The sequence below is a fragment of the Sapajus apella genome, unplaced genomic scaffold (assembly GCF_009761245.1).
Source record: "Sapajus apella isolate SASKATOON/1434 unplaced genomic scaffold, GSC_monkey_1.0 scaffold72, whole genome shotgun sequence".
Lineage (NCBI taxonomy): Eukaryota > Metazoa > Chordata > Mammalia > Primates > Cebidae > Sapajus > Sapajus apella.
The window spans coordinates 7083551-7155639 of record NW_022437012.1 but is presented as its reverse complement, the minus strand read 5'-3'; the positions used below and the strand labels follow the sequence as shown (position 1 = coordinate 7155639).

Genomic DNA, 72089 nt, shown 5'->3' with positions numbered 1-72089 from the left:
ATGTCAGTCTACTTTAATTGACATAGAAAGACAGCCACAATATATCACTGAATGAAAGGCTGACTACCCAGTGGCATATATAACATGATACCATTTATTAAAAAGTATGCACATATACATTTATGAACTCAGTATGACCCATTATATGGGCTCACTATTCAAAATGAAAATCATATCACCTTTTAAATTTTCAAATTAAAAGGCTCAAATCACCACTTTACCTCTTATCTTTCCTCTTCCTAGAGCTCCCTCTCATGATAGTCCATGATGGTCTCAGCAAGTTGCCAAGGTGCTGCCCACAGGGTCAGTTCAGACTACTTTTGGCTCATAGCTGGGGACAGATATTATCCATGTTCCCTTGATGCTGGAGATAACCACAAATGCCACTTAAAGCTGGTTCCTTTGAATAGGGTCATCAGCCAAAGACTTGAGGGTTGCAGCTTCACTCTGCATGTTTGACATGGCCAGGTCTACAGCTGAAGCACAGCATAATTCCCATCAAGTCCGAATGGCATGACCACGTGTGAACCTCTTGTTCTGGTAGTCACTCCTGGCCCTAGAGCAGATTCTTTCACGAAAGCACAAATGGCCCTCTGATTAATGAGGGAGGAATATTATTGTAACCCAACTCTGTACACTCCTCAAACAGGTTGTATCACTTCTGTGCCTCTCACCCACACCCCAGTCGCATTTCCAGGGAGCAAGACAGGTTTGATGGATTCCAACGTGTACTAATCGTAAGGCATAGTGAGGGGAAATGCCCACCCATCTTGTCTTTCTCTATCTCTATGGGGATTTCTTTACAGAGAGATCTTTTTAATCAAGCTGAATCTACCCAACACATTTTTGTGTCTTTTAGTATTCATGAAAAGGGCTGGGCTTTGGAACTTCTCCAGAAGGTCTCTATATTTGTAGCATTTTTTTTTCATATGTCTCAGCAATATTCAAACTCGGTACCAGTAGTATGTTTGGAAAAGAGCAAATTAAAATTCAGTTTTGCTTAACACCTACGTCTTCCACTGGGGGACATATGAGTGTTACAGAGTGAGAGACAATAGAATTATTTAGGATATATTTTCAGCAAAATTTCAACTTGGCTATTTCCAGGCATTAAGATTTAAGGTGATTTGTCTGTAATTATTTTCTACACTTTAGTTTTTAAAAAGAGCACATAATATTTTTAAAACAAGGCAAAAAGCAATTTATTTTTGGAAAAAATTAATTTTTCAAATCTCTTTCTATAAAACTTTTGCTATGAGAGCTTGGACAAATCATTTAATGTTTTTAGGCCCCTTTAACTTATTTGTGAAGTGGAAGAATATGGTTACCTATCTTTAGCTAAAAAAATGTTCCCTTATTTTCCTAAAAGAAATAATTCACAATAGTGTAAATATGGCAGGAAATTCAGAGGTTGATCATATTTTATAGAGGAGGTGACACACTGTGTTGTTTGCACTTTAAAAATGAGAAGTTGGTAAGATACTCTTTAAGTTCTATCTCTGCTTTAAAATTCAGTGACCTTTGTAAAAATTAATGACTTAGAAGACACATGAGACAACACTTGGAATATGTTGGTGCCACTAACTCTATTGACTTAAATGATCACATTTAGTTGGAGCTCCTTCGGAATAAGATCTCTAATTTACTAATTGCAGAGATTTATTTCCTTTATTTGTCTAGTTAAAAGGCACTGGGAAAAATGAGGCCAGTCCCTCACTCTTCAAGGGAGCTCTTATTTCCCTGCACTGCCTATTAGACTGGGGATAGCTGTTAAGTTATTCATTGCTGTTACTTAGGCCACGATTGTAAGGCATACTTTACTGAGGTTGCTTCAACAAACTTTTCAACCTCCTCAGCAACCATTCACTCATTCTGCTCTTTTGCTTACATTCTCCTTTTTTTCCTCATGATCTGAGACCAGATTTGACTGAGATGGGTTGATTTGTCTGGCGTTCCCTCTTTTTCGCTTATATTCTCTTGCAGGACTTTCTTTCCATGATGGTTTGCTGGACGCATTCTTTGGGTCTGTAATTTTCAACAAATGTCATTCAAACTGGTTTTTTTTTTTTTTTTTTTTTTGAGACGGAGTTTAGCTCTTGTTACCCAGGCTGGAGTGCAATGGCGCGATCTCGGCTCACCGCAACCTCCGTCTCCTGGGTTCAGGCAATTCTCCTGCCTCAGCCTCCTGAGTAGCTGGGATTACAGGCACGCGCCACCATGCCCAGCTAATTTTTTGTAGTTTTAGTAGAGACGGGGTTTCATCGTGTTGACCAGGATGGTCTCGATATCTTGACCTCGTGATCCACCCGCCTCGGCCTCCCAAAGTGCTGGGATTACAGGCTTGAGCCACCGTGCCCGGCCTTCAAACTGTTTTATCTTATTTGTGGATTTGCCTCTAACATGCATATAACTACCTATTAAAGCATAGTATTTGAACTTTCTAAAGCAAAAGGTCTTGTAAATCACTGCAGTACTGTTAGGATTGGAATTCAGAAATTAGGTCTCAAGAGGAAATACATTACTTGATTAGAACAGTTGGCCATCCTGCCAGAATTCAGGTGTAGCTGCTATGGAACTGAATGTTCGTGCCTCTCCCCTGTCAATTCATTGCTGAAATCTTTACCTCCAAAGTGATGCTCTTAAGACAAGACGCTTTGTGGGAGGTGAATAGGTCATGAGGGTAGAGGACTCATGAATGGAATCAGTGTCCCTGCAAAAAAGACCCCAGAAACCTCTCTTGTTCCTTCTGAGATGTGAGGACATGACAGAAAGACTTGTGGAGCAGGAATTGGGCCCTCACCAGACACTGAATCTGGTTGCACCTTAATCTTGGACTTCCCAGTCTCCAGAGCTGCAAAGAATGCATTTTTGTGTATGAGCCACACCGTCTTCCGTGTGTATTCTGTGATTGCAGACTGAATGGATTACGTTAGCAGCTAAGTCTGGATCCCAATTCTGTGCTCTTTTCTACCTCTATCCCCCTCTCCTCCCTCTCTTCCTTCTTTCTTCCTCAAAATTATTTAACTTAAAAAATTTTAAATTACGAATGATAAGAATAAAAATGTGAAACCCTCCATCGGAGAATTCTATGCCCACCCTCTTCTTTTTAGTTGTAGCCACTATTTCGATGACTTACTAACCATTTTTTATATGAAACAAATATATGTATCTATGACATATATATGTCTCATATGAAGTTTTTTGTGTTTAAGTGGATTGTGATATATGTATAATTCTGTGACTTTTAAAAAAATATAATAAGCCCTGGGTATATTCTTGGTTAAGTAGATCTAGTTCTATGTTATCTTTAATTCAATCATGATAATATATTTAACCTTTTCTCTATTAATGATCATTCAGCCTCTTTTAAATATTCTTTATGAAAATAATGCTACAATAAATATCTCTAAGCATATGTGCAAATATTTTCTGACAATTGTGCTGGACCTAGTTTATGTACTTTGTCAAATGTACTTGGCCATAGTTTTCTGCTGGGTGTGAAGGAAGATAGCCTGGCACTGACTACATTCTTATTGGCCCCAGAGGGGAGCTTGATCGATGCCAAGCAGGGGATATGAGGGAGTTGTCTGATAATTTATTCTCCCTCCACCTGACAAGTTATTGCTAGACAGACTCAGTGATTCCAATGCCCCTTCAGGAGAAAGACTGTGTGGTTGAGCAACCAGATATGGTTTCTAATAAGGCCACAACCAAATTAATTATATACCATTTTCTATTTCATTTTTATCTTTCTTTGCTTCATTTTCTTTTTTGCCTATTCTAGCTTCCTTGGGATTATAGTCCTCATGTAACTTTCTATGTAAATATTGCCTCAGGCTTTGCTTTTTAGAAAACTTGGGCTTAGAAAAAGATATATATTGAAAAGAAAAGTTATTAGGTCAGAGGGTATGTGACTTTGGGCCATCCCACTTTTTAATCAGATACATGCAGTTACAAAATATAGTTATCTTTTATTTTCTATTAATTCTTAATATTTCAATTATAAAAAGGACAATATTATTATTGTATATTATATAAAGTAATATATTGTTACATTATGAGCAGTCAATCTTAGTAAAGAACCTCTCTGTGTGGATGTATAGTCAGGTAAAATGTGACATGAATTCCTGTTAACCGATGAGAATTCCAGTGTTAATTTTGTAGCTAAATAAAGCAAAGCCCAAAGGCTGAATTAATTCTTTATTCTTCCCTGTGTTACATCATAAAGCAGTTATTCCTCCCACAGAAGACATCTCTCAGACAATATGAAGTGATTCAAAAGGGCATCATTAGGACACCCTATATTACATGTTGCTGCTGGGAAGATTTTATACAGCATAAACTTTCATAACTTTATGATGGGGAGATGATAAACTTCTTGCCCAAGTTTTGGCATACGATTGAAATGACAGAGAAATTAAAGAATGATTTTTTTTCTATTTGGTGTTCCAGGAAAAAGTGGCTGTAGGTGAGGTGAGAAGTGGTTAGCATCTAGAACAAATAGGATCTCTTGCAGCTTGGGGGACTGAATCTAATCTCTGGCTTGTCAAGTCGGCAAGGTGTTCTTAATACCATTGCTAGCAGTCCTAATTCAAACCCACATTTGTAGTTTCTGGCAACCACCTGGCAACAGGGAACATGTAGCTTGCACCACCACATCTATTATGTGGTCTAGCAGGGCCTTCGAGTCCCTCTATGAATGTATTTTCAAATGAGCATGTTATTCACAATACTCGTTCATCTGTGAGAATGTGGGGGAACAACAGATAACCCTTAAATCACGGGTTGGGAGCTAGAGTGCAACTTGCTAGACCAGGCACACCCCTTCATATACTCATCTTGTATGTGTTGGCCATTCATATGGAGATAGGTTCACAAAGTAAATTTCTATTGCGCTGTTAATGAAGGCCCTCTTTACATCTTTTCACCGATTCAGTATGACTGTTCTTCTGACCTGGCTGCACTGACAGGACTTTGAGGCTTAATCATGAGTAGAAAAAAGAGCCTGAATGTTCCTGGAGAATTTCCAGAGGAGATCCTTGTAGGAACAAATTCCTATTTAGATTAGGAAATTCAAGAAAGCAGGCGTTAAGTAGATATATACGAGTTATGTTGGCTTTCCATATTTGCTTAAAGTGGGAAAATGGATTGTGTGGTGCTTTGGATAACTCCTGAAACCAGTATGCTCAGCCAAATGTAAATGTGAGGTTACAACACTGATGTGAGAGGAAGGGAAACTGTTAATGGGGTGGAAATGCTTCAGCTGTGCTTAGATTGCCAGTGAGCAAGATACACCTGTGATCGCTTGGATTAAAGCCTACATGGATTTGCAAAACGAAAACCTCACTTACATTCTAACTAGATTAAAGACATTGATGAAGTCAGGCCAGTTTTACTCTGCAATTGGGAAAACTGAGGCTCTCTTCAGCAGTTATCTACTGAAGCACACTGCTTTGCAGCGCTTTGTTGAAGAAGAAGCAATATTTACCTGACAACTATCAGTCTGGAAACCATATCTTGAATTTAGTGTTGCCAATCCTCAAATTGCAGCTTCCTGGTGGCAACTTAACAAGCAAGTTCATATAGCAAAGAAGGGAAAAGTAAAAGGTCACAGCACGCCTTCCATGATTAGCACTCTGTCTTTACCACTTCTAGTTTCTGAAACAAAAGAAACTGTAGTAAAAGCTTAAGAGAATGTTTTAAGCTTTTTCAAAATAACTCATGCATGCAGTTGCAGAAAATAGAAAATATGGGAAATCTTACAATGGAAAACAACATTCTTCTTTGAGGTGTTAGGCTCTGTGAACTATTATAGAATAATTTAATATATAATATATAACTTGGCTGTATGTATTTTCAGCACTGTTGGTATGGTTTGGCTCTGTGTCTTCACCCAAATAATAATCCCCACGTGTCAAGGGCAGGATCAGGTGGGGATAATTGAATCATGGGGGCAGTTTCCCCCGATGCTGTGATAGTGAGTGAGTTCTCATAAGAGCTGTTAGTTTTACAAGGGGCTTCCCTCTTCACTCAGCGTTCATTTTTTCTCCTGCTGCCCTGCGAAGTGGTGCCTTTTACCAAGATTATGTTTCCTGAGGCCTCCTCAGCCATTCAGAGTTGTGAGTCAATTACACCTCTTTTCTTTACCTGGTCTCGGGTGTTTCTTCATAGCAGTGTGAGAATGGACTAATACAATTGTATTTTTGGAAACGTGCTAGATTAAAGATAACTGGTAATTGGGGGGGGTGTGTGTGTGTGTGTGTTGGTGGGGCCTATGTCAATACCTTTTCCCTTTAAATTTGGGTGGGCTCTGTGGGTGTTCTGACCAACTGAATATACAGACGTGATTCTGTGCCAGTTTTATGGCTTGGGCCTTAAGAGACAATGAGCTTCCTCTTCCTGTCTCTTGGAATATTTACTTGTGGAATCCAGTTGCCATGCTGTAAGAAAACTCAATTATTCCAGTGAAGAGGCTCAGGTAAAAAGAACTAAGGCCCTCGACTCACAGCCTCAGCTGAGCTTGCAGCCAACAGCCAGCACTAACGTGATCCTGAGTCAGGTATCCTGGCAGTGGATACTCCAGCTCTAGGTAAACTGCCTAGCTAATATCACGCGGAGAAGGAGAATTGCCTAGCCATGACTGCCCAAATTCATGACTTGCAAAATTGCGTCATATAATAAAATAGTGGCTGTGTTAAGCACTGGATTTTGGGGTAATCGTTATGCAGAACTGGAAGTTTGATATAATGGAAGCATACAGAGCTTGCAGACTTGGTGCCCTGGTTTCAAACTCTAGTTCCAGCATTTCATAGCTATGTAACTTTGGGGACAGCTATAAAGCCACTGTCAGCCATAAAGAAAAGTTTCCTTATCCGCAAAATGGCAGTAAAAATATATATCTCTTAAAGGTTGTGGTGAGGATTAGAGGCAAAATATGTAATGCGACTATTACATTTTCTGGAAAATGGCAACAGCTCGACACTGTAGCAATTATTTGCTATTCACCAGTTAACTCACTTCTCTGTACGTTCTTCTTTCTAAGCAGATCTTCCAGACAAGGGTATTGCAAAGAGAATACAGTTTAAGAAAATCAATAATTTAAAGCTCTAAAATGTTTGTATGTCTTTCATTAAGTCATTTTATGACTCTTCTAAGGAAATATTTCTAAATACTGGCCATAATATGTCTATCCAGGAAAGAAGATGCTTATATATGTTCCTGATCTCTGTGCATCACTTAAAAATTCTGCACATACATTATTTTGAAGTGCATCACTGTGTTTTAGACACACTAACCAAGGTTTTGGCAGGCAGTGGCTGAAGCTGCCTCCTCAAGATAACATCCCCTACATACTTAGGAACTATCAATAACAATTAGGGAGGTTATGTTTATATATATATAATAATTTCATGAGGAAATATAACTTTTGAGAAGTGCTTTTTATCTACAAATATTTATTGAATACCAACAAAGTGCTAGATTCTGGGCACAATCCAGGAGAACTGAGATGAAACCATAGCCTTTGTGCTTTTCTAGAGAGTCTAATGAGGTGCCATTCTGGGCAGAGTCAACACTGCTTCTCAAACATTCTGTATATGTGAAACATGTCTTCATCTCCATGCTTTATTGTTACAGCCTTTCTTCTCCAAACAATCTTCCCACTTTATCAGTCAAAGCATTTTGCATGACTCAGTATGAGCTCCACCTCCTCCGAGCAATATTTCCTGGACCTGTGCTGTACAACATCTAGCTCCAATCTGTTCCCTGATGCTGACTTTTTGTAGAACTCATTGTGTTCTCATCTTTGGCCACTCTGTGTGGTTAGTTTTCTTTTTAAATGTTTGTATTATTTCCACAACTAGATGAAGAATTCTTTGTCATACATCTCAAACATGTTTCTTATGCACATATGTTAAAATGCAGATTCTGATTTAGTGGATTTAGCGCAAAGCCTTAGATTCTTCAGGTAACAAGCTCCAGGTGAAGTCCCTGCTGCTGGATCTGGGACTACAGTCTGAGTAGCAAGTAGCTGGGTTGTAGAGGGCTGAGACCACTCTGTTACACTGTTTCTTTAGAACTGTGGACAGTGCTTTGGGTGTGAAAGAGGTTTAATGATTGTTTTTGGTGGTATGGTACAAAGGAAAGTATGCAGACTGGTACAGAGTTTGGATATTTGTCTTCTCTAAATCTCATGTTGAAATTTGATTACCAGTGTTGGAGGAGGGTCTCACGGAAGATGCCTGGGTCACGAGGGTGGATCCCTCATGAGTAGCTTGGTATTGTATTCCCAGTAACAAGTCCTGACTCTCTTAATTCCCTCAAGAGTTTCCTCCCCCCAACCCATGAGAACTGATGGTTAAAAATATCCTGGCATCTCCTTTCCCTTTGCCTCTTCTTTTTCTCTCACCGCTTGATGCCTGCTTCTCTTTGCCTTCTGCTATGAGTGGAAGTGGATTGAGGTCCTCGGCAGAAGCAAATGCTGGTGCTGTTTCTTGTACGGTCTGTAGAACCATGAACCAAACAAACCTATTTTCTTTATAAATTATCTAGCCTCAGGTATTTTCTTTATTGCACTGCAAATTTTTTTTTGACACAGAATTAGGAAAAATTCTGATCTAGGTTAAAATATCAGCTTTATCACTTAATGATCTGAACAATTGTGAGCATTTTATTCATTTATAAAGCAATCTTACAGAGTTTTTGTGAAGTCAAAATTAACATATTTTTTAAGGTACTTGGCATAGTAGTCATATATAGCAAGGGGCTGACAAATAAGATGTATTTCCTGTTAATGGCAGTGAAAAGAATTGTGCTTTTTAGGCTAAAATATTTCTTCATTAGAGTTGATCTTGATATTGCGCAATAAATATTTTAAGAGGAAAGAAGGTACTAATATAAGCTTTGGCTTGATGTTTAAATATAATTGTATGTCTATTATATCACTTCTAACATATATACCAAGAAAACGTAGAGAGAAAATCATGCCAAATGAAAATGGGCTAAGGGTAGCCACATGCTGCTTCTAGTCTCTTATGGTATAAAGCTTCCTTGAAGACAATTAAAGCCAATCAATAATATCAAAGGAGACAGCAGTGTCACTCTTCCTGCTACAATGGTTCCTACCCAGCCTGTTTGTCAGGGATGGTGTCTAGGTGTTCTGCAGACAGAGCCCTGGCAAAGGCCCTCAAGAAGATGCTCAGAGGGTGAATACAAGAAGGTTTGGATGGAAGCATTCAGTGCTCAAATAGCTGCATTGGAAAAGGCACTGAAGGCTGAAGAAAGCCTCGTGCTAGACTTTCTGAGTTAGCGCCCCTTGTCCGCTGGCTGAAAAAGTAGTTGCAATATCTCCCAAGTTCTGATAGTTTGTATTTCAAATGTGAGAGATTAATCATTTTTCTCTTATGGATTACATTTCAGAATAGCAAAATAATTGGTGGAGGGAAGTTTCCTTTTTAAAAGAATCACAGCTAATAAATGAGAAGAAATGATAGAGGAAACCACATTTGCAAAACTTACTGTGTCTAGATAATGGTCATTAATAGTTGCTGAAACTGTTAGATGAGAAACACTAGATGTTAAATTTTATAATAGATGGATTAGGCTGACATGACCTGAATTCACTAATTAATCTTTCCATTACTAAAAGAGGAACAAACAGGACATTATTTTTCTTTTGATGTAAGGCAATAGAAAGCATACAGAGACACTAAATACTGTTTAAAAAATAATATATCTAGTCAGGCCTCTAGATCTAACTCGCAGTTTCCAAAAAATATGAGGATAGAGGGTCATGTTAAATGACATCGCAATGCTTTAATCAGTCAAACCAAGATATTCCATAAGACAAAGGACTTAGTTGTTTTGAAAAAAGAAAAAACAGCACACAAAGAAGAAGAGTTGTTATATTTTATGAGAAACTTGTAATACACATAGTCTAAATGCAATATGTGGACCTTGATTGGATCCTGATTCAAACTAACTTTATTGTTAATTTCATAATATTTCTATTGAAGTCATGTTTTAAAATAGTTCTATCTGCTGAGAGGCTTACTGGAGTATTTATTGATAAAAGATGCCCACCTTTACTAGGAATCTGGGATAAAAAGATTCAAAGAAATAAAATATCTCCCCTGTGAGATTAGCCACAATTAAAATGTTTGCACCGACAATTGGAAGCAAAAGTGGAAGTGAATAAAAAATTGTGCATTTGGTGGCTGTTTAAATAATGGAACCATTTTGGTGACCAATTTTGTGATACTTAGCAAAGTTGAAATTGCATGTTCTTTATGTCAAAAATTTCAGGGATTTCCAGAATTCGCTTTCTAGTTCTGTGAGTCAGCTGATTTAGGCTGGATGGACAACTTCATCTCCTGCTTATGGATCTGGCTAGGCTAGGTTTCTTATTTAGATTTGGACTCAGGCCTATTCCATGTTTTTATGTTTTTTAAAAAATAGATAGACTTCATTGTTTTAGATTTACATAAATAATTCCAAGATTTAACATATACCACTCTCCTCCTGCACAATTTTCCCTAATATTATATTAGTACAGTACATTTGGTACAGATAATGAATCAATACTGATATGTTGCTATTAACTAATACCCATCATTTTTCTAAATTTCTTTAGGTTTTATATATTATCTATTTTCTGTTCCAGGATGCCATCTGAGATATCATAGTACATTTAGTTGTCATGTCTTTTTAGTCTCCTACTGTGACAGTTTCTTAGACTTCCCTTGTTTTCAATGACCTTGATAGTTTCGAGGAGTACTGGTCAGGTCTTAATATTTTGGAGGATGCCCTTGTATGGGAATCTTTCCGATGTTTCTCATTATTAGATTGACGTTATGGGTTTTGGTACATAGGATCACAGAAATACAGTGCAACTTTCATCAAATCAACATGATCCTATCAACATGATTTATGATAGTTGATTGTGTAATTGTTTACTTTAATCATCTGCTGAAGCAAGTGCTTGTCAGGGTTCTTTACTATAAATTTGCTCCCTCCAGCTTTCCATACTGTAGTCTTTCCCTATACTCCACATGGTACAGTATTTGTAGCCTGCACTTGAGTGGGAAATTATGCACGTCCTCCTTTAGGATAGAGTATCTGCATAACTTATTTGGAATTCTTTTGGATGGCAGATTGGTCTCCTCTCTCCCACTTGTTAATTTATTCAATCATTTATTTATAGGAGTATAGACTGTTGTACTTTTTAAATATTTTGGGTGACAAATCAAAAGGACTTATTTCATTGTTTATATTGTTTCAATTTTGACTATTTCTTTTTGTCTCTTGTGTCCCTTTGACATACCTTTGTGTGTGTGTGTGTGTGTGTGTGTGTGCATTTTCTTGAAGCATTTTCTCAATGGGCTGCAAGATGCTCCAGGCTCGTTTTGCGTATTTTCTGCCTCCATCCTAAAATCAATCATTTCTTTAAGCAGCCTGGTTTCCTTATTGAAAAATAGTATTAGAAACCAAGATCTGACTGCAATGTGTGCTTAGTGCTCCTACAGTGTCACTTCTTATGGGCTTCCTCTGCTCACAGAGCAAAACATATGTGTACTAATCCATATTTATCCAATCATTTATAAATATTTCTATATATAATGAAGTGCATATATATTAAAAGTTAGACATAAATTGCTCCACTTAATTTGGTATAATTAATGGATCATTAATTGGTATGTCTCTAATTCATTACCACATGGGTCTCTCTAGCTAGTTTTCCTTGCTTGTTCATAATCTTCCACTTAACGGTGAAAACCAGCATCAGCCATATATTTACATAATTGTTCATTATTAGTATACACAAATAGCAGTGTCAGAATTGTTAATCCATACCTCATAGGAAACAATTTTATTAGCCAGAGTACAGTGCTTAGGCGCAGTTACTTTTGCCTTTAATTTTACAAATTCCACTCATTTACAAAGCTACTTAGTTCAACATCTTTTCTCCCTAGCCCTCTTCAGTGAGGTTGTTTCATACATTTGTAACACAGTTAAATTCTCTTATCTCATTCTGAATTCTTTCCTAGGATCCTCCAACCTCCTAAATAATTTAACAAAATTTTTATACATGAAGACTCATTCTTTTTGTTGTAAAATTCTGTGAGCTTTGATAAATGTATAATGTCATGTACCATTATTACACTATTATACAAAATAGTTTTACCATCCTAAAAATTCCCTGTGCTTCTCTCCTCCTCTTTCTCTAAACCCCTAGCAACCAATGAATGTTTTACAGTCTGTATAGTTTTGTCCTTTCCAGAATGTCATATAACTGGAATTCTACAGTATGTAGCCTTTCTGTACTGGCTTCTTTCACTTAGCATTATGCATTTAAGATTCCTCTATGTCTTTTGTAGCTTGATAGTAGGTTTCTTTTTACCAATGAATAGCATTCCATTGTATGATGTACCATAGTTTGTTTATCCACTCACGTATTGAAGGGCATATTAGCTGTTTCCCATTTTAGGTGATTATGAATAAAAGCACTATAAACCTTTGTGTGCATATTTTTGTGTAGATATAAATTTTCAACTCATTAGAATAAACAACTAGAAGCAATTGTTGGATTGTATGATAAGACTATGTTATCTATGTAAGAAATTACCAAACTGTCTTCCAAAGTGGCTGTAGCCTTTTACATTCTCACCAGCAGTGAACATTAGAGTTCCCATTGCTCTGCATCCTTGCAAACATTCGGTATTGCCAATATTTTTTTGAGCTATGCTAATGGGTGTGGAGGGATATCTCATTGTTGTTTTAATTTTCAGTTCCCTATTGATGAAATATATTGAGAATCTTTTTTTTATTTTTTATTTTTTTTATTGCATTTTAGGTTTTGGGGTACATGTGAAGAACATGAAAGATTGTTGCATAGGTACACACATGGCAGTGTGATTTGCTGCCTTCCTCCCCTTCACCTATATCTGGCATTTCTCCCCATGCTATCTCTCCTCACCTCCCCACCCCTCCGTCCCTCCCCCATTTTCCCCCAACAGACCCCAGTGTGTAGTGCTCCCCTCCCTGTGTCCATGTGTTCTCATTGTTCAACACCCGCCTATGAGTGACAATCGTTTTATTAGCTTATTTGTCACTGTGGATCTTCTTTGTTGAGATACCTCTTCAGACTTTTTGCTCACTTTAAAATTGTTTTTCTTTTTAATTAAATGTTGAGTTTTTAATACAGTTTAGATACAGTTTAATACGTTTAGATGCCCTTTATTGAGCATGTATTTTGCAAATATTTTCTCCCAGTCTGTAGCTTGTCTTTTCTGTCTCTTAACATCCATTTTATTTTTACTTTTGGGACTAAAGATGAGGGATAGGCAGCTTCCTATTATTCTGCTAATAATAATGGTGAAGCCAAGAGAGAATGTACTCAACTTTGTAATCACATTGGAAACCCCTGATTATGTCAAGTCTACTAATATTACATTGAGTAAAAAAAGTCACATGGTCAAATCCTACATTAATGAAATGGGGTAGTATATGTGGGTAGTGGATAGTGAATAATAAATGCTTTTTAAGAATAGTATAATCTGTCATAGCATCTGTGAGCTGACAATAGCTTTCTATTACCTTATTCTGTAGTTTGTTTAATGTTGGGATCTTTCTGAAAGCTCCTCCAACCTTTCTGGGAGACTCTAATCTGAGAAAGCCATCAAAAATCCATTATTTTTGTCATAATTTAAATTCTCAGACTTCTTTCACATTTATTAATATTACATATATAAGAATTCACCCATCATATTCCTTCTTGAGTCTAGTTCAGAAAAAAATAGCTGGTTTCTCCCCACTATTTTTTCATGGTTTACAGCATGTAATTCTGTTCTATAACCATTTTCACAGTTGTCTAACAATATTATAACAGATTGGCTGCTTACTATCAATTTTTAAAAAAGTCATGGCTTCTGCAGTCATTTCTTGCTTATCAAAATTATTTCATGAGGTGGTTTACGCTCTGTGTATTTGAATATGGTATATTCTCCTTTCTACTTAAAGAACAACTTGGATCACACTGTCTTGTCCTGATAACTTGGTAGAGGTTGCTTCATCATTGTTATTCTTGTGGTGGTTATTATTAATATTATTTCATATTCTGTTTTTAAAAATTAAAATTTTAAAGAAGATCAATATCTTTGACTATCCTCCCAATTCCAGTACATTTTTTGAAAAAGTAACCAATGTTATCAGCTTTGCACATTTAAAAAGAAATAACTAATGCTATCAGCCTTGTGTATTATCACTCAAGACCATTTTATATGTCTTTATGTATACAGTACGTACACACATATATATTAATCCATTTCTTCTAGAAAAATAGATTTTTGAACATAACTTTTTTCTTTTCCCAGCTGTCCCTTCCTTAGGAATCTTTCTTTCATCCTTGAAGTTTGGTAACATCTTTAAATGTGTATATCTCCCTGTTAATTATTTTATGGCATTTTTCCTAGATATTTTTGTACACATATACATATGTATTCTTAAAAATGAAAGAATAATGTTCTAAAATATGGTAGAAAACTTTTTTCTTTTTCAGAGTTTTCCAGCACACTTTATTTTGCGTTTCACTGATCCGGAGCTTTTGAAGACCAACATCTCTATCAATTCCTATAAAATGTCCAATTAGTTTCAGTTACGTAGCAGGCTGTTCTGTACTGCACACCATCTTATGGCTGGGGATCTGGTCACACATGTGTAAAGGCTGCCCACTCGTTCCTGGAGCAGGGTGTGTCCAGGTGAAAGACTCTTCAAGGGAGCTTCACTTTCCCAGGGGTGCTTTCCTTTGGCAAGAAGTTGGTCAGTTTACACATGCGGCTTTGGTGCCTGTGAGCAGGAAGTGTGTGCAACTTGCAGAACATGCTGCTTTTTCTCCTATGAAGACAGACATCTCAGAATACATTGCCTTACGCTTAATGACAGGGATTCCTCCTCATTCTTCAGTAGGTTAAAATATAAGAAAGCCTGTTTTTAAGTAACATAGATAACACCTTTTTAGGTTGCTTATTTATTCTAGAGCTACAAAATTTAATTCAAGACAATATAGGTCCCATGAAAGATTTAAGAGTTTTATAAAACTAAGATCTAGTTTCTCCCAACAAATAGTAGTTTAGGCAAAACCCTCCTAATGTTTCTAAAATAATACTAAAAGGGCATCTGATTACATAGGAGCAATTTTAAGAATTATATATTTATTTGAATAATAAGCTTACATTTAAGCTGCAATTTTGGCAATGCAGGTTTTTAATGCGGATCACAAAAAATGTGCACAAAAAAGTACTGGTGCAAAGGACAAAACAATTGTAAGAATTAGACTAAATATATCTGCTGCTTTTAAGAAAATGAAAAGCCTGAAATCACCATAGAAAATATAAAATGTATTAAAAACTACCATCCACGAAACAGTCTTTATTATTAATTATGTTTAAAGTTATTTGCATGGTTAATTTTATATTGAATTGTAAATGAGTATTGTACACAAACCTCCTTTTAGAAGGGAATTTCTTGTTGCATTATGAAATGTCTAATTATCTTACATTGCAAAAAGTATCCTTTTTTTTTTTTTTTGCTATTGATTTAAAAAACCTATTAATGGTATTACTGTAAATATCAGGAATGCTACAAAAAAAGGAATACAATTTCACTTTTGCAAAGTGTTTTGCATGCAGTGAAGTACTTGCCCTGTTGAACTGAATGCAGTACTGGAGAATGTCCTGGGTCTAAGATGCTCTTGAATGACAAGACAAGGCTTTTCAATTCAAAGACTAAAAGGAATCATGCAACCCTCTTATGACTGGGATACCATTGTGTGCCACTCACCAACGCTGTCTTTCCAGAAAACCACAAGACACTTAAAAAACCATCAGGCTCACCTGACAAATATACACAAAATGAAAAGACGTCAACTGCTGTCTGACATTGCTATTGGTAATGTCTGTCCTATATAAAAGCACTTTTAAAAAGAGAGCACCTATGTGCAAGAGATGTGTCTAAAGACTCAAAATGAATCAATAGTATCAGAAAACAATATAATTCTCAACTCAGAAGCTGATTCAATATTAGGTGCAATTTCAGTTAATGTAACAGGAAAAAAAAGACAATGGATTTTATTTTATTAATTGTATCCACTTACAAATTGACCTGTGATCACTAGATATGCATACACAATGAGATTTTTGTTGTTTATAGTCTTTAACTGAAGTGATGATAAAGGAAATAGGTCTACTTAAAAACAAAAACAAATAGCTATTTCTGTCTAGATTAAGAAGTGTCACCAGGTATAAGATCCACATTTTGAGTGGCTACTTGGGCAGCCTCAATGGTCCAGGGTTGGTCTATGATTCCAGCTGCCTGATTGCCCTTTTTCTACAATCCCAATAATCCATGCTTGGTGGCCTCCACCACATTTGGGGGACTTTATCTCTGCAAAGAACCAAGCTGCTTGCTCATGTGGTAAACAGACCAGAATGCCTCCTGGTGTCTTTGGGCATGTTCTGTGCACGAGGCTGAACATGTTTCCACAAGCCTTGCTCATCATAGCCATCTTGGCCAGCACAGGGACCATTGTGAATTACAAAGGACACCCTGTTCCTCTGCTGCTTGGTCAGGTTCTGTACATGGCCCCAAATCCTAATGCCCAGGATGTCCATGGCTGCATGGACACTGACTGTGTGCATGATGAAGCTTTCCTGTTGAACTGTACCATGTTCATTATTGCTTTGTGCTATGCCAACCCTACAGCTTCGTGAGTGACCACTAGTTTAATTTTATTTCATTTTTCAGGAATATCCAGCCACTGCTATTTGACGCAAGTGGCAGTGGTGCACAGCCCCTGCCACTTGTGCCCCCCAGGGGTTTTGCGAACTCCAGCACATCCCTTGGCACTGAATTGCCTGGCATGATAAATTCATTGGGCTGTAGTTGTAGTGACACCTCCCAAAACAATCCAGGAGTTTAACAGTTTGGCCATTCATTACAGACACTCCTGCTTCCTTGGCTACGTCTTTAAAACCCTGTATAATCAGGGGCATCACTTTATCCCTTTCCCTGTCAGTTATTTCATTTGATGAAAGAAAACATATATTTAGATTGATTTTTAGTTCAGAAAATGTTTCTTTTATTGTATCTTTGGACACTTTTTTTCCTTTTAGTGTTCTGTTCTCTTCTACTTCAAAAACGCCTATTGTATGTATACTGTATCTCATGTTCTGCATATATTATTATTCTTATAATTATGAATTCTTTTTCCAATTTCATTTTTTTCTCATTTTAGTTGTCCAAAGCCTGTCTTAAATGTCCCTGGCTGTTTTCAGCAGATTCAATTCTACTTACTGATTATAAATTGTTTTCATTTCATGATTGTTTTATTATACCTTCCATTTCTTTACTGAGATCTGCCAGCTTGGTGTTCATTTCCTTATTACACCTTATATTTCTTTTTTTGACTTGTTTATCTTTCATTTTTATTCTGATTTCAATGAGGTCATACTTTCTCTTATTTATAGAATGTCATAAAAAATTTTTAAAAGTTCTCCTCCTTCCTGGTATGACCTTGAAGAGCCGTCTTTTTATGCCTTCTGTTTGTTATATTATTTTCCTTCTTTTTACTTGTTGTCTATACTGAGCCATAATCAATTGTAAATTATGTTTGTGGAGGCTTATTTTGGGGCAAGCTGCTGGAGCAGATATGATAAGGGAATGAGGAAGTGAACTAGCAGAAGGACAGGTTCATCTGGGCATGTTGTTTCTAAGCACCTCACCAACTCTGCCCCAGGGTGTGTGCTCTGTACTCTCAGAGTGAGGCTAGCAGCCTCCTGAGGAGGCAGGAATCACTGTACCAAATTGTTCAGTCCTGTATGTCACAAGTCTCTCTCTCTCTCTTTTTCTTCCATCTCGCTCTTTCTCTCCCTTCAGTATTTTATGGGTTTATTTTCCCTCAGCTGATCATAAGAGGGAGCTGCAAAGCAGAAAACCTACCCAGCCACCCGAGAATCTGGCCTCTTGAGCAGTTAGATGCCTGAAGGTTTCCTCATTTGTCTCTCTTCCCTAAACCTCAGAGGGAATTCAGTCCTGGGTCAATAGTTTCTTCAAACCCTTGATCTTGCTCTCCTAAATAAGGGAATTGTACTTGGGGCTCTTCAAGTCCTTGCTACATAATGTTAAAGGTTTTCTGTCATACACAAACATAAAGATACATGTTACCATGTTTTATCCTTGTGTCTTCCATAAATGGTATAAATTTAACATATGGATTGTGGATATTTTCTAACTTTAGTGAAGCTAGAACTCTCTCTTTCATTGTGGTGTTTTCACTTGGTGGTATATGTGTCTTTATTTCACCATTTCTAACCATATGTCTTTCTAAATTTTAAGATATGTTTTTCTAAGTCAAGTGGGGTAGCACGTGCCTATAGTCCCAGATGCTTGGCAGGCTTAAGCAGGAGAATCACTTGAGCCCAAGAGTTCGCATCCAGAAACATAGTGAGATCCCTTTCTTAACAAACAACAGAAAATAGAAGATATATAGGTTTTCCTAATTTTAGAAATAAAATATTCTGTAAGAAACTTGGTAAAAAAAAAAAACCATAGAGCTAAATAAGTAAGTAAATACATGAATAAACAAATAAATAACATGACCCATTATCTATCATCTAGATATATCAGTGCTTATCAGATAACTTTTATTTCTTCAGTGAATGCCCATGGCCTTCTAAAGCCATGAAAAGCTCTGTAGACAGGAAACCCGTTCAATTTACTTTAATCAAATATATAATTGTTCACTTGATGACAATAAAAACACAAAATATAGCCAATTTCAAAAGTGATTAGTTAATTGATAAACCAAGAAATATTTATCAAGACTATTCGTTGGTGATATAATAATTACTAATAAAAACAACCAAAAGAGATAAAAGTGGTTGCCTCACATCTGAGGAAGTGGGAAGAGGAAGAGGTAACATGAGAGATTTCCTTTTTAACTTAAGCTTTTCTTTATTATTTGAAATTTTCTAACAATGTAAATAGATTAATGAAATAAAAATCATTCATTAAAAATGATAAGAAATCTTGACAAACCAGACATAAACAAGCAATGGGGAAAGGATCCGCTATTTAATAAATGGTGTTGGGGAAACTGGCTAACCATACACAGAAAGCTGAAACTGGATCCCTTCCTTATACCTTATACAAAAATTAACTCTAGATGCATTAAAGATTTAAACAAGAGACCTAACACCATAAAACCTCAAGAGGAAAACCTAGGCAATACCATTCAGAACATAGGCATGGGAAAGGACTTCATGACAAAAATACCAAAAACAATGGCAACAAAAGCCAAAATAGACAAATGGGATCTAACTAAACTTAACAGTTTCTGCACAGCAAAAGAAACTATCAATAGAGTAAACTGGCAGCCAACAGAATGGGAAAACATTTTCACAATCTACCCATCTGACAAAGGGCTAATATCCAGAATCTACAGAGAACTTAAACAAATTTACAAGAAAAAAACAACCCCATCAAAAAGTGGACAAAGGATATGAACAGACACTTTTCAAAAGAAGACATTTATGCTGCCAACAAACATATGAAAAAAAGCTCATCACTGGTCATTAGAGAAATGCAAATCAAAACGACATTGAGATACCACCTCATGCCAGTTAGAACGGCAATCATTAAAAAATCAGGAGACAACAGATTCTGGAGAGGATGTGGAGAAATAGGAATGCTTTTGTACTGTTGGTAGGAGTGTAAATTAATGCATCCAATGTGGAAGACAGTGTGGCTATTCCTCAAGGATCTAGAAATAGAAATTCCATTTGACTCAGGAATCCCATTACTGGGCATATAGCCAAAGGATTATAAATCATTCTATTATAAAGACACACAGACATGTATGTTTATTGCAGCCCTGTTCACAATAGCAAAGACTTGAAACCAACCCAAATGCCTATCAATGATAGATTGGATAAAGAAAATGTGGCACATACACACCATGGAATACTATGTAGCCATAAAAAAGGATGAGTTCACATTCTTTGCAGGGATATGAATGAAACTGGAAACCATCATTCTCAGCAAATGGACACAAGAACAGAAAACCAAACACTGCATGTTCTCACTCATAAGTGGGTGTTGAACAATGAGAACGCACCGACACAGGGAGGGGAACATCACCCACTGGGGCCTGGGGGTGGGGGCCTAGGGGAGGAATAGCAGGCTGTAGGGGGATTGCAGAGGGATAGCATTAGGAGAAATAGCTAATGTCGATGACAGGGCAATGGATGCAGCAAAGCGCTACCATGGCACGTGTATACCTATGTAACAAACCTGCATGATCTGCACATGTACCCCAGAACTTAAAGTATAATAAATAAATTTTAAAAATAAATTTTAAAATAATAAGAAATTAAATTAAGTTACTGATAATATATGTTTTTTTGTGTGCAAAATTTTTACATTTTGTTAAGTGATTCCTTATCACAGTCTTTAATTTTCAAACATTCAGTAAGTTATATAATATGAAATAAGGAATAATGCTTAGATCTCTGTTTTGGTTATATATTTAAACATCAGCATTTCTTGACTACTGACACACAGTGCCTTATTTCCTTAATGCTTTCTGATTCCTTGTGTTCTATATCACATGCCTTAAGTCTTATGTCTTTGGTTTTATGAGCAAAAATACACAAATTTGTCATGAAATCATGTATATTTTATTGTCTCTTTCTTACAGAGTCTGTTAAGGGAACACAGAAAGCATCCTCACGCCCCCTGGGTGTTCCTGTTCCTGGATTTGTAACTTGGTCTTTCAGAATCTTCCTACTGTTACTCTCAGAAGCCATAGAAAGCAACCCCCTTGTTTAAAGGCGTCAGGAGTCACCCAGTTGGAGGACTCCTGACTTAGCGGGGCAGAAAAAAGAGGCAAGTGACACATTTTCCAGGTCCAAATGTCAGAAGAGCTTTTAAATCTCCTTGGACCAAATTTTCCTCATCCACATATCTAGGGTGTCAGACTGAGTAACTGGTAAGGTTTATATGGAATCTAATATGTTCAGATTCCACAAAAGGATGGGATAATATCATTTGTGTCACACACTCCTTATCATCTAAACAGTGATGTCAGATGATTCAAGGCCTCTATTTCATACCTCTGGTTGCCAAATATCTATAGGAGTTCACACAGATGTGCCCCTATGGAGCACTTGAAATGTGGTGGGCAAGTGGACCTGGGTTTCACTGAAGAGGGAAAACGCAGAAGCAAATGATTTTGCTACTATCAAATTTTGAAATATAAAGATGTGGGTGTTGCTGGAGTTGGAAAAATAAATGAGTTTTAGCTCACAAATCCAATCTCTTTAAACACCTGGAGAGACTCCAAGCTTCCTGCAAAAAACCAAAACAAACCAAAACAAAACCACTTTCTTAACCTCCCCTTCATTTCATGAGCATCATAATTAGAGCAAGGTATGCATAATAAGGAACTCTGCAAGGTCAGGTCAATCATAAAAGCAGGAGAAATGTAATCCCCTAGTCCCTGCAAATACTGTAGCTGGAGGCTGAGGCCATCCTTCCACAGGTTTAGAAAATTCATTTATTCCTTTGATCAGAATTTTAAGTTCAAAGGATTACAAAAACAAAATAAAACAAAGAAGAAGAAAAAACCCTTGGGATTTGCATTACATTTGTTTTGTATGCTTTCTGGATTTTATTTTGTTCTCTCACAAACCACTTGAGGCAGGCACAAGGAGGATCATTTCCCCCATTTCATAGCGGGTGTGGCTGAGGCACAGAAAGATTTCACGACTTGTTCAACATCACACAGTGATTTTTCGAAGGTAGGACTTGAACCTGAGGTTTCTGACTCTTTGGCAATTTCTCCTGCCTGCTCACTTTGCTGCTCCTCAAAGCCTTTCACACACACAGGTGGCTCAGGAGGTAACATATACCAAATGCCCTGTGTGGGGCCTAGCACAGAGTAGACGCTCAAGAAATGGTAGCTATTTCCTTAGTTTTTGTCACTCCCTTTTAGGCCCTACATTCTATAGTGTAGGGCCTTGTTAGGTAAAATTTTTCTTAATGATCTGTGCCATCAGGAATGAAAAATTAGACTTACCAAGCACTGTATTCGGAAAACATGTGGGTTATGAACTGTGCAAAATTTGCACCCAGGGTTAGCCCAACTAACCCATTTTCACTTTGCCAACCTTTTGCTCTTCAGTTTTATTTCTTCCTATTTCAGTAAAACCTCCGTCAGGTATATTCAAACAAGGTATGACTACTGGCATTAACGTTAGTGAAATGTGTTAAGATTTGTCTTCCTAATTAAATGAGAGAATCTTAGTCATCATCTTTCATTGCTGGAATTCGCAGATAGTTTAAAATCAGCTTCCAGTCACGTATGCTCTATTTGCAGGGCACATGTTTGTTTTATTTTCTCTCTCTCTTTTTTTTTTTTTTCAAATGTTTTATGTTGGCTTTGAGGCTCAGGAGTCATAACACTATTGCATGATTAATTTTGTACCTCTATTATGATGGAGTTTTTGTGAAATTAACTGTGCTGTTTCCTTCCCAGTAATGTCCTCTGATGAATATTTTATTTCTCTCAATGACTGTGTGGTCTGCCTTGCTTAATATTTTGAGGTACTTTTGCAACTAGCAAGAGCCTCTGCCCCCCTACAGAGGACTGTGCCTTTCTAGGCAATCCAGAAGTCAACCAAAAAAGCTCCTCCCCCTAAGAGCACAGAACATGTCCAATTTCCATGCCCACAGGACAGGAGCAAGAATTCCCTGACCTCCCAAAAGCTATCAGTTAGAAACACAACAGCATCAGCACAGAAAAGGAGACATAATTGCATCTCATCATCTTGTAGATGTGTTACCAGGCCAATCAAGTTCCATGTTTATCTGAGAATTGCATGACTTTCCTATTTATTCTCCCATGAGCATAGCGATGGCTCTTGAATATTCGATACAGAATCTCTCCTGGCAGCTCCAAAGGTTGTGCAGCTGCCTGTTTTTCTAAGGAGGGCATAAGTTCAGGAACAAGTAAAAAAACACGCTCAAGGAGTGACAGGTGCAGGTGCAAGGCAAGAGAAAGGGAAAAAATGGAACAGCTACTAATTTCCAGACACTGTGCTTGGTGCTTTAAAAATATTACCTCTTTAATTGTCACAATCACCAGGTAATGAGGTTGTGATCCCCAATCTACAAATAAGACCTCTGGAGCTCAGAGAGGTTAAGTAACTTGTCTAAGGAGCTGGTGTCTAGTATTCAAATATTTGTTAAGTCAATGATGAATGAATAAATGTTACACTCATAGCCAATGCAATGAGTGAATGAAGAGAGCCCTTTTTAACTCCATTTTATAGGAACAAATATTCTTTGTGGCAGTGGGAAGACCTAGCAGGTGGGGCGTGGGAGCTTATGAAGGAAAGTTGTTTGCATGAATGACTGGCAAGATCAGGACAGTGATGTGTCTCTGCTTTCCCGGTGCGCATTCTGTAGTCTGCAGTCTGTAGTCTTCGTAGGAAGTCCTGAGTGATGGCTCTGGCCACTCTGTGTCCCACTCTGTCCTTAATTTGCTAGAGTTGTCGAGAGGTGCTCAGCCTTAGCTGAGCTATTTGATGTGATCTAGTTGTACATAATCCTGCGTATGACCGCCGAGAACTGGAAACAACCATCAAGGTCCTAAAAATTTTCTGCCTTTTGGGGCACTTGAATGTCAGGTAGCGTAAAGAATCAAGAACTCTGGGGTTAGACAACAAACATGGGTTTCATATTTAAGTGAGATGGGGTGTGCCCCGCAGTCCTGCTCATAAACTCCCTTTTCAGGCTCTGCTTCTACTAAATCTTGCGATTTTCCAGATTGTGCTGAGAGCAACTTCTACAACCCCTTTGAAATGATTTGGTTTCTGCATTCTAAACTTTTGTTATTGTGATGGTCTGGAGGGCAAGCTGCAGAAAATGCTTTCTTTCCCATGAATTAAATGCTCTTAGGCAGGAGGAAAGAGAGTGTGAGATTGTTGTACCTGCTTGTGTCTCCAGCATCCTCATCAAAGCCTTCGGTGCTCATGGTGACATTAATAATAAATGATGAATTTCTTGCAGACTTTCAATTCAGCAACATTGCTTTTCCTGTGGTTAGGTCAGTTCCAGTGTGTTTGGCTCTAGTATTTCAGAAGTCTCCTGCCAAACAAATGTAAAAAGAATTAGCAGTATGCAATGATTTTGCTTTGCTCACCATAAACAGTCTTTTAGCTTAAAAAAAAATAGAGGTAGCATTTTTCAAAAGAGTCTTGGTTATAAAAGCTTCTCTGAGGATTACTAATCCAATTAACTGCCAGAGTGGTCTTGAGTCCTCTTTTCTGATGGGCCAATTAGATGGATCCAGGGGATGGAAATTGGGCTAGTTACCCAAGGTGGGACTAGAAACAGTGTTGGTGAACTTCACTGCTCTGCCATAGCAGAGGGCAGCTGGAAAAAAGAAAAAAAAAAACTTCCTCTAATTTCTCTCCCATCCCCACTGGTCCTGCCAAACCACCACTCTCAGCACTCAAATGACCATGCAGAAATCTGACTGCTCATTCTGCTTCCCCTTTCTGCTCCAGTTTAGAAAGCCATGGTGAGCTTTTAAAACAAATACTAACTGAAACAACTGACTCCCTGGTTGAAACCTTCCAATGACTTTCCATTGCACTTGGCATAAAATCCAAAATCCTACCATGGCTCCTAAAAGGCCCTGCAGTGTCCCTGGTCTCATGTCTGTGGCTCTTCTGCTCCATTACTGTTCTCTAGCCATGTTGGACCTCCAGAAAACCCTGGGACTCAGCAAACTCTTCCCCTCGCTGCAGCCTCTGCACATGTTAGCTCACACCTCTGCACATGTTAGCTCACACCTCTGCCTTCGCTCTTTTCCTCTGTCTGTTTCACCTCTACTTTCCCTTCAGGTCTCAGTTTAAAGTTGCATCCCCAGAAAGTCTCCCCTGATTAAGATAAAAATATACATTCATATTTAGGACTTAAGATGAGGACTGTTTACTAGTATATATTTTACTTGTGATGATTTTTTTAAAGCCTACCTTCCTACTGGTTTATAAATTCATTTAAGCTAGAATCAAGGCTGTTTTATACACCACTATATCCTTAGCACCTAACAGAGTGCCTGACACTTAAGAGGTATTATAAATATTTACTGAATGAATAAAAAATGGCATCTTGTGCCATCCATCAATTTTACTTATCTTTATTTTTAAAGCCACTGTATAGGATACCTGGTTTCAGCCCTCAGATAAATGGGCACAGCCCTGCTGGGTGCTTATGCTGCCCAGTGGGATTGCTGCCTGTTCCCCGACTGCTGAGCATTTATTTCATGTCCTAATCCAGGTTTAGCCCTTGCAACCTGACCTCAGATCTGTTGTTCTAAATTTGATCTCTGATTGCCCCACCTACTAGTCTGAGCCTGTGCTCAAAGCCTGTTTTAATGAAAGCTTTCAAAATCCTCAATTTAAAAAATCTGTAATATCCTGATAGGTCCCTCTGTAGAGCTGTAACTCCTTGTATACAGCTCCATGAGAGTCACTCCAAGCCTAATTCAACTTCTTGTCTTGGCTTATATAACTTTGAAGTCTAAGTGGAAATATTTATAAATATATCAGCATTGAAAATATAATGGTTGTTGCAATTTACAAGAAGTCAGGTCTCTGGAATTTCCTGAAGCCATAAAAGTTAAGAATGTAAAATGACATACTTTGAGAATAAAAGTATAAATAGAAGTATGACGGACAGGCCAACTGTGTCTTCATCTAACATCCCCCTTACTTACTGTTGTGTAAAGTCAAGAGTAATCTCATTTTTTATAAAGACATATCATTCCAAATTCTGTGAAGACTTTTAATATATTTTATTATATTATGTTTTATTTTATTTTGATAATAACACAACATGAAATCTATCCTCAACAACTATTTAGTCAGGTTGAGTTGACTATTACAATGTTGCACAGCAGATGTCTAGAGCTCATTCAGGTTATTTGACTGAGACTTTTTATCCATTGATGAATGTCTCTCCATTTTCTTCTCTTCCTAAGCATTGTCACCAATATTACGCTCTTAGATTCTATCAATTTGGCTATTTGAGATACCTCATGTAAGTGAAATCATACAGTATTTATATTTTTGTGACTGGCTTATTTTACTTAGCATAATATCTTCAAGGTTCATCCATGTTATTGCACATAGCAGAAATTCATTCCTTTTCTAAGGCTGCACAGTGTTCCATTGTATGTATATACAACATTTTCTTCATTCATTCATCAATAGACATTTAGGTTGTTTTCACATCTTGCCTATTGTGAATTGTGTTACAATGCATATGGGAGTGCCAATATCTCTTTGAGATTCTGATTGCAATTATTCTGTAGAAATACCCAGAGAGGGGATTTTTGAAAACTTAAAACATCTTAGCCTTGACTCCCCAGACTTCCCACTTGATGCTGACTCTCTAGAGGAGCACAAATGCATTTATTCCCAAAGTGTCTCATGAATACTGTAGCATGTTTAATACCCATACCTATCAAATATTCTGATTTTGTGGCAAAAAAATTCATCAAAATCTCAATGCATCATAAGGAAAGGGACAATGATGCAGAACATTAAAAAATGCAATTTCAATATCTTCTCATTTAAAACAAAAAACAGTCCTCAGCCTCTCATTAATAAATCCTATGTGCCTGATAGAAAAAAAGACTCTGGGCGCTGGGTGTGGTGGCTCACATCTGTAATCCCAGCCCTTTGGGAGGCCGAGGCAGGCAGATCACTTTAGGTCAGGAGTTCAAGACTAACCTGGGTAACATAGTTGAAATCCCATCTCTACTAAAAATACAAAAATTAGCTGGGTGTGATGGCACACACCTGTAGTCCCAGCTACTCAGGAGGCTGAGGTGGGAGAATCACTTGAACCCAGGAGGCGGAGGTTGCAGTGAGCTGAGATAGTGCCACTGCACTCCAGCCTGAGCTACAGAGTAAGACTGTCTCAAAAAAAAAAAAAAAAAAAAAAAAAAAAAAAAAAAAAAAAAGAAAAGAAAAGAAAGAAAAAAAGACTCTGGCTCACCTGATGGAATTTTTTATCACTGTGAACAAAATATCAGTGAAAGATTGAGTCTGTCTATGCCTTCTTTCTTACCAGTTTACAAAATAAACATTTACTGATTTGATCACTAAGAGTTTAAACTATTGAACTAAAGACATAGGCTCTCTGAACAAATATGGAAGAGAAGAGACTGATCTGAAATTCTCATGAGGCCAGAACTTGATACACTGATGATTGTAGCTTCTTTCATCTGTCACAGAGTCTTTGGAGGAAAATATGGCTTTAGATTTTCTGAAGATGCATCCAGCGTACACTAGCCAGCAGACTTTGGCTAACAAGTTTTCCTTGTGTGTTCTTCCAGTTTATTAAAAAGTAAATCATTTCTGAATTTTGTTTTGTAAACTGAACCTTGCCAAACAAGGATATTGAAGTGATGTATAACTGAATGCCTAAGTCTCTGTTCATTTTTGGGATTCAATAAGCATTATTTTGAAAAAAAACCAACATAATCAATGCCAGCCCTACCCAAAATGAGATTACGCTGAAATCATATTCTTTTTTTAAATCCACATTAAAAAAATCAGTGCAGAAAGTTATTAGAAAAATTTTAGTGCAGAGAATGAATTTTTTTTTTTTCCCACGGGAGTTGAGCTCTGAATGCATTGAGAATCTCATGAAAGTGTAAGAGGTAGTCTGGGTGGTGATTTCCTTCAGGGCTGAGGATGATACTAAAAAGCAGGCTTGGATGGAAAGGTTGATTGTATACAGTGTGATTATAAGCTTTGTGCCTCACCCTCACTGGTTACGTACAAAAAAAAACCCAACTCAACTTTAACACAGTTCCGAACTTTCTTGACATCTAACATTTCACCATAAAAGCCCATTACTTTGGGAAAGTCATTTATTGGTAGTCATTCTTGTTGAAATGGCCTCCCTCAAAAAAATCACAAACAGAATATGTAGGGATTGGTGAGACTAGGGTATAGAAACTGGAACAGGAGAAAGGGAGACAAAACTAGAACCGTATCAGCCCTATTTGGGCTAAGGGTAGGAAAGAGCAAAGGAATATGCCAGTGAGTCAAAGGCCCCTGAGGGGTGGGCTGGAAGATGAGAGCGCAGCATCCACAAGCCCTGCCTCTTTCTTGGTTTCATTTAAACCAAGGACATCTATCAATCTGGGTGAGGCAGAAAATTAATGACACGTTTGTTCCTCTAAATATGCTCTAGACAACCGACTATATCACAAGACACAAGGAGGAGAGGTTATCCAAATGAAGAGTAACCAAATTTTTGGTTTGGTATAGAGCTTTATACACAATTTTACCAAACATTTAATGTGAAGTTTAATTTGCAAAATAGCAGTTTCCATTGAGGGCAAGGAGTTCATTGAGGCCAAGGCAGACATTTTCTGGCCACATGTGTATAACTTTCAAAGCACCATGAGAGGCACAGGGAGAAGAGGGAGACACAGTTAGACAGTGAGAGCACAGGCCTACCTGTAGCTTCCTGTGAACCAAAGAGTGGACAATTTGGAAAGAAAATGCAGACCCAGGAGTTATGACAAAAACTGAAGTTTTATGAGTTTCCCTCTTTCTCTTGTTCTTCCTTTTACTTCCGCGAACATTTGCAGAAAATTAAAATCCTGTTCTATATTTTGAGAGAGGATGTAGATCTACCAGCTCTGAACTTGCCAGAGCCACCATTTCCCACTGCCAGCCACCTATGGATTTCCTATAAGCAGAGTTCATTCATTGTGAAAATTAGATAGCTGAAACAATCTATCTGCTTCTGGCTGCTGGCTTCAGGGGTGACACTCACCCGTTGCCATGACAAATAATTTTCAGAGTGAGATTTTAGCCACTGTAATTCACCAGACAATGTGTTGTTGTCCTGTTCTGTTTATCAGGAAGACAGGATCCTTTTTTTTTTCCAAAATGAAATTAATTATTTATTTTTATTGGCTCTTAGAGATGATAAAGCAACCTCCTGCCAGTTCATCTTCCAGCCAGCCTCCTCCCTTTTGCACTATGATCCTTTCCCTTGCTTCAAAAGGAGGCATGATAAAAGAGTGCAAGCCTGTCGATGGTGCTTGTCTGGGTTCATTCAGTCATACCTTCTGGGTGGCAGGATATTGATTATGATGTGGATCCTGAAGGGATTAAATCAGAGCAGGTGAGAAATGCATACCTTCTGTTGGCTCACAAATTTGCATGCAGCACCCTCATCCAGAGGTTAATTACATTTCTGTATCTTTCTAATCAGAAAGAAAAGTCTTCAAAGGAGAGGGGCACAGGCTTGGAATGATCTTCCTCTAAATTTTGTATGATTAAAAGCAGTCAGCAAAGCCAGCTTTGTCAAGATGAGACCTCAGCTGCTGTTGAGCTCTACCTAGTCCTTATGTCTGGAGGGTGTGTGGCCCATCAGATGCACTCAAGAAATATTTGCGGAACAAATAAATGAATGCTTGAGTGAAATGGCTGTCCTTCTCACTTCACTTCAGACACATTGGATTCTAGTATCCTCTCCCTTTTACCTTTCATGAAAATCTACACTTACAATTCTGTTTCCATTTATGCATAAGTGCTTGAAAGCTTAAGGAAGCATTTCCCAAAGTGTGGGCACAAGTGCTTGCAACCTGCTGCATGGAAAGAAGGTTGTATGTTCACATGAGTTTGGGGAATTGCGCATGGTAGATTCTATTCTTGGTAATTGAAAATACTTACAGGAATACTAAAGGCTCTTCCTCTTGCAGATAAAAAAAATCTGGCTGACTTTGAGGAAACCAAAATTTCCTCAACTTTATTAATTTACTTCATTTTACTCAGTAAATATTAATGAAACATTATAATATGCCAGGAAATGGTCTAGGTACAGAGAGTGAACAGTTAGGTAAAAGTGTCTGCCCTGTGGAATTTATGTTCTAGTGGGAAAGACAGTGAGTGCCTAGTAAATAAATTAATATCTGATGTATCAAATCATGATTAGTACAGTGGAGAAACATAAAGAGAGAAGGATAGGAAGGCTCAGAGGAGGAATCACCATTTAAGAAAATTTTTGAGACAGGGTCTCACTATGTCACAAACTTGGAGGGCAGTGGCGCCATCATGGCTCTCTGCAGCCTCAAACTCCTAGGCTCAAGCAATCCTCCCTCTTCAGCCTCCCAAATAGCTGGGACTATGGATAGGTGCCACCATGCACTGCAGGAGTTGCCATTTTAAGTTGAGTGGTTCGTGATTACCTCCAAGGTGATGTTTGAGACAAAACCTGAAGGAGTTGAGTGAAGGAGCCCTGGGGGAAAAGGCATTCAGGTAGGGGAAGCAACAAGTTCAAAGGCCCTGAGAAAGGGACATTTGTAGAGCACGTAAGGAAACCAAGATGGCTAGCACAGCTGATAGATCCAGGATGAGGAGAAAGATAGGAGAAAGGTCAGAGATGTGACAGTGAGGGGGGCCAGGTTGTGTAAATTGTGTTTAACTACAAAAGTGTTTTCCTTTTTCTTCAAGTACAATCTCATAAAGTGCTGACTGAGAAGTGTTGCCCATGCTCAGAATCCTCTTTGTCCTCCTGCCCAGTAAATCACAAAATTAAGAAGAAAACAAGGAAAAAAAAAAAAACATAAGCAAGTACCTATTTCCTCAACTGTAGAAGGGGAAATATAATATTCCTTTCAAAGTTATTTGAAGGATGAAATAAATTTCATATGATGACAGATACATTGTTACAGCTCCATAAATGTTAGATCTCAGCATTCTCTCTCCTTCTCACTTCGTCTCCCTCAAACTCCATTGTTAAGCTGCTGTCATCTATAAGCACCAAGCGCAGAATCAGAAAATTCATAGCAGAGCAAGCACTGAAGGTGGATACATACAAACCAAAACTGTAGTGCACAATATGCAGTAGATTTCACTAATTAAAAATGAGGAGCAAGAAAAAGTTCCAATGCCAAAAGAATGAAGAAAAGAGCAGATGAACTAGCAGGGATCAGGGCTGTGAGTTGTGCATGTGGCCCAGTGTTTAAGGACAAGATGCAGGGGAGCCACAGGGCACAGAGAGTGAGAAGGGATCCTGGCATTTCCAGAGGGACTTCTTGGAATGGTGAAGGTCAAAGGTTTCTGAGGGATTCATGGGAAGATGATTGGGCATTTTTGACCTCCCACGTTGACCTGGTTGGAAATATGGGTATGTATAGATTCTGACAACATAAGATTGGCAACCTCAGGTAAAATCAGTTTCTGTTTCTTCATCTCATAATGAATACATTATAAGTCTCTGTCAATCTGATAGTTATGAAAATGTATCTCATTGATATTTTACTCTATATTTCCCTAATTAATGTCATTGAGCATCTTGTCATGTTTGTTGGAAATTGGTGTTTAATTCATTGACATTTATTGAGGTTACTTATATGCTGCTCTTATTTCTTTCAGTAATGCTTTCATTTTATTTCACTCTTGCTCTATTGATGATTATTTTTATTGTTGCCAGACTTTTGGTACTACAAATAATGTCTCAATGAATAATATCCCATCAATGTCATCATGTACATGTTTAGGAATATTTGTTAGATAAATTCCTAGAAGCAAATAACTGGAGCCAAAGTACATGTATTTATAATAATTTTTAGGAAATAGATTTTATTTTATTCTGTAGTTGGCAATAGAAGAACATATTGTATATTTTTAAAAGGATCAAAGGGTTACATTGTGAAAATTAAGTCTTTAGCCAGCCTTTCCTCACCTAGCCACCAGTAAATATAGCTACCAGCTTGTGAGGAATCCCTCAGAAATATTCCATGCATATATAACCAACTGTGTACATAGGAGAATTTCTTTCATCTACAAGAATTTGTGTTTTTTTCTGCATTGTAATTTATAGCAAGGCTCTATAGCTCTTGCCAGGATACTAAATAAAGCAGAGACACTAGGCTTTAATGTGAATGTTTCTGATAGGAACATAATTCTTTACTATCTTATCATTTAGTGTTAGCTATTCACTGTCACCATGATACATGTCATCAAGAAAGTGATTGTTTCTTTAATTTCAGTATGCCTAACACTTCACTCTGGAAGAAAAGCTTGCTGTCAATATGAGGCCCTGACCTGTTCCTGGCTGCACATTTTTTAACTTGCTTCAATCTGGGTTGGTTGCTTTCTGTATTTGGTACACAGAAGTTATTCTGGGATCCTTTGTTGTCACCATTTTGGGCATTTTATTTGTTTCTTAGTTTCTTTCCTCATTTTCATAAAAACTTCCAGTAGTTTTCAGAGAAAGTGTGTATAGGAGATAAACAACTTGGGATCTTCCTAGTTACAACATATTTTCAATTTATTTTTAATTCTTGTTTAATACTTTAGCTGGATATTAAATTCTACCCTGGAGAATGTTTTTCTTCAGACTTTTGAAAGCATTAATACAGCTTCCAGTGTCACTTTTGAGAACTCGGAAGACACCTGTCTTTGTTTCCTTTTATCTTGAAGTGTTTAAAACCTTCTAACGTCTCCAATAAGCTAAATTGTCACAATATTATATCTTGGCTTATTACTTATTTTGCTGGGCTTTTGTGAGACTTTTTTTCCTTCCTTCCTTCCTTCCTTCCTTCCTTCCTTCCTTCCTTCCTTCCTTCCTTCCTTCCTTCTTTCTTTCTTTCAGACAGAATCTCACTCTATTGCTAAGGCTGGAGTGCAGTGGCATGATTTCAGCTCACTGCAACCTCTGCCTCCTGGGTTCAAGTGATCCTCATGCCTTAGCCTCTGGTGTAGCTAGGATTACAGGTGGGTACCACCACGCTCAGCTAATTTTTTCTATTTGCAGTAGAGGCAGGTTTTTGCCATGTTGTCCAGGCTGATCTCAGACTCAAGTGATCCATCCACCTCAGCTTCCCAAAGTGCTGGGATTATACACATTAGCCACCACAAGTGACCTTGTAAGACTTTTCAATATGAAAACTCTTTTAATTTTGGGATTTTTGGGAACAAGTTTATTCATGATATCTCCTTGTCCATTTTCTTTATCTTGCAGGAATGGTTATAATTTAAATTTGTTTTTCTGTATTGGATCTTCAGTTTTCTCATCTCTTGTTTCTTAGTTTTATGTTTGTACTCTATTTTCTGGAAATTTCTTCAAGTTTATATTTTATCTCTCTATATGGTTCTGATTTCTGCCACCATGCTTTTAATTTCTAAGAGTTGCTCTAATTTGTATTCTACATTTTCTTTCTTAGAACATCTTATTCTTGTTTCATTTGCTTCACAATTAACCATCACACTCTCTTTTATCCTCTTTATAGAAAAAATGGTCTCCAGATTTCTACTTGGTTTGTGAGGGGCCATGATTGAATGACATGGAGTTGAAGATGACATTTAGAGACATGATTGCTTTTTTATTTGATTCTTCCTCATTTTAAGTGCCCCGCTTTACTGCTAACTTCATAAATATCTGGTGCTGTCAGGTACTGGGACTTTTGAGAATTATCTTGTTTAAATTAGATTGATTCTTTACTTTCTTCACTATAGACTCAGTACTTTGTTGTCTTTCATTAATTTTCTTTCCAGATTCCAAAAGACTTTTGCTTTTGCTACTTTTTCTATTTTCATTCTCTTTGTGGTTACATATCTTTTTATCCTTTTGTTTTAAATTTAGAGATGTTTGAAGAAGGTGTTCTGACTGAATGTTTCTCTTGCCTAAATTCTTATGTTGAAGTTCTAACCTCCAATGTGACAGTGTTTGGAGGTGGGAACATCGGGAGGTAATTAGGTTTGGATGAGATCATTAGGATGAGGTCCCAATGATGGAATTATAATGTCCTTATAAAAAGAGGAAGAAAAACCAGGACTCACTGTCTTCATATGAGCATACAGTGCAAAGACAGCTATCTATAAGCCAGGAAGAGGTCCTCAGTTGCAGCTAAATTTCTAGCACCTTGATCTTGGACTTCTCAGTCTCGTAGCCTATCCAGAACTGTGATAAATGAACAGCTGTTGTTTAAGCTACCAGCCTATGAGCTGATTAATACAAAGGATATAAAATTAGATTTCTATTTTAATCCACCGTCTTAACCTGGAACCTCCTTGACATGTTGGTTTTTGGGGGGAGAGCAGGAATTCAGTAAAGTCCAGAGCATAAGATACTGCTGAAAGGAGAACACTAAAATATGGTTAGGGTAGGTGTGCCTGGGGAGTCTAGGGGAAGCATGAAGACCCTTGTTATCTTTCAGGGATGAGAAAGAGCAATGGGACTCACTGAGGATAAGCATCACCTGCTTCAGCCTTTTATTTATTAGCATTCCTGAGCCAAGGCATGGCTTACAACAGGCTCAAGCCTGTAATCCCAGCACTTTGGGAGGCCGAGGCGGGTGGATCACGAGGTCAAGAGATCGAGACCATCCTGGTCAACATGGTGAAACCCCGTCTCTACTAAAAATACAAAAAATTAGCTGGGCATGGTGGCACGTGCCTGTAATCCCAGCTACTCAGGAGGCTGAGGCAGGAGAATTGCCTGAACCCAGGAGGCGGAGGTTGCGGGTGAGCCGAGATCGCGCCATTGCACTCCAGCCTGGGCAACAAGAGCGAAACCCCGTCTAAAAAAAAAAAAAAAAAAAAAAAAGAAAATTGAGGGATACAGGATGTTTCCTGCTGTGAAGATGCATCAAAGATGATTCCATTGCCAGTTTTAAGAGGCAGTGGCTAAATTTAAAATGGGACGTATTCTGTGTAGGCCTGTGCTGGTAATGAATGGCTCAGCATGTAATCGGACAGTTCCTTGTGGCATATTTTTAAGTACTGTATTTGCAGATGACCTTTTACAGAGGTAAATTGCATATAAGGGGGCTGTAAGTGCCGCATTTAATAATGCTTCAGGGACATTAGAAAGAAAGTAACCGTTATTGTTCGGTGATAGCATGTCATTATTAACTTACAGTCAGGTTGCTGAGCAGTGACCAACACTCAGCAACAGATGTCTGCTTTTTCAGCTTTAAGAACTGATCAGAACTAGCCAGGGCATATGCAAGATGTTAAGGGATAAAAGTAGAAAAAATAAGCTAGGAAAAAGAAAAATGCCTGGACTGGGAAAACCTAGATGATTCGCCTTAAAAACATATATTGATAAATGTTTCACGTTTACAAAGACACAATAATCTTTGAACTGGACTGAGGTGTAGGGAGTCCTAGGTCTGTACCTGAGTTGGTTCATTTCCAGTTTTCTCCGTTATGTACACTGAGGGTCATTTTTCTGGAGATTTCCTGTTTAGCTCATTTCACATACAGTAACTAAATTAAAACATCACTGTTATTCTTATAAGTAAAAAACCTTAAAGTGGCTCTTTTTTCTACTACCTAGAGAATGAAGTAAAAATTCTTTTATCTGGTCATCAAGACTCCATAGTGTGAACTTTGCAAGGTGACACTCCTGACTCCCCACTCCTGACTTCTAGGAGTTTCCGTTTAGAGCAGATTGCTTTTTGTCTTTTAATGTAGTATGTTCATTCCGAATTTCCTGTTTTTGTTGTGATATTCTGACCTTGCTTCTGAATTATTCTATCCAAGGGATTAACGAACTTCTGTAAAGTGGCAGATAATAAGCATTTTCAGTTTTATGGGCCACATGGTCTCTGTTGCAACTACTTGATTCAGTTCTACTGTTGTTGCATGAAAACAGCACAGATAACATGCGAACAAAGTGGTGGGGCCAGATTCGATTTTTGGTTCTTGTATTTTACTGACACCTGCTTTAGCCTCCTGAATCCTGCTGTTCTAGCCAAGAAAATCCCAAACTCCATGAACTCCATGAGACCATCCCAACACATTTTCTTCTCAGGTCCCTGAATGTGCCAAGACTTCCATATCATTGCCTTAAGAGTTGCTGCTCAGTCTCAGCCTGGCTAATGTGCTTCCCTGGCTTTCTTTGAAGGGTTTTCTTTGTTTCTTTTTCTCACTTTCCTGGTCTTATGTGAGAAGCTGAACCAGGTCTGGAACTGAGGGTTCCTTTGTTTATGTCTTGTCTTTCCTATAGTGTTTTCTTTATCTTATCATGATGCTTTAATATATCACACTAGTTCAAATCAAAGGCAGTTTGAGAGCTTGGGTCACTACTGTCCCAAGTCCATTATTATTAGTCCTCAGTTCAGCATTCTTTCCTCACTTACATCAGACCCAGAGAGACACAGAAATAGAATCTCCTAGGGGTTGCCAAGGATTGGCCCAGAGATCAAGGCAGAGATGGAAGTTGGGAAAAATTTAGGTACAAATTTCTCTCTTCCTTTCATCTTCTTTTAATTAATCACTACCACTAATAAAACAAATATGAAATACACAAGAAAGTTCTCACTAATCTATTTTTGATAGAATGCTTTTCTTATATGCTTTCTTCTGTCACCTGAGAGAGAAAATGATTGAATTAATGAATCAGTATAGACCAATACTAATCATGGATATGTTTAGTCAGACATGAGTTCTTTGTAATTCTGCGTTTCTAATAAAATATTTAGGCTTATTTTCCCAGTCTAGGTTCTCATATTTTTAAGTGACATCTTGAGTATTTGGACTCAGGCAGCAACAAATGTTAAGTTTGCTAGGTGAGATGCTTGGTGTGAGTAGTCACGGCTTGGAAAATCTTACGGTTCCATTTTCCCTTTTAGCAAGCTCTCCAGATATTCTATGAGAACTTACAGGAAATAAATTTCAATAGAGACATCCACACCCAAGAGATTTAAAAACATGAAGCATAAACATATGAGAGTCAACATGATTTATTCTTCATTTCAGCTATTAGATAAAATGTGAATATGAAATTAGCAAATTAAATTAGATTGATATCTCCTCTGGTTAGTAACATAATATTAATAGCTCAGTTAAGACCATTCATTATTTTTATACCCCATATGACTAGTTCTTGTTTATAAGATGGCCTCTAAGGGGAGGAAGTGCAGAGCCATCCATTACCAACAGGCAGAGAGTCTGTGACTTTTTAAGAACCCAGTGGTGTCTATGAGCCACATTAACACTTGATTAGGAGTTCAGGTCATCATTAAAGTCACAAAGACCAGGGTGTGCTCTACAAGAAGGACAGCTGTTATCATAATAGTTAGAACAAGGCATAGAAATCCCTCATCTGATGTCCTCCTGGGTGTTTTCTGTCACAACTCCCAAACTGCTGCCTCACTTCATGTCGTGTCATTACTTAGAAAAATGATTGTAGTGTGACTTGAGGTGAAGCCTTTTAATTTTCATTAAAAGAAAAAATTATTATAAAAGAAAAAAAATTACATATTCAGTGGTACCTCTCTCGTTTTTTCTTTAAAAGGAAATGAATAATTTGGGAAAAATGAACTCATTGTGTCGCATTGGGATTTCAGTATTATATTATTTTGAAATATATGGAACTACCATTTAGACAGTCACAAATAGTTGAATATTAGTATTTCATATGATTCAACTTAATAAGAGCTGTTACTCATTGACCATTGTGTCAGAAACCCTATGAAAAAGCATCCATATTTTCTTATTAATCTTCATAATAATCACTAGTGATAGTATATTTCCATCAGTTCCCATCCTCCTACCTTTGCCAAAACCACCTCACATGGAACTTCTTAGGCAAATGAAGTTTCAAGATCATTCCTTCATCCCATTCTCCACCCTGCACTTCCTGCCTTACCCTACACTTACAATGACCTCTCCTATGCTCTCTTTTTTATAGAAACATTTATGATGGTACTGCCTAAGACACAGGCATTACCACACGCGCTTAACAGATTGGGAAATGGAGGCTCAGGGAATGGGGAAGGAAGAGAATTGGAGCATAAATGAGGCAGGATTTGAATCCAGGCCACCTTGGTTCAAAACTCTGAGCTTCTTCAATAATTACCATAGTATCTCTATGCTTGATGACTCAATCACCTGATGTAAGGCACTGCGGAGGTGACCTAACACATTTGGGCCAAATTGATAGAATTAACCTTCTTCATATAGTCAAATCAGATCAATAGAGATGTTACTTTGTCCTTGTCCTCAGGTAATGTCAAAGATCAATGAAACGTTAGAATGACCTGATGTTTCAGTGTCTCTTAGGGGAATTTGCTACAAGTGAAATATTCCAGACCCTTTCTCCAAAGGTTGTGAATCTAAGTTGTGGATGAATCCACACAGACTTACTTCTCTATAACCACCTCAGGTGAGCCCAGTGAGAAACTTCAGGAAAATCTTGGATAAATGTTAACTTAGTCCAAGTGCCTTTTTAATTTAATTTAATTTTAAAATCTTTTTCACTTAATTTTTTTCTTCAGGTCAGATGGGTAATGTGCAGGTTTGTGGGTGGCACATCTGACACACGTGCATGAACACCTAGTTATCATGCCCACGAACTACAAAAGATCTATTGCCTTATTTTATAGATGAAGAAAGTCACTTGACATGTGAAGCTACTTAACTTACTGATTTGCTGGTAGCATTGGTAGTAGGACTAAATCTGGGTCTCTGAACTCATAATCAAGTGGACTGTTTCCTAAACTTTAGCCACAGACCCCCAGAAATGGAGATATACAATAAGCATTATTAAAGTTTGAATAAATAACATGAGTCACACATGCAGTATTTATCAACAAGCACAGGAATGACCTTTTGATTGAAAGTGGATCGGCCGGGTGTGGTGTCTCAAGCCTGTAATCCCAGCACTTTGGGAGGCCGAGGCGGGTGGATCACGAGGTCAAGAGATCGAGACCATCCCCGCCGACATGGTGAAACCCCGTCTCTACTAAAAATACAAAAAAAATTAGCTGGATGTGGTGGTGTGTGCCTGTAGTTCCAGCTACTTGGGAGGCTGAGGCAGGAGAGCTGCTTGAACCCAGGAGGCGGAGGTTGCAGTGAGCCAAGATTGTGCCACTGCACTCCAGCCTGGCACCTGATGACAGAGAGACTCTGTGTCAAAAAAAAAAAAGAAAGAAAGTGGATCTGTTATTAGGCCTCCACTTGCCAGCTAGCCTAGCTCAGCTGGGGGTACCAGAAGTCAGTTCAGGCCTAAAAGTAATCAAACTGAAGATTGGATGACACTTCTAATGAAATCTTCAAACAGAACCTTCCCCAGGAATCACCATTTCCAGACTAGTCTGGATTGGAAATACCAACTTCAGCTTTTTAGAGTAAACATGTAAACAATGTCCTCTGCAGAAATGGACCTAAAACAAGCCTGGTCTTTGAACCTCCTAAGGGATTCTATGTGTTTGGACAAGGTCTTGGATTCATCCAATCAAATGCTTACTTGAGTGGTTTCGTAGCAGTTTCTTGTATGTGGTGAACAGGCAGACTGAACAAGAATCTCCAGATCAGAGATATGGGGAGGGTACAGGAGATTATAATAAATTCCCTCCCAATACACACTAGTACCATGTGGATGGCAGGAGTGAGCTCCTTGCACTTGGTGAAATGGTCACACAGTGTGTGATACAGTATCTGCACCTCCATGCAAGACTGCAGACCTGGGGAGTCTTTAATTGCATCTGGGAGGATGCTATGTTTCCTCTGTCAATAACTATTTCTATAAATTTAAAATTTCAGTTCAGATATAACTTTTGCGTCTTTTATCAGTGGCTGTTGGTGTCTTTCCGCCAATCATGTCCCATAGCCCTGTTGTGATAACCATGCACCCACAGTCCTCAGTTCACGTAAGCACATACAACGAATAGTAACGAAATTGGTGGTTTGGACATGTCACTTCTATTTCTGCAAATCTCTGTAAATCCAATGAAAGGTCCTAAGGTGCCTGCTGGTGCCCCACAGAATTCTCTTCTGAAGCCAGTTCTTCAGCCTCCACATCTGTTTGTTTCCTCGTCCTCTGTCCTCTCGATGTTGTTAGTTTATTTGACAAGCATCTATTATTTAGGCATCTCTAAGTCTCCATTCCATTTGGAAAGCCATCTATGCTTTTGTGTAGACCTCCATGACCCCTGTCCACTGCCCACAGTCAAGGGTGAGGGGCAACTCAGCAGGCACGTTTCTGCTCTTACCTGCTGCCTCCCTTCCCTGCTTGTTGGTTGATTGTGCTCAGTGCTCAGCAAGGTAGGGCTCCAGCATGTCCTGATGCCGGGAATTCTCTCTCAACCAAGTCTTCAGCACAACACAAGGAGTTCTGTTGTTGTTGTTTTTGAGATGGAGTTTCACTCTTGTTGCCCAGGCTAGAGTGCAGTGGCGTGACCTTTGCTTATTGCAACCTCCGCCTCTTGGGTTCAAGTGATTCTCCTGCCTCAGCCTCCTGAGTTTCTGGGATTACAGGTGCCTGCCACCGTGCCTGGCTAATTTTTGTATTTTTAGTAGAGACAGGGTTTCACCATGTTGGCCAGGCTGGTTTCGAATTCCTGACCTCAGGTGATCGACCCGCTTTGGCCTCCCAAAGTGCTGGGATTACAGGCGTGAGCCACCGTGCTTGGCCAGCATGAGGAGTTTTGAGTTGTATTTACAACCAGAAAGAACTAATACAGCTGTTCACAGAATCAACTGTAACATGATTTTACCTAAAAATCTGCCCTTTTCACTTCCAATATGTTTGATTTTCGGGAAAATCAGTTATTTTTTAGGAAATTAAAAACTAAATTCTCATAGGATTTCAGAAATGACTCTGATTTCAAAGTGCAAACTGCTTGAAAGCCTGAACTAACCACTAAACATGAACTACATCCCAAACCTCTAATTCAGAAATATCGTGTTATCTACTTTGTAAAAATCTTTCTGTGATATTTAGCACTTGGGTCACTTGTGACCACCAATATGGAGAAATGAAACATTATTTTTATGTGATTATCTTCTTTTCCTCATCCTTGAGTTTAGACACTCTATTTCTCTTTGATGCCCTGTGTTTATTTTAGAGCATTCTCTAAGTCTTTTAATGTTTTCTAATCCTGCCCCTGCCCTCCTTATGTGACTATCTAAAAAAAAAAAAGCCCACCTAATTTACATTAAAGTGTATTTCAGACAAATGACTTACCCACATATCAAGGAATTATTATGGAATAAAATATATAAACATAAACAGATCTGATAGTCTTGTATGGAATATAAGGCATTATTTTGGTTTTATGTGGCCTGAAATGATTATTATGAGCGCTAATGATCATTTTTCTAATATTGGATGGCAACATGATTACTTGGTTATGTTGTATGCATCACAAACAGACCCTTTAAAAAACGAAACTGTGCACTGACAAAGTGAATTAGACAGTTTGTAAGTATGAAAATAAAGAAACATTTATATAGCTGAATCCCAACCAAAGAGCCTATTTCTGAGAGAAGGGTAAAAATTTTTGAGAACAGAATTCTTTGAAAAACATAATCATGCTAGGGAGGAAAGATGCCAGATTCTCTTGAATTTTTGAACTCAGATATAAACTGACTGATCTAAATATAGGGAAAGTTACTTTGTAAATTGAAAATGCATTAGGACCTTTTACCCCTACTCCCATGGGAATGTCTTGTCTGGGAGAGATGTGCATAGGGCCATATTTTGTTTGGTTTGAAAGGAACGTGAAGATTGAGGGGCGTATTTGGTCCTGCTTTGATTACTGTAATGCCAACACACTTTTATTTGATGCAAGCCTGGTGACTCCTGGCGAGAAGAAATTATGCTTGTGGAATGAGAGATTTTCTGGATGCAGAAAAAAACACGTGACAACTTCAGCTTTTCTGCCACATTCTGAATTAAATGTAAAATTACATGTTTGTCTTTTCTCTAATGCTGCCTCAATTCTAGGTGATTTAGATACAGTTTAGAGAGGACCCTTCAAATGCCAATGAACTTCTAGAATGCATTACATCTTAATTTAGGTTAACACTAACAGACAGGAAGAAAAATTAGTTGGGTTTGCAAAATAGCCAAAGTGGGTTACTGGGATCCTGCGGTGGCAACCGAAAGCCCTGGCTTTGCTTTCATCTTAGTTTACACAACACATTCCCGTTTCATGGATCTATAAATGCCACTTGCCTTTTTCAAATGATAAATTAGAGGCTCCCAAGAGGAAATGAAAATAAAAAAAATTCGAGCAATTCTCCTATCTCAGCCTCCTGAGTAGCTGGGACTAGAGGTGTGCGCCACCACCCCTGGCTAAACTTGTAGAGATAGTGTTTCACCATGTTGGCCAGGCTGGTCTTGAACTCCTGACCTCTGGTGATCCACTTGCCTCAGCCTCCCAAGGTGCTGGGATTACAGTCATGAGCTACGCACCTGGCCTGAAAATAAAAAGATTTTGAAGCTTCTCATAGAGAAAGAATTTAAAAAGTTCAAGGGTAGAAGGGGAAAAAAAGGAGAACTACATTGATTAGGCTCCTAGCATAGACGAGAAAGCAAATTATGTTCTCAGAGCCAATTCTTATTTAATTCTCACACCACCCTCCCAACTTCATGTTGTTATCCTCCTTTGGCCAACGAATCTGAAGGTCAGAGTGGACTTCCCAGAGTCGTAGAGCTATTAAGCATTCCAGAAGACCCTCCCTTCATTTTTTACTACCTCTGTCTGATGGGGCACAGAATTAAGTGAAACTTTCAGCGCAGTGTCAAGTGTTACCACCAGGACTGCCAAAAGCCTTGGTTTCCTCTAAAACAAATGGACTGACTTTTCATGGCCAAAAGGACCTTGTATTCAGGGCTGAGGGATGAGTTCTTAGTATCTGTGTGATCCCAAGTACACCATTTTCTGGGTGGCCCACTCAACAGGACAGACCCTCCAGTAAAGTTTCTCTCCTTTAATTAAGTTCATTAGTTTTTTTTTCTGGGAGTCTGATTCTACCCATGGACTATTTATGGGGTCCTGGTTCCTGTCTAGCTCTTTCCCCTATCCTATTCCATAGGAACCCTAGGGCCTTTGCTTTGCTAATTCCCTACCACTCCACATTTCCACTGAGCTCAAAATATCTTGAGTCCTTGTCTGAGAATCTCCAATGTCTGAATGTCTTCCCCCACAAAATCTTTGTCATTTAGTCCACTATGCCTGAAACCTCTTAATTCCTTTCAGAAAGTAAGACCATGCATGTTTGAACACTCTGACCTTTAGAAATTGCATCTTCATGTGAAACCCAAATCCTTCTTCTTATGGCTATTACCAGTGGTCCTGGTTCTTAGATTAAGTACCTTTTTTTTTTTTTTTTTCTGAAGGCTCACAGCAAGTAGGTGACCAAGTTAAGCACCATTTCTTACACTGGTGATGAAAAATATCTGGAATTGATTCAAGTTCCTAGGCTCAATATGCTATTCATTCATTCATTTATTCAAAGTGTATTTTTTTGAGTGACTAACAGTGCCCACTATCCATATCAGTGGGCAAAAGCCATGAGAAATAAGTTTGATCTCTATTCCCTAGTAGAAAAAAAAAAAAAGCTTTAAATCTTTAAAGAAGATGGTTATTTTTTGACCACTGAGTCATCTCCAGGCTTACAGGCTTCATGTATCTAGTTCTTTCTGTCTATGATATGACCTCCTCTTTTAGAGAAAGTCTCTTTAGAACATAAGTACTAAAAGGCCATGGACTACATTGTGTTCATCATTACATCCTCTGTGTCTAGCAAATTGTAACACTTAATAAGTAGCTTTAAAAATAATATGAATACATCATGATTATTTCTGGAACTCTTCTAATCTGAGCTGAAATTTAAACTGAGTCTCTTTTAGCTAGAATATACAAGCTTACTTCCTGAATAAAATGGAATCGGTGGAATAGAAATCATTTTACACAGAAAGAAAAAAGATTGATCATAAGGTGGTGTTTTAAGGAAACAACAACAAAATTAGAACATAAATGGTCGAATCAGGTCAAAAGTAGTCATTACAAGAATAAGTAAACTTACAACTGTGGGCAAATCAGAGATTCTGGAAAACATATGTATTAGGCTGGTTTTGCATTGCTATACAGAAATATCTGAGACTGGGTAATTTATAAGAAAAGGGGTTTAACTGGCTCACAGTTTTGCAGGCTTTATGAGAAGCATGATGCTGGCATCTGCTCAGCTTCTAGGGATGCCTGAGGAATCTTATAATCATGGCAGAAGGTGAAGTGGGGACAGGCACATCATGTGGTGAAAGCAGGAGCAAGAGAGAGAAGTGGAGGCATGCCACACACTTTTACATAACCAGTGAGTTCCCGAGAACTCACTATCGTGAGGACAGCGCCAAGGGGTTAGTGCTAGACCATTCATGAGAAATTTACTTCCATGATCCAGTCACCTCCCACTGGGACCCACCTTCAGTACTGGGGATTACAATTCAACATGAGATTTGAGTGGGGACAAATACACAAACTATATTAATAGCTAAAGGAGTTAAGGATACGAGGAGCTTTAGGTTTATTCATTCAAATGAATAATTTCCCAGAAAATGATTTGATTATTATTAGCAGCATGGCTTGAAGCTCTCACCAGTAGAACTCACCATTTTTCTATCGATAGTTTTCAAATGCGTATTTAGGTTTTACCTTTACACTTCTAGTATTTTGTGCCAGGGCCAGTTAGTTGTGAATTTACTGTTGCACTATCCTCTGGCATCTCTTAAACCATTGTTTCTTATTTTTGTGATATTTTACTTTTCTTGCATGTATTGTTTCTTTAACCAGAGTGAAGTCATTTAGTGCAATGTCTTTCACTTCTTTATGTATCTCATGAAGTCTGTAAGAATGCTTATTCATTAGTCAAAACGGGCAAACATGCTGTGACAAATAGATCCACCTATTTGTAATGGCTGAAATGCAACAGAAGTCTCCATCTTACTCACTTAACCAAGGCTGGCATTCTTGTTCCTGTTCACAAACAGCCTTTCTCCACATGTAGACTCAGAGCCAGTTCCTCTCAATGTGTGGTTGTTTCTATCTTAGGATTTTGTTGTTTTCTACATTGAGCTTGGAGAAGCTTAAAGAGCCTGAAGAGCCAAGTGGTCCTATTCTTAAAACTTGGCTTACAAATGCAAACATGATTTTCAGTCAGTGTTATTGGAGAGATGAGTCATATGGCCACACTAGAGGCATAGGAGACTGGGGATGTGTTGGAGTTCTATCCTGGGCAAACACTTCCCAGGCACATATTTATACTCTAAAATACAAAAATGGATTTTGATGGACAGCTAGCTATGTCTGCTAAGCACAAAATTGGGTTTAACAAATATTTGCTGATCTATTTATATCAGTAGTAAAGATCAAATTGCTTTTATTTCTCCTGGAACAGTGCTTTTTAATATCTCAGAAATTTTAGAAAAATCTGTGATGGTGTGAAGTAGGTTATGCATTTCTTCAACAATGATTTGAAAGATTGCTGATGTTTATCTAGGGAGATGTGAAGCAATTTAATATTATTAATTGCTAACAAATGGATAAGATTTACAAGAATTGTCAAAGCTTAAAGCTCCAAATAATCATTTCTCACACAAGAAAATTTATTATGCCATTATGCTTATTTCTATCAGGGTTCCTATAGTGCAATCACTGTTTGCTATTAAATTTTTATTGCACATTTAATTTATCTTTCCCTCTAGTGGGGAAACGTATTAGAGAATTCATTTGGCACTAGTATCATCTCCCCTTCTTTTTTTTCTTACCAGCTCTGCACCCCCTGAAATAGATAGGAATATATTTGTATCTTGGTATTAATTATACAGGAGCTGAAGAGAACAATGCCTACTGCTGCCTGAAGGGAATTACCTCACCAGAATTAGCTTTATGAAGATCCAAGTGGACTTCCATTATAAATATCCACTTTTGGTGGTTTATAAAGAATTCTGGGAAAAATCCATTTATAAGCTAAAGCTTGCTTTTCATCGATTAAAACAAAAAGCAATTTTGGTTTTCAAATATTAAAGGCAGACTGCTTGTTAAAAGTTGGGGTTGGAGGGCTATGTAGCTTATAAAACGCTGTATTGAAAATGATGTTTTATGTTTCTGAAGGTATACCTTTTATGTTCAAAGCTTAATAAACTTGTTTCCCATCCCACTTCCTGCCCCAAGAGTTGAATCAGGAGGAAAACAATGATATTGGATCTGAAAACACCTTTGTTGTCACCAAGGCCTTTCTCTTAACGGGGCTGGATTCAATGGAAACGTGTTCATTCCTGATACAGTGGAAGCCTTCTCTTGATTTTCAGAAAGATTTCTAGCTCTTGGGCCTAATTCACTCAGACAGAAGTCAGATTGCGTTATTGATTAGTCTGAAGCTCTAGTCTCTCGCAGGATTTGATAACACACCGTAACTGTTTTCTTCACACTGAACAACCAAAGTTTTGTTTGTATTTTGGGTAAGAGGCTGAACTTGACAAAATGTCAATGATCCCATTTCTAGTGCCTTAGTCAGGCTGTATTTTTTTTCCTTTGACTCTGCAGTAAGGCCTGAATGTCTGGTCTGCTGAACTCAGGAGGGAATGCATAGAAGTCTTGCCTTTCCCAGGAAGAATCAGTGAATCCTTCAAAGAGTGGTCGTTACAACTTCAATACAGTACACCCTTATTGTCTAGCCCTCTAAGAGCACTTTCCCCCTGGATCCCACCCAGTGTATTTAATCTACATATTAGCCAATGACTATGTTTGTCTGTTTCCTTATAGACATTGACATTAATGCACTGAAAGACTATGAAATTCATGTTCCAGAAGAAGTAGGATTTAGAGCTGACATTTACAGTGTTTCCATAATGGACAGCCGATCAATCAGGGCTTTATGTGTTGCTGAGTAATTCTTTCATCTTTCTGTTGCTATATGGATGTAGCAGCCAGCTGAAGAAGAGTGAGAACCCCCATCAAAATTGAGCTGACTACCTTACTCACCTGTGACATCACTGTCCTGGGACCGCATGTATTATGGTTAGCCTTGGCACATTATCTGCATGGCTTCTGCATTGGCCATGGTGTACTCATGCAGCCATATGCTCCAAAGTCTCCTGTCAGCCTCAGAACCACCATTGAGTCAAGCTGTCCCTTCCGTTACTGACTGCTATTAGGTATTAATAGAACGCTTGAGCTCCTGTCATCACTGGCCTAAGGGACTGTACCTCTCTCCCCCACCTGGTGCTTAGCAGGTGCTCCATAAATGTTGTCTTCCTGTTGTTTAGCACTTGGATTGATTTGTTCCAAAGACTTAGGAAACTCCTCTTCCAGCCCCTTCACTTGCACTGATTTCCAAGCTTCCTCCTCTGTGTGAGAATTAACAATAGCAATGCGATTTTTCTACCTTGGTGACTGTGTTTCCTATGTTGGTGACAGTGTTCTCAAAAATAAAGCAAAGGTCAACCTCACCCATACCTTTAACAGAGCATAAGAACCCTGACTGCAACAAAGCCTTACTGGCCCTTCCTTACCACATCCCTCTCCAGCCACCTACAGTTCCAACCTGCCAGCCCTTCCCCAACCCCTCCCCTATAGAAACTGTATTATAAAAACCTCAGCTTGTAAGCCAGGTCTCAGCCAGATTCCTGACTGGGACCCCTCGCAGGCTTATTCTTGTAAATACACCTGTTTGGTCATCAAGTTGCCTTGTCTCTCATTTTCTTCCTTTAAAAATCTTCCTAACATTCTGAGATTGTTCAAGGCACACACACACACACACACACACACACACACACACCAGTCTTAAAACTTCCTACTGGTTATAAGTAACTGAAGTGTACTCAGACTACTTCAAAGTAAAAGCAATGATTGGGAAGGAGGTGATTGGTTTAAGCAAAGAGCCCGCCACAAAGGGGCAGAAAGTAGCATGTGGTGACTGCTCTCTCCACCATCCATGAGGCTGGGGAATTCCCTTCTCAAGCTTTCTCTACACATTTGTTCATTTTCTTCTCTGAAGACCATCTCTCTCTCTTTCAAGTACAGCTTCTCTGCTTCTCAATTAATTTAAATTGCAAGTAACTTTGGTTTACATAATATTGGCTGCAGCCTTGACTCTATACATCAATGTCTGGCTTGATTACACTTTATCAACTGTGTTCAGCTTTTATGTCCTTTTGTTCAAATTCTTAAATTCAGGCAATGTCTCAAACCTGTCACAAGCCAACTGACAGTCTTTTGTATTGAGGACCAGTTAAAATTCATTAATATCATGAAACTAGTAGTGTCATTTACTAGGAATAGGTGATTTACTTTATTATATAAATTTAAATCATGAATAGTTCCATTAGTTTAAAATTTATGAAATAAAAATAATAGTGCAGAAAGCAGGAAAGATTTTGCCAAGATTTTCAAGTGGAAACCAAAAATATTCAGAGATTTTTTTTTTCTGTTTTTCATGTTTCTGAATAATTTTCCTGGGTAAAATTTAATTTATATTCTGAATTTAAATTAGCTATACAATTTGTATAATAGAAAATGATTTTATCTTCTAAATAAACATAGAACAGATATTTAAGGAATATTGATTGGAAAGGCCATTGAATGACAACTGTTCTCAGAGCACCTGCATCTCTCATGCTGGCCATGGCTCCCTTGACCCTCAGAGCAAGTTCTGCTGCCACATTATCTCTAAAAGCTGTGTTCAGGAATTTGTCCAACTTCTCAGTTAAGGGCATTTAACCTTGGCTGCTCTGTATTCCTGGCTGCATCTGTCCTCTGGTCAAGGGAAGCCTTGGATGGAAGAGCAGCTGTCACAAAGAGGGGCAGGACAGGCATTGAAAACAGCCTTGATCTTTGCCTCTTTTTCTCTCTGCCAGGATGATAACTGGTGCCCACGTAGCCAAAGAGGACAAGAGACCCCTGCATCTGAGCAGCGGCTGATCCTTTACCAGGCTGTTTTGATTTTTAGTTTGATTTCTTCCCAGCAAGCCGCTACCCTGCAGTCATGTAATGCCATTCTGATTTGGTTTGGCAGCATTAATCTAAGAAACATGTTTAATAGCTCAGGCATACTTATTTGTGTGAACTTTTTTTCCTGATAGCTTCTGTTCCTTGTTAACATAGGAGTCCTTGAGGTTGCCAAGGCCTTGCTTCAGCTTGGAGCCCAGATTTCTCCATTAAGCTGCTCTGTGTCTACAGTTGCTGCTCACCCAGCATTGCGCACTTGGAGGTATTCTAATTCAGGATAACTATCTGCTGTCAGTGAGGAATTAATGCATGTGGCCGGACAGTGGAAGGCAGCAGCACCTCTAGGCAAGCTGTTTCCCTTGCTAACTCATTGTATGCCTGTGGGTGAGACCCCTTCAGTCCCCAGGGCAGTGATTCTCCAGGCGGGGCCTATCTCAGTGTCCAAGTGATGGATTGCACTGTTTGAAAATTTGTGGCCAAAGCTGCTGTCAGATGCACTGACAGCAACTGTCACTGTGGAGGGAGAGTGAGCAAAGGGCTCACCTTAGAAGCTGTGCACTTTCCTTTCCAGATTTTGTGTCACCTACTATTAGCATCAACAGCCCATGGCCATAGAACCTTTGCCTCTCTTGACTTCCCTAATTCTGTCCAAGGCTATCCTAGCAGCAGTTCATACATGCAGTCTTGCTGCCCTCTTTTATTTTTTTCCTTTCCCACAGATTTAGTACCCATAGTTATACTCAGGTTCTTCTGTAGCACTACTTCCTGTACAGCATTCCCCTCCTTAGACAGTATTGGAAACAGGTTTATAATGTTGGGAAAGATCTACACTGAGACAATGGATTGCTCAGCAAAGCTAGTTTACTTCCTCCAGGAAGGGTACAACTCACCAGCAGTCTTGCCATGAGAACATGCCTGAACAAAGGAGACAAGGACGTTTCTAACTTTCATAACCTGACACAATCACCCTAATGCTGTGTCCAGTTTCCATTGGCCGGAATGGGACATTATAGTCTATGCTTGATCCGATTGGCTAAAAACTTTCTCCTGAATAGATAAGGAGAAAGAAGACAAGGAGCAAGAAGAAGCTAGTCAGGAGAAAATCAGGAGGGTTTCCAAATAAGGATTGGCATGCACCAGTGTTTGGAGCTTACCCGGCTCTGTTCAGACATGCCAGAGTGAGTCTAGGTAGCTGATTTAAGACATAGCTGATTTCGAGAATATATATACATGGATATATGTTTATCCTAATAGCAAATAATGGCCATAGCACAAGAGATTGTAACTCCTTTTCCTTATGGTGCAGTCTAAGATAGAAATTTTGAAGAAGAGCTTTTCCATCTTTCACAGCTAGAGTCTTCATCCCACCAAGCAAGCACTGAAATCTAGCAGTAGGGAGCTAGAAAGAGGACATTTTTATGTAAATAAAAATAAGTAAATATCCACACTTAATTCAGAATGTGACTCTGAAATAAAGTCTAAAAGAAGTGAATGAAACCATTTTCACTACTAGTCCTGCATTGATTCCTTCCTCTGATGGTTTGCATGCGAGGTTTTCAGGGTACTGCTACTGGGTACAGAAGTTCTTATCACTTGCAATCCCTCAAAACATGACGCACATGGACTAGAAATTGAGTATGGGAGAATAAAATAAAACAGACAACAAAGAGAGGATCATTAAAATGCAAATCCCAGCTGCTCCAGAGGGTTCATTTTGTCTCATCTTCTCTGTGAAAACTTCATCCACTGCTCTAGCTCCATGCACTGATAGGGTCCTCTCTAATGTCTACAGATCCTACAACTGTACTGAGAAATAGGTGACTAAAATTTGTACAGCATTAGGTCAGTTTTAGGTCTTTAAAAACTGCAAGCCTTTTCTCTAAATTGGGTTGAAAACCACAAACTCTATAAAGTATTTGAAGAGGCTTATTTTGAGTCAATACGAGTGACCATGACCTGAGAAGGAGTCTCAAGCTGCCCTGAGAAAGTTGCCTATGGTGGTCAAGTTATAGTTTGGTTTTATATAATTTAGGGAGACAGAAATTGTAGGTAAAATCATAAATCAATATGCAGAAGGTATACATTGGTTCAGCCTAAAAAGGAGGGATATTTTGAAGGGGCAGATGTCAGGTCATTAAGTGGATTCAAAGATTTTCTGACTGGCAATTGTTGCAAAAGTCAAGCTTTGTCTAAAGACTTGAAGTCAGTAGAAAGAAATGTTTTAGTTAAGATAAAAGAGGGTATGGAGGCCAAGGTTCTTGTTCTGTAGCTGAAGCCTCCAGTTAGCAGCCTTCAGAGAAAATAGATAGTAAATGTCTCTTTTTAGACCTTAAATGTGTCAAAATCTCGTTTAATTCCTACTAGTTATGGGAAAAGCCTGGAAAGGGAAGTTCCATCTGCATTAATGAAGACTCTCTACAGAAGCGAATTTCCTCCACAAAAGATCACTTTGAGCCATTTCAAAATATGTCAAAGAATATATTTTGGGGTAAAATATTTTGATTTCCTTTAGGGTCTGCTATCTGTCATGTGACGCTATACTAAAGTCGCTGTTGGAAGTGGGTTTATAACATCGAGAAAATCTACACTCAGATAATGGATCGTTCAGCAAGGCTAGTTTACATCCTGCAGGAAGGGTGCAACTTGGGCAGTCTTGCCTTGAGAGCACACCTAAACAAAGGAGACAAGGACATTTATAACTTTCATAACCCGACGCAATCTCCTTACTGCAGTGTCCAGTTTCCATTGGCTGGAATAGGACCTCACATTCTATGCTTGACTCGATCGGCTAAAAACTTGGAAATTTTCTAAAGAGGTAAAAGCAGAAGAGAACAAAGGAAAAGAGAGGAGGAATTCCTCAAGTAACTTGAGAAATGCTTAGAGAAGTGATAACATTTCCAAATAAGGAGAGGGAATAAGCTTTGACCTAAGACTTGCCTGGGTTTGTCCAGGTGTGTCAGGGCAAATATCTAGGTAAAAGTGTAAGAACTAAGAATATCGAATGCACTTATTATGACTAACAGCTACTTTAAGATTATTAGTAAAAGATTTAGGTAAGTTAACCTTTGAAGAAACTGTTATTTATTCATAATGAACTGGGAGGAAATCTTTGAAGGTGAACCTTATATTTATTCTTATTTCTTACAATCACGATGGAATTTGGCATTTTATTTCCACAAAGACTCTGTGTTGTCAGTCTTATGATTTCTGTTTTCATGTTAATGTTGGTCAGTTGTGCCTAAACTCCAAAGTGGGGGCTATAATGAGGCATGTCCAACCTCACCTTCTTGTCAAGGCTGGGAATTCAGTTTTTCAAATTTCTTTTGGGTCCCCTTGGCCAATACGGGGGATCATTCAGTCATTTTGGGACTTAGGATGTTATTTTTAGTTTATAGGGTGTAAGGACCTTTGGGGAAAAAGTTATATCTTACCTGGAAAATGCCTAAAAATGGCGTAGATTGGGCCTTGAGCAGGTTTTCAGAGGTTCAGTTACAAACTCTAAGCAAGCATGAGAAAAAGTACATTATTGGAGTGAGTCTGATTGATGTTGTTATGAAGAGTATTATTGATTTATTTGCATCTCCAAATCATTCTAGGAAGAGAATTGAGACCGCTTATCTTATCTATCTTTCTATCTGCGTGCATACGATGGGATAAATTGAGAAAATAAAGGTGAGGAAATGGCAGCAAAGGGAAAATGAAATCAGGAATATAGGATAAATAGAGAGGTTTGATAACACATAATGAATACCATAAGACACTATTCAACTGCTGGAGATGAGCCCCAAATTTGGTTGTAAATTTACCAGCAGCCACAACAAAGGGGAAACACAATCTGTTGCAAAAATTATGGGGCCTATAAAATGAAAACTAAGCAAAGGCAGGAGAAGCCTGTTCTTTCTGGTTCTGCGAGTCCAGTGACCCATGACTCACAGACTCATGATTCCTGAGAAGAGGCACTGACTTGTTGCTGTGGACAATGAATATCATTGCCAACATTTTTAAAAAGAGTCAAGGTTCTCATAGCATCCCCCAAGGCATGCTAGTGGCATGCACTTCAACAGAAGCAGTTCAATGAGGCTCAAAGCTATACATCATGCAGTAGTGTTTCTCTTGAACTGAGAGTGCAGAAGTGCTGTATTGTTTATATATCAGTGTTGCCGGACTTTCTCCTTAGTTCAGCTAGAATCAGAGTCCTTGTCAACTGACCATGAAAGATTAGGCTCGCAGATAATTTGAAGGGTGAGAAGGGCAGCGTTTATTGGGCGAAAAGGAAAAAGAAAGGGATTTTCAGCAAAACGAGAGTCCTGCTAGCAGGCTTCCCACATCACAGATTGAATCCCAGGTACCACCTCAGAACAGGAGAGGCCAGGTTCCGCCACTGCAAACTGCAGGAACTTCTCAAGGCTACACCCCAGTGCACACTCCTAGTGTGCAGGCTGGTTGGAGGGTCTTCCAGGGAGCCCTTGTTACTTGGCTGTCTCATCAGTAAGTATTGGTAATCCATCCAGCAAAAGCAGGTTTGACAAACTATCATGAAAGTCACCGATGTGTACCTCAGAAGAAGGCCATAAAATCCTTCTGAAGGAGGGAACCGGAATATGTAAATATATACATAAGAAAAATAGCTATTTGAAATTGTAAATATTGTAAATATGTAGGTAGGAAAAATAGTTCATTTGAAATGACTGAAAAATAATTATAATATAGAGATTCATGACCATATCTTTCATACTAGCAAATGAGAGAAACCAGATTAAATTTTATCTGTAACTACATATCTAAAATCTCAAGGGAAAGAATAAAGAGGAGAAAATGCTTACAGGTGTCTGTGAATCCACATCTAGGAAATAAGGTTAGGGGCTTTATTTGTTTTGTGTTGATAATACCTTGGCGGTGGCAGTGCTGGGTGAGCATCCCAGCTCTCAGAATGCTGGTGTGGCAGGGGCTGGGAAGAAAAGGGACACAGCATGAAGAACATTCATGAACTAGGGTGGGCTAAGGGAAATAGGGCGTTTGGTAAAGAGAAGGGGGAACAAGCCTGATGAGAGAAGAGAAGGAAGAAGGAAAGCAGGGAAAAAGGAGGAAGACAAAATACAAAAGGGAATGAGAAAGACAGACACGGACAAATGAGAATAGAGAGAAAGCAGGGAAGAGAAAAGACATTTCTGAACCTCACACGGTAATCACCAACTTGAGTTTAGGGCAGAAAGCAGTTGGGAATCAGAGGCTTCCTTCTCACAGAAAAGGAGGTGAAGAGAAATGACAAGACTTTTCCCTTTCCCCTCTTTGTCAGTCTTCTTTCTGCCCTATGGGTTTTTTTCTGTGCCCACAGACAGTCCTCCAGAAGAAGAGCAGGAGACAAGAGTTAGTGTCCCAGAAAATGAAGACGAGGCCCAGGAGAGAGAGATGATCCATGGCCTTGCAAGCTGTAATAAAGACTGAGTTTTCTTTCATGATTGGTGTGGCACCACTCCAGGCTTTTACATGGGTTGAGCACTGGAATTAGATTTTATTTCAGAAATATCCCTTTGGAAGTATTATGGAGGGTTGATCAGAGAAGGCAGTTGCCTTAATTCTGCCTCCAGATTGTTGGTGATGAGCCCTCTGATTTCTGGTGTTTCATGCCACACTAAGTGGGTAAGCATTCTCACTCTGTCCACAGTGTCTCCAAGAATGGTCTTATAAAAGGTACAGAGTTCACTGTGACAGACATCAAAGCGGAACACGCCAGACTACTTTCTCTAATACTTCTAACGTATCATTTTTATTGCGTTATTCTCCCCTTATAGACTTTCACTCCATATTCCCAATAGGAGATGGCTAACTCACTGGCCCGCCCTTTATGGCCTTCTTTCTCTGATGTCACCTGTACTTGTAGAATTTCATATCCATCTTTCTCTTATTCTCCTCTCTAGTCAAATTAATCTAGTTATTTCCCAAACAGCCTTGTTTTATCATTGCTATTTTCTCTTCTTTAAAGGGCCTCTCCACTCCTCTTTTCTGAGCAAACACTACCTAAACTTTAAGAGCCACATCAAATGTTTCACTTCTAAGTAGGCAAAACATTAAGGCCTGGTCCCTGGGTTCAATCTCAGGCTTGCTGCTTGCCAGCTAATAGTACAATATCACAATCAGGATATTGACCCTGATAGAGTCAAAATACAGGATATTTTCATTGTTGCAAGGATCCCTTCTGTTACCATTTTATAGCAATATCAATTTCCCTCCCACCCTAACTCCATCCTGGAATCCCTGGCTCTGGTGTGTGATGTTCCCCTCCTGTCTCCATGTGTTCTCATTGTTCGACTCCCACTTATAAGTGAGAACATGCAGTGTTTGGTTTTCTATTCCTGCGTCAGTTTGCTGAGAATGATGGTTTCCAGCTTCATCTGTGTTCCTGCAAAAGACATGAACTCATCCTTTTTTATGGCTGCGTAGTATTCTATGGTGTATTTGTGCCACATTTTATTTATCCAATCTATCATTGATGGACATTTGGGTTGGTTCCAAGTCTTTGCTGCTGTGAACATTGCTGCAATAAACATACGTGTGCATGTTTCTTTATGGTAGAATGATTCATAATCCCTTGGGTATATACCCAGTAATGGAATTGCTGGGTCAAATAGTATTTCTGGTTCTAGATCCTTGAAGAATTGCCCACTGTTTTCCAAAATGGCTGAACTAATTTACATTCCCACCAACAGTGTAAAAGCATTCCTATTTATCCACATCCTCTCCAGCATCTGTTGTTTCCTGACTTTTTAACGATCACCATTCTAACTGGCATGAGATGGTATCTCATTGTGGTTTTGATTTGAATTTCTCTAATAAGCAGTGATGATGAGTTTGTTTTTTTTTCATGTGTTTGTTGGCCGCATAAATGTCTTCTTTTGAGAAGTGTCTGTTCATATCCTTAGCCCACTTTTTGATGGCAATGGTATATTGTTGTAGTGGCTGGCACCGATTTTTCATTTCCATATTTAGTGCTTCCTTCAGGAGCTCTTGTAAGGCAGGCCTGGTGGTAACAAAATCTCTCAGCATTTGCTTATCTGTAAAGGATCTCCTTTGCTTATGAAACTTAGTTTGGCCGGATATGAAATTCTGAGTTGAAAATTATTTTCTTTAAGAATGCTGAATATGAGCCCCTACTCTCTTCTGACTTACAGGGTTTCTGCAGAGAGATCCACTCTTAGTCTGATGGGCTTCCCTTTGGGATAACCCAACCTTTCTCTCTGGCTGTCCTTAACATTGTTTTCTTCATTTCTACCTTGGTGAATCTGACAATTTTATGTCTTGGGTTGCTCTTCCCAACAAATATCTTTGTAGTGTTCTCTGTATTTCCTGAATTTGAATGTTGGCCTGTCTTGCTAGGTTGGGGAAGTTCTCCTGGATAATATCCTGAAGAGTATTTTCCAACTTGGTTCCATTCTCCCCATCACTTTCAGGTACACCAATCAAATATAGGTTTGGTCTTTTCACATAGTCCCATATTTCGTGGAGGCTTTGTTCATTCCTTTTTATTCCTTTTTCTCTAATGTTGTCTTCACACTTTATTTCATTAAGTTGATCTTAAGTCTCTGATATCCTTTCTTCCACTTGATTAATTTGGCTATTGATACTTGTGTATGCTTCATGAAGTTCTCATGCTGTGTTTTTCAGCTCCATCAGGTCATTTATGTTCTTCTCTAAACTGGTTATTTTAGTTAGCAACTCCTCTAACCTCTTTTCAAGGTTCTTTGCTTCCTTTCATTGGGTTAGAACATGCTCCTTTAGCTCAAAGGAATTTGTTACAACCCACCTTCTAAAGCCTACTTCTGTCAATTCATCAAACTCATTCTCTGTCCAGTTTTGTTCCCTTGCTGGTGAGGAGTTGTGATCCTTTGGAGTCGAAAAGGTGTTCTGGTTTTTGCAATTTTCAGTGTTTTTGTGCTGGGTTTTCCTCATCTTAGTGGATTTGTCTACGTTTGGTCTTTGATGTTGCTGACCTTCAGATGGGGTTTTTGTGTGGATGTCCTTTATGTTGTTGTTGATGTTATTCCTTTCTGTTTGTTAGTTTTCCTTCTAACAGTCAGGCTTCTTTGCTGCAGGTCTGCTGGAGTTTGTTGGATGTCCACTTCAGACTCTGCCTGGGTATCACCAGCAGAATCTGCAAAACAGTGAAGATTGCTGCCTATTTCTTTCTCTGGAAGCTTCATCCCAGAGGGGCACCCATTAGATGCCATCTGGAGCTCTCCTGTAGAGATGTCTGTTGACCCCTGCTGGGAGATGTCTCCCGGTCAGCAGGCACAGGGGTCAGAGACCCACTTGAGGAGTTGGTCTGTCCCTTAGCAGAGCTTGAGTGCATTCCTGGGAGATTTGCCACTCTCTTCAGAGATGGCAGGCAGGAATGTTTAAGTCTGCTGAAGCTGCACCCACATCCACCCCTTCCCCCAGGTGCTCTGTCCCTTGGAGATGGGAGTTTTATCTATAAGCCCCTGACTGGGGCTGCTGCCTTTCTTTCAGAGATGCCCTGCCCAGGGAGGAGGAATCTAGAGAGACAGTCTGGTTATAGCAACTTTGCCAAGCTGTGGTGGGCTCCACCCATTAGAACTTCCTGGTGGCTTTATTTATATTGTGAGGGGAAAACTGCCTATTCAAGCTTTCATAATGATGGACTCCCCCAATGCACCAAGCTCAGGTTTCCAGGTGGACTTGAGGCTGCTGTGCTGGCAGCGAGAATTTCAAGTAATTGAATTTTAGCTTGCTACGCTCTGGGTGGGTGGGGGTGGTGGTGGGATCTGCTGAGCTAGATCACTTGGCTCCCTGGCTTCAGCCCTCTTTCCAGGGGAGTGAATGGTCCTGTCTTGCTGTGTTCCAGGAACCACTGGGGTATAAAAAAACAAACAAACAAACAAACAAGAAACCTTCTGCAACTAGCTTGGTGTCTGTCCATGCAGCCACCCAGTTTTTGTGCTTGAAACCAGGGCCCTGGTAGTGTGGGCACCTGAGGGAATCTCCTGGTCTGTGGGTTGCAAAGACTATGGGAAATGCATAGTATCTGGGCCAGAATGCACTGGTCCTCATGACAGGGTCCCTCATGGCTTCCCCTGGTTAGGGGAGGGAGTTTTCCAATCCTTTGCACTTCCTGGGTGAGGCGATGCCCCACCCTGCTTTGGCTCACCCTCTGTGGGCTGTACCCACTGTCTAACCAGTCCCAATGAGATGAGCTGGGTACTTCAGTTGAAAACGCAGAAATCACCCACCTTCTGCATTGATCTCACTGGGAGCTGCAGACCGGAGCTGTTCCTATTTGGCCATCTAGCCAGCCACTGCTATACCCTTTCATATTTCCATCAACAATGTATTAATGATCAAATTTCTGTACATCCTCACTAGCATTTAGCATTTGCCACTATTTTTTATTTTAGCCATTCTGATAGTGATAGAGTGAGATCTCATTGTGGTTTTAATTTGCACTCAGCAAATGGCTAATGATGCTGAATATGTTGTCATGTGCTTATTTTCCATATGTGTATCCTTTGTGGTGAGATGCGTCTTTTTAACTTTAGCCCCTAAATGAATTTTTTTTTTCTGTCAAGTTTTGAGAGTTCTTTATATATTCGATTTGATATGTGGTTTGGAAGCAGTTTCCCCCACGGTAGCTTTTCTTTTTATCTTCTGGACAGGATATTTCACAGAGCCAATTTTTAAATTTTTTCCTTTTTCTGAAGTTTGATTTATCAAGCCTTTCTTTTTGGATTGTGCCTTTCGTGTCAAGTCTAATAACTAGCCCTAGATCCCAAAGATTCTGAAGATTTTCTTGTATGTTTTAAAAAAAGTTTTCTAGTTTTACATTTTATATTTAAGTTCATGATTCTTTCTGAATTAGTTTTCGTAAAAGATTTGAGGCTTAAGTTGAGGGTTTGTTTTCTTTGTTGTTGTTTGGTTTTGTTTTGGACCTCTAATTGCTTCAGCAGTTTGTTGAAAAACCTATCCTTTCTCCATTAAATTGCTGTTGTACCACTTTCAAAAATCAGTTGGGCATACTTTTGTGTGAATCTATTTCTAAGTTTTCTGTTCCATCAATCTATGTGTCTATTCCTTCATCAATACCATATACTCTTGATTAGTAGAGCTATATGTGATATCTTGCAATCAAGTAAACTATTGCCATGTTGTTTTGTTTTCAAAATTGTTTTTAAGCTAATGTAGTTTTTTGCCATTTCATATAAATTTTTGGATAATCTTGTTTATATCTACAAAAAATGTGGTTGGATTTTGACAAGAATTTTGTTAAGTCTATAAATCAATTTGTGGAAAACTGACTACCTTTAGTTTGTTAAAGCTTCTAATCCATAAACATGTTTCTTCATTTATTTAGATATTTGATTCTGTCAGTGGCATTTTGAAGTTCTTAGCCTACAATTCTTATACTTGTTAGATTTACATCTAAATATAGATATTCCTTTTTCAATGATTATCAATTTTATTGTCTTCTAAATCTTGTTTTGTACATGTTTATTATTACTGTATGGAAATGCAATGAGCTCTTGTGTGTTGATCTTGTATCCTGTGACTTTGCTGAACTCATGTATTAATTTTGGGAATGCTTTTGGGACATGTTTCTTGGAATTTTCTAGGTAAGCAGTTATGTCATCTACAAATAATGGAGTTTTACTTATTTGTTTCCAATTTGTATGCATTTTATTTCTTTCATTGCCTTATTGTTCTGGGTAGAACATTCAGCACTACTTTGAATAAGACTGGCAAAAATGTATATCTTTGTCTTGTTTCCAGCCTAAGGGAGAAGGAATTTACTCTTTTACCATTACTCACAACGTTATTTGTAGGATTTTTTGTAGACGTGTTTTATCATTTTCAGAAAGTTCTCTTCCATTTCTTTCTTTCTTTTTAAAAAATAAATGGATGTTGAATTTTGTCAAATACTTTTTCTGTGTCAATTGATCCAATCATGTGATTTTTTTTCTTTCTTTTTTTTCTGTTGGTATAGTGCAATTACACTAACAGATTTTCAAATTATTCCTTATTCCACAAATGCACAAACTATCTATGATTCCTCCATTTTGCTCTTGTTGCTTTGGATAGCTTTGGTTATTTTGGGTCTTCTGTGGTTCCATATAAATTTTACGATTTTTTTTTTCCATTTCTGTGAGTAATGTCACAAGTATTTTGATAGGAATTGCATTGAATACGCAGATTGCTTTGGGTAGTATGAACATTTTAGCAATATTGATTCTTCCAATTCATGAACATGGAATATCTTTCTATTTTTTTGTGTGTCCTCTTCAATTTCTCTCATCATTATTTCATACTTTTCACTGTAGAGATGTTTTACTTCTTTGGTTTATTCCTAGTCATTTAATTCTGTTTGTGGCTATTGTACATGGGATTACTTTTTAAAAATTCATTTTCAGATTGTTCACTGTTGACATATAGAAATGCTACTTATTTTTAACTTTTTTTTTTTTTTTTGACAGAATCTTTCTCTGTCACCTAGGCTGAAGTGCAGTGATGTGATCTCAGCTCACTGCAACCTCCTCCTCCTGGGTTCATATGATTCTCATGCCTCAGCCTCCCAAGTAGCTGGGATTACAGTCATGTGCCACCACACCCAGCTAGTTTTTGTATTTTTAGCAGAGACGAAGTTCCACTATGTTGACCAAGCTTGTCTTGAACTCCTGGCCTCAAGCAATCTGCCCACCTCGGCCTCTCCAAGTGTTGGGATTGCAGGCATGAGCCTGTATTTAGTTTTTTTCCAAATATAAGAACATATCGTTTGCAAACAAGTATAATTTGACTTCTTCCTTTACAATTCAGATGCTCTTCATTTCTTTCTCTGGTCTAATTGCTCTATCTAGGACTTCCAGTATTATGTTGAAGAACAGTGGTTAAAGTGGGCATACTTGCCATGTTCCAGATCTAAGAGGAGAGTTTTCAGTTTTTTTCTCCTTCAGTATTATACTAACTGTGGGTTCATTGTACATGGCTTTTACTATGTTATGTTCCTTCTATATGCAGCTTTTTGAGAGTTTTTATCCTGAAGGGATGCTGAACTTTATCAAATGTTTTTCAACATCAATTGAAATGATCGTATGGTTATTATTCTTGATGCTGTTGCTATGATGTATCATACTGATTGATTTGTGTATGTTGAATCATCCTTGCATCCCAGGGATAAAGCACAATTTGTTGCGATGAATAATCTTTCTAATGTATTGTTGAATTTGGTTTGCTATTATTTTGTTGAGGATTTTTGCATAAATATGCATCAGAGATATTGGCCTCTAGTTTTCTTTTTTTGATTTTTCTTTGTCTGGTTTTGGTATCAGGGGAACACTTACCCCATACAATGAGTTTGGAAATATTTCTTCCTCTATTGTTTGGAAACATTTGAGTAGAATTAGTATTAGTTCTTTAAGTCTTTGGGACAATTCAGCAGTGAAGCCATTAGGTCCGAAGCTTTTCTTTACTAGAAGACTCTTTATAATGGCTTCAATATCATTGCTTGTTATTGGTCTTTTCAGGTTTTCAGTTTCTTCCTGGTTCAGTCTTGGTAGGTTGTGTTTGTCTAGACATTATCAATTGCTTCTAGCTTTTCCCAGTTTATTGGCATATAGTTGCTCATAGCAGCCACTAATGAGCCTTTGGATTTCTTCAGTATCAGTTGTAATGTCTCTTTTTTCATACCTGGTTTCTTTTAAAATTTGGGTCTTCTCTCATTGTTTCTTAGTCTGACTAAGGGTTTGGCAATTCTGTTTATCTTTTCAAAAAACCAACTTTTTGTTTCATTGATCTTTTATATTGTTTATTTCAAATTTATATATTTCTTCTCTGATCTCTATTATTTCTTTTCTTCTACTAATTTTGGATTCAGTTTGCTCTTGCTTTTCTAATTCCTTAAGATGCATTGTTAGGTTATTTAATTTTTTTTCTTTTTTGATGCAGGCACTTATAAATTTCACTCTTAGTACTGCTTTTGTTGTATGCCATAGGTTTTGGTTTGTTGTGTTTATATTGTCATTTGTTTCAAAAAATTTTTCAATTTCTCTCAATTTCTTTATTGACTCACTGGTCATTCAGGAGCATGCTGTTTAATTTCCATGTATTTGGATAGTTTCCAAAATTCTTCTTATTTATTTTTAGTTTTATTCCATTGTGGTCAGAGAAGATGCTTAATATTATTTCAACTTTTTCAAATGTTTTAAGACTTGCTTTGTGACCTAACATATAGTCTATCCTTGAGAATGATCTATGTGCTTAAGAGAAAAACATGAATTGTGCAGTCATTCAATAAAGTATTCTGTAAATATGTATTAAGTCCACTTGTTCTATAGTGTAAATTAAGTCCAATGTTTCTTTGTTGATTTTCTGTCTAGGAGATCTATCCAATGCTGAAAGTGGGGTGTTGAATCTGCAGCTATTAAATACTGAAAGGAGGGTGTTGAATCAGGAGCTATTATTATATTGGGATGTATTTCTCTCTTTAGCTGTAATAATATTTGCTTTATATATCTGGGTGTTCCAGTGTTGGTGTATGTATATTTATAATCATTATATCCTCTTCCTCAATTTACCACTTTGTCATTATATAATGACTTTCTTTGTCTTTTTTTTATAGTTTTTGTTTTGAAATCTATTTTGTCTGATATAGGCATAGCTATGGTGTTCATTGGCATAAAATATCTTTTTCCTTCCCTTTATTTTCAGTCTATGTGTATCTTTATAGGTGAAGTGTGTTCCTTGTAGGCAACTATCATTGGGTTTTGTTTTCTCATTCATTTAGCCAGTCTATGTCTTTTGATTGGAAAGTTTAGTCCATTTACATTCAATATTATTATTAATAAGTAGGGACTTACTCCTGCCATTTTGTTACTTATTTTCTGGTTGTTTTGGTAGTACTCCTTTCTTTCTTTATTACTTCGTTTCTGTCTTCCTTTTAGTGAGGGTGATTTTCTCTAGAGATATAATTTAATTTCTTGCTTTTTATTTTTTGTGTATACATTGTATTTTTTTCAACTGGAGGTTACCATGAGGCTTGCAAATACTATCTTATAACCCATTATTTTAAATTGATGACAACTTAACATTAATTGCATAAACAAACATACATACAAAAAGAAAACTGGTAAAAACTCCACAGTTTAACTTCATGTCCCCCACTTTTTAACTTTTTGTTGTTTTTCTGTATGTCTTTTTATACTGTCTATGTCTTGAAAAGTTGTTGCAGTTATTTCTGATTGGTTCATCATTTAGTCTTTTTACTTAAGTTAAGAGTATTTTACACATCACAATTACAGTGTTATACTATTCTGTTCTACTGTGTGCTTACTATTGTCAGTAAGTTTTGGACCCTTAGATGATTTCTTCTTGCTCATTAATATGCTTTTCTTTTAGATTGAAGAACTACTTTTAACATTTCCTATTGGATAGGTCTGGTGTTGATGAAATCCCTCAGCTTTTGTTTGGAAAGACCTTTATTTCCTCATGTTTAAGGATATTTTAACCATATATTTACTATTCTGAGAGAAAGTTTTTTCCTTCAGGACTTTAAGTACACTATGCTGCTCTCTCCTAGCTTGTAAGATTTCCACAGAAAGATCTTCTGCCAGATGCATTGGAGCTCCATTGTATGTTACTTATTTACTTATTTATTTATTTTTGTATTGCTGCTTTTAGGATCCTTTCTTTATCCTTGACCTTTAGGACTTTGATTATTGAATGTCTTAAATAATCTTCTTTGAGTTAAATCTGCTTGGTGTTCTCTACATTCTTGATAAGGCTAATTACTCTTAGATTTGTCCTTATGAGGTTACTTTCTATATTCCGTAAGTGTACTTTTTTGTTTTTTATTTTCGTTTCTTTGTTTCCTCTGTGTATTTTCAAATAATCTGTCTTGAAATTCCCTAATTCTTTCTTCCTCTTGATCAATTCTACTATTAAGAAACTCTGATGCATTTTTCATCATGTCAATTGCATTTTTCAATTCTAGAATTTCTGTTTAATTGTTTTTAATTATTTCAATATCTTTGTTGAATTTGTCTAATAGAACTCTGAATTCTTTCTCTGTGTTATCTTTAATTTCTTTGCTTTTCCTCAAAATGCCTATTTGGAATTATCTGGCTGAAAGGTCATATATCTTGGTTTCTCCATGATTTGTTCCTGGTGACTTATTTAGTCCATTTGTTGAGGTCATATTTTCCTGGATGGTGTTGATTTTTGTAGATGTCCATCAGTATCTGGGCATTGAAGAGTTAGGTATTTATTGTAGTCTTCACAGTTTGGGCTTGTTTATGCCCATTCTTCTTGGCAAGGCTTTCCAAATAATTGAATGGTGTGATGGTTAATATTGAGTGCCAACTTAATTGGATTGAAGAATGCAAATCATTGCTCCTGGGAATGTCTGTTAGGATATTGCCAAAGGAGGTTAACATTTGAGTCAGTGGACTGGGAGAGGCAGACCCACCACTCACCCTTAAATCTGGGTGGGCACCCTCCTGTCAGCTGCCAGTGCAGCTAGAAAAAACATGGGGAAGAAAGTGGAATAACTAGACTTTCTGAGTCTTCCAGTCTTTATCTTTCTTCTGTGCTTGATGCTTCCTGCCCTTGAATATTGGACTGCAAGTTCTTCAGCTTTTGGACTCTTGGACATACACCAGTGGTTTGCCAGGGTCTCTCAGGCCTTTGTCCACAGACTGGAGGCTGCATTGTTTTATTCCCTACTTTTGAGGTTTTGGGACCTAAACTGGCTCCCTTCCTCCTCAGCTGGCAGCTGACCTATCCTGGGACTTTACCTTGTGATTCTGTGAGTCAATATTTCTTAATAAACTCCCCTTCATATATACATCTATCCTATTAGTTCTGTCCCTCTAGAGAACCCTCAGTTATACAGATTTTGATACCAGGAGTGGTTCTAGAGGAACAGAATCTCAAGGATGGATTCCTTTAGTTGGTTTAGCGGCTTTTGGAGTGCTGCTTAATCTGGGATTCTACTTCTAATAATATGGAGGACAATTGATAGTCCTTGGCATGAATCGTTTAGAGAGTGATGCAAAATAGGTGCATTTGATACTCCCAATTCGCCACTCTTGAGAGGCAAGGAGTTTAGTGACTCTATACATAATACCTTTAACCATATGTGGAGAACCAAGGAATATAATGAAATTGGTTGGTTGTTCCTAAGTTTGCTGGGCAAAGTGATGAAAGAAAATGATGAGCTCAGGGATTCTAACTCCCAGCTCCAGAAACACATACTGAGCCTCAAATCTTTTAAGACTGCCTGGAGTGAGGGTCTTATCTCCTGTAGACAAAGGCTGAAACTGTGGAAAATCAGACACAAGCTCTTATCATGTGAGTGGCTGACCCACAAGAAAAGTCATGCTCAGCCTCACCAGGTGTCTACTGTTAAAGTGAGGATTGATTGCAAAACAATGGGAATCTGAAACTTCAAATGGGGATGTGTGGGAGGACCCTGATAAGGCTGGAGGCACTGAATTCCTAAATTCTAATGAGCCCTTTTATTGCCAGAGAAAACAGCCTCTCCATCCCCAGTAGTGGCAACATCATCTTCACCACCCATGCTGCCATCAGCCTTTCCACCTTTGTCTGAGGAGATTAACCATGCACCACTTGGAGCAACAGTGATGGCCTCCCTTGAGGCAGTTGCCAGGCAAGGTACGCTGATTCTCCTCAGGATCTGTCCCCAACACCCCTGTTTGGTTCTAGACCTAAAACTAGACTTAAGTCCCAGCAGGTCCCTAGAGGTGAGGTTTAGAGTATGACCCATGAGGAGGTATACCACACTCCAGAAGAACTGCTTGAATTTTTTAATTTATATAAGCAGAAATCTGGAGAACAGGCATGGGAATGGATATCATGGGTGTAGGCTAGTGGTGGAAGGAACATAAAATTGAGCCAGGCTGAATTTATTGATTTGGGCCTACTAAAAAGGGATTCCACATTTAATGTTGCAGCTCAAGGAGTTAAAAAGCATTCTGTTAGTTTATTTGCTTGGTTAGCTGAAATATGGATCAAAAGATGGCCCACTGTGACTGGGTGTAGCTGCCATAATGGAGAGCAGAAGCAAAGCAGCAATCAACATAGTATGATCCTTGTGGAGCTCTGCCATTGGCTGAGTAATCACAGTGTGCCTAAAAGTGAAATTGATAGGAAGCCTACTGCATTCTTACTTAATTTGCATAAGCAGAAAACTTCCAGGAAGAGTGGACAAAAGACTAATTTGAATTACATAAAAAGATGATCACAGCCCCTCAACAAATTTCCAGACTTGAGCCAGTTTATAGACCAGAACCCATTGAACGAAGAGGAAGCCAGGTCCCGTTGAGAAAGAATCCCACTACACTAGTGACAATCATACTGTTAATTTTTCTCCCAACCTTATTAAGGAAGCTTTTGATCTGGGTAACTGTGCCTTGGGGAAAAGGAAATTGTCAGACCTTTGGGGGACTACTGGACGCTGGCTCTGAGCTGATGTTGATTCCAGGGGACCCAAAACATCACTGTGGTCTTCTAGTTAAAGTAGGGCCTTATGGAGGTCAGGTAATTAGTGGAGTTTTAGCTCTGGTCCAACTTACAGTGGGTCCAGTGGGTCTCTGGACTCATCCTGTGGTCATTTCCTCAGTGCCAGAATGTATAATTGGCATAGGCATACTTAGCAGCTGGCAGAATCTCCACATTGGCCCTCTGACTAGTAGCGTGAGGGCGATTATGGTGGAAAAGGCCAAATGGAAGCCATTAGAGCTTCCTCTACCTAGAAAAATAGTAAATCAATATCAATATTGCATCTTGGGAGGTATTGCAGTACCACCAAGTACTTGAAAGATGCAGGAGTGGTGATTCTCACCACAGCCCCATTCAACTTTTCTGTTTGGCCTGTGAAGAAGACAGATAGATCTTAGAGAATGACAGTGGATTATTGTAAGTTTAACAAAGCAGTGACTCCAATTGGAGCTACTATACCAGATGTGGTTTCATTGCTTGGGCAAATTAACATATCTCCTGGTACCTGGTATGCAGCCATTGACTTGACAAATGCTTTTTTCTCCATTTCTGGCCATAAGGCCCACAAGAAGCAATTTGCCTTCAGCTGGCAAGGCCAGCAATATTCCTTCACTGTGCTACCTCAGGGGTATATCAACTCTCCAGCTTTCTGTCACAATCTTGTTTTCAGAGATCTTAATCACTTTTCCCTTCCACAAGATACACACTGGCCCATTGCATGGACATTATTATACTGATTGGACCCAGTGAGCAAGAATTATCAAACACACTGGACTTGTTGGTGAGATATTTGCATATCAAGGGATGAAAAATAAACCCAATTGAAATTTAGGGAGCTTCTACCTCAGTGAAATTTCCAGGGATCCAGTCGTGTGGGGCCTATCGAGATATTTCTTCTAAGATGAAGGATAAATTGCGTTTTGGCCCCTCATACAACCGAAAAGGAGGTACAGTGCTTAGTGGGCCTATTTGAATTTCGCAGGCAACATATTCCTCATTTGGATGTGTTACTCTTACCCATTTATACAGTGACCTGAAACACTGCCAGTTTTGAGTGGGGCCCAGAACAAGAGAAGGCTCTGTAACAGGTTCAGGCTGCTGTGCAAGCTGCTCTGTCACTTGGGCCATAAGACCCAGCACATCTAATGGGTCTTGAAGTGTCAGTGGCAGATAGGGATGCTCTTTGGAGCTGTCAGCAGGCCCCCATAGGTGAATCACCATAGAGGCCTCTAGGATTTTGGAGCAAGGCCCTGCCATCTCTTTTTGAGAGATAGCTCTTGGCCTGTAACTGGGCTTTGGTAGAAACTGAACATTTGAGACTACGGATTGTCAAGTCACCCTGTGACCTTAACTGCCTATCACGAGCTGGGTGCTTTCTGACCCACCTACCAATGAAGTTGTGCATGTTTAGCAGCATTCTATTATCAAATGGAAGGGGCATATACATGTTCAGGCTTGAGCAGGTTCTGAAGTCCTAACTAAATTACAATGAGAAAGTGGCTCAAATGCCCATGGTCTCCACTCCTGCCATCCTGTCTTCGCTCCCCTAGCCTGCAAAAATTGCATGATGGGAAGTTTCCAATGATCAAATGACAGAAGAAAAGAAGACTAGGACCTGTTTTACAGATGGTTTTGAATGATATGCAAACACTACCCAAATGTGGACAGCTGCAGCACTACAGCCCCTTTCTAGAACTTCCCTGAAGGGCAGTAGTGAGGAGAAATCTTCCCAGTGGGAAGAAGTCTGAGCGGTGCACCTGGTTGTGCACTTTGCTTGGAAGGAGAAATGGCCAGATGTGTGACTGTACACTGATTCGTGGGCTGTAGCCAGTGGTTTGGTTGGATGGTCAGGGACTTAGAAGAAGAATGATTCAACAGTGTGTGACAAAGAAATTTGGGTGGGACCTAATCAAGCTCCACAGCTTCTGCACAGCAAAAGAAACATCATTAGAGTGAATCGGCAACCAACAGATTGGGAAAAAATTTTTGCAGTTTACCCATCTGACAAAGGGCTGATATCCAAAATTTACAAAGAACTAAAGCAGATTTACAAGAATAAAACTAACAAGCCCATTCAAAAGTGGGCAAAGGATATGAACAGACACTTCTCAAAAGAAGACATACGTGAGGCCAACAAACATATGAAAAAATGCTCATCATCACTGGTCATCAGAGAAATGCAAATCAAAACTACATTGAGATACCATCTCACGCCAGTTAGAATGGCGATCATTAAAAAATCTGGAGACAACAGATGCTGGAGAGGATGTGGAGAAATAGGAACACTTTTGCACTGTTGGTGGGAGTGTAAATTAGTTCAACCATTGTGGAAGACAGTGTGGCGATTCCTCAAGGACCTAGAAATAGAAATTCCATTTGACCCAGCAATCCCATTACTGGGTATATATCCAAAGGATTACAAATCCTTCTACTATAAGGACACGTGTACACGAATGTTCATTGCAGCACTGTTTACAATAGCAAAGACCTGGAACCAACCCAAATGCCCTTCGACGATAGACTGGATAGGGAAAATGTGGCACATATACACCATGGAATATTATGCAGCCATCAAAAACGATGAGTTTGGGTCCTTTGTAGGGACATGGATGAACCTGGAAACCATCATTCTCAGCAAACTGACAGAAGAGCAGAAGATCAAACACCGCATGTTCTCACTCATAGGCGGGTGTTGAACAATGAGAACACATGGACACAGGGAGGGGAGCACTACACACTGGGGTCAGTTGGGGGGAAATAGGGGAGGGATGGTGGGGGGTGGGAAGCTGGGGAGAGATAGCAAGGGGAGAAATGCCAGATGTAGGTGATGGGGAGGAAGACAGCGAATCACACTGCCACGTGTGTTCCTATGCAACAATTTTGCATGTTCTTCACATGTACCCCAAAACCTAAAATGCAATAAAATAAATAAATGGGAAAGAAAAAAAAAAAAGAAATTTGGGAAGGAGATATATGGATGGACCATTCTGAGTGGTCACAAACTGTGAAGATATTTGTATCTCATGTAAATGCTCACCAAAGGGTGAACTCAACAGAGGAAAATTTTAATTTTTAATAATTAAGTGGATAAGATGACTTATTCTATGGACACCACTCAGTTCCTTTTCCCATCCACCCCTGTCATTGCAATGGGCCCATGAACAAAGTGGCCATGGTGGCAGGGATGGAGGTTATGTATGGGCTCAGCAACATGGACTTCCACACACCAAGCCTGACCTAGCTACAGCCACCACTGAGTGCCCAATTTGCAAGTAGCAGAGACCAACACAGAGCCCTCAATATGACACCATTCCTTAGGCTGATCAGCCAGCTACTTGGTGTCAGGTTAGTTACATTGGACCTCTTCCATCATGGAAAGGGCAGTGGTTTGTCTTCACCAGAATAAACACTTAAGCTGAATATGGGTTTGCCTATATTGCACTCAGTGCTTCTACCAAGACTACCATCTGTGGACTCACGTAATGCCTTATCCACCATCAGGGTATTCCATACAACATTGCCTCTGACCAAGGCACTCACTTTACAGCCAAAGAAGTGAGGCAGTAAGTTCATTATATTCATGGGATTCACTGGTCTTTCCATGTTCCCCATCATCCTGAAACAGCTGGATTGATAGAATGGTGAAATGGCTTTTGAAGTGAAAATTACAATGCCAACTAGGTGACAATATTTTGGAGGGCTGGGGCAAAGTTCTCCAGAAAGCTGTGTATGCCCAGATTCAGCAGCCAGTATATGGTACTGTTTTTCCCATAGCCTGAATTTACAGGTCTAGAAATCAAAGGGTGGAAGTGGAAGTGGTACCACTCACCATCACCCCTAGTGGCCCACTAGCAAAATTTTTGCTACCTTTTCCCACAACATTACGTTCTGCTGGCCTAGACTTAGTTCCAGACAGGGGAATGTTGCCACCAGGAGACACAATTATTCCATTAAACTGACAGTGAAGATTGCCACCTGGCCACTTTGGGCTTCTTGTACCTCTCAGTCAACAGGATAAGATGAGAATTACAGTGTTGGGTTGAGTGAAAAACCCAGTATCAAGAGGAAATCAATCTATTACTCCACAATGGAGGTAAGGAGGAGTATGTGTGGAATACAGGTGATCCCTTAGGGTGTCTTTTAGTATTACCATGTCCTGTGATTAAGGCCAATGGGAAACTATAAGAACCCAATCCAGACAGGACTACAAATGACCAAGACCCTTCAGGAATGAAGGTTTGTGGCACCCCATCAGGTAAAAAAACTATGACCCAGTAAGGTGCTTGGTGAAGGTAAAGGGAATACAGAATGGGTAGTAGAAGGAAGTAGTAGTCATCAATACCAGGTACCACCATGTGACCAGTTGCAGAAACAAGGACTGTGTGTCTTTCTCATTTTGTTAAGAACATATTTGTGCACGTATACAATTGTACTAAGAATCTTCATTTTATTTCCTTTCTTTTTCTTTTATTATGTGACATAGATTGATTTTATATAAGCATTTAAGTGTTGTTAACTTTATGTAATAGTATTTAGGTGAAGATTAATGCATTTCCAGTTGTACGAAGGATAGCTGTATTATGTTAGGTATAATTATGACCTTATTGACTTTATTTGAAGATCATGTATTATTTCAGGAGATGTGCAAAAGCACTCTTGTGGCCTCACCAGCTGGTGTTTTACTAGGTCATGTGTGATCTCACTTCACTGGCTCTAAGCCTAGACTATCAGTAGGAGTTTCCTAGGAATTGCAGTCCTTGTGTCTTAGACTGCTGTTCAAGTTTATGTAAGACCCCAAAGCACTTCAGTCAATGCTGGCGAGGTTTGCTGACAAATTCAAATTCCAACTGCTGGAATGGGGCAATTACCCGCTGGCTAGGGCTAGTCCAACTGCCCCTTCCATGCACAGGCACTGGCTGATCCCAGCATGGTTTTGTTCTCTGCTGTGACAGGACATTACTGAGTTCAATGTAAAGTCCCCCAGTCGCTGTGCTCTCCTTCCCAAAAGTGCACAGATTGTCTTTCTGTACTGCACAGTCATTGTGGGGAGATGGGGGAGAGGTGGCATTGGTGACTCAAGACAGCCTCTCTTGCCCTCCTCAATGTCTCTTTTGACAATTTGATGTGATTGCTCACCTGATTGTGGTTCTTGTGATGGTGGTTTCTGTGTGCAGGCAGTTGTTAAAATTTGGTGTTTTAGCAGGGGAGAACAATGGTGTAGGCTTCTATTTTGTCATCTTATTCCATCTGCTCTCCTTGGGTATTTTAAGTTAAAATTTAATTTCCATTAAACTATAGAGCTATTCAAATGGTCTATTTCATATTGGTGAGCTGTAGTAGTTTTTGTTTTTCAAGGAATTGATCCATTTTCTCTAGCTACTAAATTTATTCAGCTAGAGTTGATTATAGTATTTTTCTTTTGATGTCTATAGGGTCTGCAGTGATATCTCCGGTTTCATTTCTGCATTGTTAGATAATTCTGGCATCTCTGTCATCTCAATGTTATCTAAGAATTTTTTTTTTTTTGGTCATTTAACTATCCATGGGAGAAGCAGTATGTAAAGAATGGGTATGATTTCTTGTTTCATGAAGTTTGTTTAAGTTACTCCAAAGAATTTGATAACATTTCATCAAGTGAAAGATATAAGGAACTCATGTATAGTTTCACAGGACTGTGCTTAGAATACTCTATTTTTAGTTTCAGTGCCCCTAATATTCTTGGTACTTTTCA

General features: G+C 38.6%; 1 long non-coding RNA gene and 2 pseudogenes across 1 annotated transcript; 1 reads left to right on the top strand and 2 right to left on the bottom strand.

Annotated features, from left to right (window-relative positions):
- Window positions 1-16275: 16275 nt before the first annotated feature.
- On the bottom strand, window positions 16276-48606 carry LOC116531786 (annotated as a pseudogene).
- Window positions 38383-38472, bottom strand: LOC116531828 (annotated as a pseudogene).
- An 8618-nt stretch (window positions 48607-57224) lies between the features above and the next one.
- LOC116531813 lies at window positions 57225-62380 on the top strand. The gene is made up of 3 exons (XR_004260599.1): window positions 57225-57235; window positions 57519-57526; window positions 62295-62380. It is a non-coding gene; the product is annotated as an uncharacterized LOC116531813 (long non-coding RNA).
- Window positions 62381-72089: the final 9709 nt, after the last annotated feature.